Source organism: Coregonus clupeaformis, chromosome 7 (genome assembly GCF_020615455.1).
Source record: "Coregonus clupeaformis isolate EN_2021a chromosome 7, ASM2061545v1, whole genome shotgun sequence".
NCBI lineage: Eukaryota > Metazoa > Chordata > Actinopteri > Salmoniformes > Salmonidae > Coregonus > Coregonus clupeaformis.
Window position 1 is genome coordinate 13,963,705 of NC_059198.1, and position 63,705 is coordinate 14,027,409.

At 44.3% G+C, this 63,705-nt stretch overlaps 3 protein-coding genes across 4 annotated transcripts; 1 reads left to right on the forward strand and 2 right to left on the reverse strand.

The window, feature by feature from the left end:
- Positions 1–5,843: 5,843 nt before the first annotated feature.
- On the reverse strand, positions 5,844–15,357 carry cdk13 (cyclin-dependent kinase 13). Its single transcript, XM_041881288.2, has 14 exons — positions 13,431–15,357; positions 11,766–12,308; positions 11,475–11,642; positions 11,199–11,338; positions 10,807–10,977; positions 9,803–9,992; positions 9,522–9,578; positions 9,247–9,348; positions 9,032–9,109; positions 8,744–8,860; positions 8,520–8,651; positions 8,183–8,382; positions 7,540–8,007; positions 5,844–7,305 (listed from the first exon to the last, which is right to left on the reverse strand). Exons 1-14 carry the CDS (start codon positions 14,573–14,575, stop codon positions 6,617–6,619), a joined length of 4,200 nt encoding a protein of 1,399 aa, XP_041737222.1. The 5' UTR covers positions 14,576–15,357; the 3' UTR covers positions 5,844–6,616.
- Positions 15,358–24,595: 9,238 nt separating this feature from the next.
- LOC121569935 (ras-related protein Ral-A) lies at positions 24,596–31,407 on the reverse strand. Its single transcript, XM_041881287.2, has 5 exons — positions 31,293–31,407; positions 28,594–28,854; positions 27,448–27,656; positions 27,177–27,351; positions 24,596–27,013 (listed from the first exon to the last, which is right to left on the reverse strand). The coding sequence occupies exons 2-5, from the start codon at positions 28,705–28,707 to the stop codon at positions 26,891–26,893; spliced, it is 621 nt and encodes a 206-aa protein (XP_041737221.1). The 5' UTR covers positions 28,708–28,854; positions 31,293–31,407; the 3' UTR covers positions 24,596–26,890.
- A 6,587-nt stretch (positions 31,408–37,994) lies between these two features.
- On the forward strand, positions 37,995–46,574 carry zgc:111976 (uncharacterized protein LOC553663 homolog). 2 transcript variants are annotated; one of them, XM_041882105.2, is made up of 17 exons: positions 37,995–38,125; positions 39,029–39,120; positions 42,354–42,429; positions 42,633–42,687; positions 42,992–43,124; positions 43,215–43,243; positions 43,386–43,457; positions 43,538–43,612; positions 43,792–43,868; positions 43,991–44,056; positions 44,151–44,262; positions 44,436–44,560; positions 44,754–44,872; positions 45,062–45,260; positions 45,615–45,710; positions 45,827–45,929; positions 46,096–46,574. In XM_041882105.2, exons 1-17 carry the CDS (start codon positions 38,107–38,109, stop codon positions 46,373–46,375), a joined length of 1,728 nt encoding a protein of 575 aa, XP_041738039.1. In that variant the 5' UTR covers positions 37,995–38,106; the 3' UTR covers positions 46,376–46,574. The 2 variants fall into 2 exon arrangements, with proteins under 2 accessions (XP_041738039.1, XP_041738040.1); XM_041882106.1 differs by lacking the exon at positions 37,995–38,125 and adding an exon at positions 38,476–38,676.
- Positions 46,575–63,705: the final 17,131 nt, after the last annotated feature.

The window sequence follows — 63,705 nt, forward strand, 5'->3', positions numbered from 1 at the left end:
GCTGCTTTAGCAGCAATGTCAGCAAGGTCATTCCCTTTACTGGCCTCATCTTGGTTACCCGTATGGGCCTGGACTTTAAGAATGGCCAATTTAGCAGGAAGTTTCAAAGCCGAAATAAGAGCCAAAACGTATGGTTTGTTCTTAATAGGAGTCCCTGATGCATTGGTGAAACCTTTAGCCTTCCAAACACCTGCCCATGATAAACATACGCTGTTTTTCCCTCAGCAGCCTCACAAGCTGTGGTAACTCTGCTTGTTGTGCAGAGAAATGATCAGGGAGGGACTGCTCTATGTGTAGTGATTTCTCTCAAGATGTTACAGCAAAACCTGCATGTTTCCTTCCTGTCGTCTGATCAATGTAAGCCGACCCATCTACGAAAAGTGTCATGTCAGCCAACTCAAGAGGTTAATCAAATAGGTCAGGTCTTGCTTTTGCATCAAGTTCGATTAGTTCAGTACACACGTGTGGGGTTCCTTAGCCAGTTCCACCTCGGCCTCTTCTGAAGCCTGGCTGAGGTGCCCAACCTCCCTGGTCCACAGCAGGGGGGCACTGGTGTCTCATATGTCCAGCTATACCACATCCCCAGCAGACTATAGGCTCACCTATGTGCCTCCTCTGGTAGATTTGATAGGGCTGGAATGGCTGTGGATTACCATAAGGCTGTGGTGGAAACTGTACCTGTTGGGCTGGAGCGGCTGCAGGAGGCGATTGTTGTGGAACAGGTGTCGGGGCTGGAGCAGGTGCTGGGGTGCTCAGCATCATTGTGTCTGGTTTGTTACCGTTCTCCAGTGCAGCCAGTTGGGCCTTCTGCAGTTGAGTTTGCAGGCCTGTTTTCTTTGATTTCTCCTCTGCCTTTGTTTTCTTCCAGAATTTGCAGTGGTGTCTCATGTAGTCTTCTTTCTCAGGGCCATCTTTGTGGTCCCAGCCAACCACTTCTTTCAGTTTCAGTTGTACCGCTTCTGGTAGGTTTCTGCAGGCTCTGTCATAGAACAGTTATTCAGTGGTTAGGGTGTTATCATACCTTTCACCAGTCTCATTTCTTCTTGTATCTTCATTCTCTCCACATCATCGTAGGATTTATGTCAGAGCGCCAGCTCTTCAGCTGCTATTCTGTCTTCCATGTCTTGTCTGGCTCCTGGGGAGAAAGCACCTTCTGTGTCTCCTTCCCATCTTATCTTGTATTCGCTTTCTCTTCTCTGTCTTTCCTCTTCATCCTCTCTCTCTCTATCCCTTTGTCTTGCATCCTCTCTCTCAAACATTTATTTATCTCTCTGTTTCCTTGCTTCACTTTCTTTCAGCCCCTCCCTCCTTTCTTGTTCTCTTCTTCGGTCCTCTTGTTGTTCTCCCATCACCGACCACCCTGTACTTACATATGGATACCTTGGCTTGGTAGCTGGGAGTGGTTTAGTTCTGGCATCCAGGCTTTGTTTATTCAGTTCAGCTGATAGTCTGGTTGCCACAGAGGGCCCTGACCCGGGGTTTGTGGAACTCTCTTCTCCCTCTTCGGTTTCTTCCAGGGTGCCCCTAATGATTATTGTTTTTACTTTTGGTTCGAAGCCAACCTGTCTCAGAGGGAATGCACCTCCCTTGTAGCCGGAACAATCATCATATGGGGGAGGTGGTGGTGCTGTTGGGAGGGCGGGATATTCTTTTTAATAGGGCTTATTTTCAGATTTTTATTCTGGCGTCTCATTTTTTTTTCTTCCATTTTGACTACAGTCTGTAGATAGTTTATCCTGGATCGTGCCCAAAACACGGTTCCCTCTGACCGGAGTAGTTGGAAGACAGTTACAGATACCAGTGTGGCTTTTCTCTCTTCTTCTCCACTATATCATGGACGATGTTAAATCGATTCTTGTCAAAAGACCCATCATTGGGGAACCAAAATTCCCTGTGACTAATTGTCCATTCATGCCATTTCTTAAACACCCATACAAGATATTTTTGGAGTGCTGGGTATTGTTGGGCTAGGTATTCAACAGGAGTAACAGGCTTCATTGGTGTGGGTCCCGAGGGCATGTGAGAAGGAACTGTTGAGTTGTCTGCCATGATTGCTAGTTTTTATTGGGGTCATCCTATGTGTAATGTGGGCTAAAATGCAAATGTATTTCCTATATCAGTGGGTGCCTAACGCTATCTACCTACTACTACCTCTATTAATAGTTTGAGGTAAGAAAACAGTGAGGTGGAAATACAGTGTATACACCAATATAATGCTTTATGTTTTATGTCTCACCATCCCCATACAAACATTGTGGTAAATTACTTTAAACTGAATGCAGTCTAAGCGAACAGATAATTTAACAGTATTACAGCCGTTAGCCAGCCAGGCTAAGGTAAAAGGCTCAACAAACACAGGGACGAGGGAAGTAATAGGTTTAGTCTGAATTATTATTCTAACATCAGGCAAATTCTCATTTGGAAATGGCCCTAAGACAGTTTCAAGAGGTTCCACTCAATACAGACAAGGACAACCTATATCTAAAGTCGTTAGTTTCTATAACATTTTTAGCATATAAATCAAGATCTAATGCGGCACACCTAGCCTGGTGTCCGTTGTTACAAAACATCCACTCCACAAATGAAAACGCCCTTTTTTCAAACAGGTGTCTAGATAATCCAGCCATTAATCAACAGTCATAGTGATAGATAACACAACACATTCAATAATTGTCACACAGGGACAAACGTCTCGTTTACGTCCCACAATCAATAACCAGGACAAACTTCTCGTTTACCGTCCCACAATCAATAACCAGGACAAACTTCTCGTTTACCGTCCCACAATCAATAACCAGGACAAACTTCTCGTTTACCATCCTATCACTCCGGAGTACACAATTACAGGCCTTTAATCATATAACCATTGGCTTTATACTTTGATTTTCCCTAAATCCTATCACCAAGTCAACATATACATATTCACACCTATGAATTTCTAACTATCACCTAGGTGGTCTGTGTCAGTTTCCAACAGGTTTGTCCATTAATAATTCAGTAAAAAAATCTATATATACCACAATGTAGGTTTCGTCTCTTAAATGAACAGCATACTGTGAGTGAGGCGCCACTTACGTGTCAGAATGAGTCATCAACCACACAGTGCTTTGTTCAAATTACAGACTTTAGATATAGCAGGCGTCTGCTTACCTTTAAGTAATTAGTTGCGCAGCAGAGTGGGTCGACGCTCACTCCAACGGCGGGTGGTCACTCACTCCTGGCAAGCTCGCCAAAATGTTGATGGTTCTTTGCACAGTGCTGGTTTGTTGTTATTAAAATAGACTATAGATCAGAAAATGACACAGACAACGAATTCCAAATATATGAAAAAACCTTTAGTAATGCAATTGCAGACAGGAGTTAATACAGAGACAACAGCAAAATGTAGCTCTTCAAAAGTTCTGAAAAGTGTCTAAAACAATCTCTGCTTTTTATACTAGCACTCCCTTCCCATAGCGTGATGTTTACCTCTGACCCTGAACTTGCCCTAGCAACCACAAAGTATTCTTCCTAATCCTGTCTTCCCACACACTCAGTATCAGGGGGTGAGGTGTCAGACAATAAAACGAGACGTGTCTAAAGACAATGTGGCAATTGTGGTTGCAGGTTTCTGAGAACTTTCCGCTGTCAAGGCCTCCATAGTTTTTAATAATGTAAGCAAATGCACATAATAGATCATATATTCCACATCATTCTACCCTTATGCTATAGTAACTGCCCAGACACACCTACTCATTCAAGGGTTTTTCTTTATTTTGACTATTTTCTACATTGTAGAATAATAGTGAAGACATCAAAACTATGAAATAACACATGTAGCATGTTAAAAAAATCAAAATATATTTTAGATTTTAGATTCTTCAAAGTAGCCACCCTTTGCCTTGATGACAACTTTGCACACTCTTGGCATTCTCTCAACCAGCTTCACCTGGAATGCTTTTCCAACAGTCTTGAAGGAGTTCCCACATATGCTGAGCACTTGTTGGCTGCTTTTCCTTCACTCTGCGGTCCAACTCATCCCAAACCATCTCAATTGGGTTGAGGTCGGGTGATTGTGGGGTCCAGGTCATCTGATGCAGCACTCCATCACTCTCCTTCTTGGTAAAATAGCCCTTACACAGCCTGCAGGTGTGTTGGGTCATTGTCCTGTTGAAAAACAAATGATAGTCCCATTAAGTGCAAACGAGATGGGATGGTGTATCGCTGCAGAATGCTGTGGTAGCCATGCTGGTTAAGTGTGCCTTGAATTCTAAATAAATCACTGACAGTGTCACCAGCAAAGCACCCCCACACCATCACACCTCCTCCTCTATGCTTCACGGTGGGAACCACACATGCAGAGATCATCTGTTCACCTACTCTGCGTCTCACAAAGACACGGCGGTTGGAACCAGAAATCTCAAATTTGGACTCATCAGACCAAAGGACCGATTTCCACCGGTCTAATGTCCATTGCTCGTGTTTCTTCGCCCAAGCAAGTCTCTTCTTATTATTGGTGTGCTTTAGTAGTGGTTTCTTTGCAGCAATTCGACCATGAAGCTCAGTTGGTAGAGCATGGTGCTTGCAATGCCAGGGTTGTGGGTTCGTTTCCCACGGGGGGCCAGTATGAAAAATGTATGCACTCACTAACTGTAAGTCGCTCTGGATAAGAGCGTCTGTTAAAATGACTAAAAAAGCAAAAATGTAAATGAAGGCCTGATTCACGCAGTCTCCTCTGAACAGTTGATGTTGAGATGTGTCTGTTAATTGAACTATGTGAAGCATTTATTTGGGCTGCAATCTGAGGTGCACTTAACTCTAATGAACTTATCCTCTGCAGCAGAGGTAACTCTGTCTCTGGGTATTCCTTTCCTGTGGCGGTCCTCATGTGAGCCAGTTTCAACATAGCGCTTGATGGTTTTTGCGACTGCACTTGAAGAAACTTGAAAAGTTCTTGAAATTTTCCGGATTGATTGACCTTCAAGTCTTAAAGTAATGATGGACTGTCGTTTCCCTTTGCTTATTTGAGCTGTCCTACCTTGACACAACACAACTGATTGGCCCAAACGCATTAAGAAGGAACACCTGCCATAATATGTACTTGGTCTTTTACCAAATAGGGCTATCTTCTGTATACCACCCTACCTTGTCACAACACAACTGATTGGCTCAAATGCATCAAGAAGGAAATAAATTCCACAAATTAACAAGACACACCTGTTAATTGAAATGCATACCAGGTGACAACAAATATTATTCTACAATGTAGAAAATAGTAAAAATAAAGAAAATGAGTAGGTGTCCAAACTTTTGACTGGTACTGTAGATGCAGCAATATCAATAGCATCTGGAGAAAAAACCCCCATAGATTATCATAATTTCTTCAGTTTGAAATGTGTACAGTTGCAGAGTTCTTTACAGTGGAGTATGGCTGAATTCACAGTTGTGTGTAATGACTATTTCTCTCCCTCACAGGCCATCAGCCCGGGATTTGTTGAAATTTCTACCAGAGTACTGACTTACTCCTTTCAGCTCCTAGTGGAGCAAAGGGCCTTAACTCTTATTCTGGGTGGTTTTCTTGACTTCATTTCAGGTGGTTCCTGCCTTCATCATCCATGTCTTCTTTTGGCAGCCAAACTTCCGACCAAAAATAGTAGTGCATAGAAAAATAAACAAGCATCTATGTCCTTCATTAGTTGGTCTTTTCTAGTATGTTATGAATTTACAAATGTTTTACATTAGGAAATTGTCAAATATCTGTTCAGTAGTTGGTTGACTTGCACTGTCCTCCAGTGGTTAGTATGTTCTACATGTTCAGGTATGATTCTTTGATGAACGACAGTTAAAGTAAAACACAAAAAAAGCATTGTTGGTATTTCTTTAATAAACATTAGACCCCCCTCCCCCCCAAAAAAAGAAAAAACATTTTAGTACAAAAAGTCTTTTTTGAAGTTGGGTTACATGTCTCCTTTTGTTTTACAATGGCTATTGGCAGAGGGCTTGTGGAAATTAAAGTGAACACAGCCTTCCTCCATCAAGTAATTCAGTAGCTATCAGTTTTACTGCAGTCACCCAAGTGCTACCCGTCTTTCGGGAGCCAAGTCCTCTTCATCAAAAACAAACCCCATCTTCAAGTCAGGAGCCCTCCTGGTTTCAACATATGCTTGGCAAAAAAAAAAAAAAGTACATTGGTAATTTTATAATTGTGCAGATATAGCACTTCATTACTACTTTAGTCAGTAGTGCAAAACATACTAGTCTGCTCGGGAGCAATTAAAGGTACATATTTAAAACGCATACCTAGCCTGGTAAATGTACACTCAAAAAAGGTAAAAGCTTAATTTAAAAGACAGTAGTAGAATACATAAAAAACAAAAACGATATGAAACGGTATGAGCAAAAAAAGCCCCCTCTATACAACCCCCCCCCCCCTTCTGCAACGTACCCCACATTCCAGATACAGGAGGAATACAATGCTTTACACAGATTTCTTATATATATTTTTATTACAAATCAAGTGTGCATTTCCAGATCCCTCTTGTCTAGCCTGTTAGGGTTTGGGCTCAGTTTCTTTTGAGTCCACAAGTCTGAGGTGTATCCATCATCACACCCCGCCTATTCACTATGCCACAGCAAATCAGAAGGGGAGGTGTCGTCCTCGGATGGCTGCTGAGTTCACATGTGGGTTGAAGCCAAGGGGCATAGGTGGGGCCCCGGCCTGGGAAGGGGAGCTCCAGGACTGGCCCGGAGGAGGGATGGGTGGGGGAGGGGTGGCATGGTTGTAGAGGTGGATGCTGGTGGGGTTGGGTTGCCCTTCCAAAGGCAAGGAGGGGCTGTGATTGTACTCAAAGCGGTGGTCTTTGTCGCCACTGAACACCATGCTGCTAACACCTCCACCTCTGCCTGAAGGGAAGGGCTCCTGGAGCGAGGTGGCCAGGGACCCAGCAGCCGAGGACGAGCCCGGGGCCTGAGTGCTGCTGCTGAACACCTCCCTCAGGTTGTGGGGGGGCAGGCCACCCCCCAGCATGTGGCCCATGTAGCAGTCTCCAAAACCTGCAGGAGGGAAGGGTGGAGGGGGTGGGCGGCTGTAGTCACCGCCATAGCCGGGTCCTTCTGTGCCGGGGTGGGGTTGGTAGTCTGGCTCCGGGAGCCTTCCTCCCTCGCCAGCTCCACCTGAGGTTGGCATAGGCGGCAGGTGGCCCGTCTTGGGCGCCATCTTCTGCCGGTAGTCCAAATCCTCGCAGCGGGGAGGGGGCTCGGGTGGTTCAGGGGGTCTCTGGTCGGGGGGGAGGATGGGTCTGGAGGAAACTCCGCTCCCCTTGGACACTAAGGGGGAAAACACAAGACATGATGTTAGTTCAAAGCAAAGAGATAGTTCTAGTCCTACTTTGCAAGTTCGTATTCTACCATAGGGATATCCAACATTACAATTGTGTACAGAATTTGAGACAGATAAGCCTACTGGATGGTCACAGCAGTGGAATACAAGTCTATACACAATTTCTGCTAGCAAAAATGAGGTTATAAATACATCACAATATTCTCTATACGAGTAGTTACCTGGCGAGACAGGGATTGGCTCTGGGGGCTGCTTGGGCTCAGAGGGTGTCGGAGGTCCTCCTACTGGTGCGTTTGTGCCGTCTGCATCGCCAGCTTCCTGCCTCTGCTGGGCCTGGAGGAGCTGGGCCAGCAGCATGGTGACTGCCGTCTGGGTGGCTGCTGAGGCCTCCCCATCAGGCTTCCCCTGCGATGCCGACGAGGGAGGCGGCGATGGGGGCTTGGGCATGGGGGGCGTGCGGGGTACTCCACCCGACTGAGGGAGCTTGTGGGGCTTGAGTGAAGGGGGTGGCTCCGGGGGCCGGTCGGAGTCAGAGGGTTCTGGTGGCAGGACCTTGGAGAGCTGCTGGAGAGTCTCGGGGTTGACCTTGGCAATCTGGGCCGGGTTGACAGCGCTCTTGGACTGGCCGAGCAGGTTGAGGAGGACCGCCAGCTGTTCCTGGGTCAGCTGGGAGTTGGGAGCTTTTGGGTCTACGGGAGACAAAGAAAATATATATTTTAAGCAATTTACTCAAAAGTACCTCTTAATTCACTCCAAGTTGTTTTTAGTCGTTGCAATATAAGCCATTAAAGTGAGAGAGTGTAACTGATAAGGCATTAGGGAGGGGTGGCTTTGCGGTACTAGACTAAAGGCCCATTAACTCACCCAGTAGGGCTGAGGCAGCCACAGGCTGGGCTTTGAGCCCCCCAGGCGGAGGGAAGCCCTGGGGGGTGTTGCTACGACTGTCGTCTCCCAGCCCCAGCTCCTTACGGGGAGCCTTGGGGGCTGACAGCTCCTCTGGCATCTGCTTCTGCCTCCGCCGCTTCTTACTCCACAACTCGTGGCAGTCCTGCCACAGGGGGAGACTGGAGGAGCGAGATGGGAAGGAGGACAGGAGGCAAAATGGTAATAAGGAGATCAAAGGGTGGGTCATCATAAAAATTTGATTCTACAGTAATGAATCACAGACACAATGAAGTAATATGCCTTTGGCCAAACATACTCTGGTGGGGGCATCTTGGTTGGGTCCACATCTTTGAGGAACTCACTGCTTAGCGCCGCCTCGGCCGCGCAGCGCTTACTTGGGTCCAGCGCCAGCATGTGGTCAAACAGGTCCAGGGCAGAGGGTGGAATACTGACCAAAGAGAAAGACGAAGTGGTTATGTATTCTTTTCAAACACCAATGATGAGCACAATTACTGAATTCAAACAAGCAGATCAACTCACAAAGCAAACTCTTCTCGCAACCGCCGCCGGTACTGTTTCTTTGGTTTCATGGTGTTGAAGTAGGGCAGCTTGATGACGTCTGGCCACACAGCGGGGCAGGGGCTGCCACAGATACGACTGGAAGGGAGAACAGCCAAAGAAGGCATCAGTTTGGGCTAGAGTTCAATATCGTGCCCTAACAAGAAGACTGTCAAACGAGATAGCTGAAGGTCTTTGACAGTTAAAATGGATACTGAGGAGAAGATATTTACAGATTTATAGTACCCTTCTCCTCAGACTACAACGTACCTGATCAGCTCCAACTGGGCAAGCTCCTGATTGGCTTGGAAAATGGGCTTCTTTGTGAACAGCTCCCCCAGAATGCACCTGATTTAAGACAAAAACAGGGTGAATGCATGATCCTCTTTATAGAACCATGACCACCATCTGTCCTCAGTTCAAGAATCATGAATCTCAGCCAGTGAAACACCACACCTAATCAACTAAATGTAGGTGTCTCTTACCCGCAGCTCCACACATCAATGGCAGGTGTGTACCTCTCCTCCCCCAGTAAAAGCTCTGGGGGTCTGTACCACAGGGTGATCACCTTGTTGGTGTACGGTCGGCTACACGACAGGGACAGAAAAATGCATAAGTATCAATAATATCATCATCCACAACAAAACACACCTGAAACCAATATGCTTGATGAAGCAAAACAGTCATAGATAAAGTAATACATCTGAAAAGCCAATAACTATTGGCAGCAATTGACTGTAAGCCATATCGGGACACTTACCTCTCCTCAGAGTTATAAAGTCGAGCCAGTCCAAAATCTGCCAGCTTTATTTGACCCCTGGCATAGAGAACAGAACACAGCATTAACGTGACATCCAACCCCATTCTGTCAGACACTGCTACTGATACCGCAGCGGATATAAATTGTTTTTCTTTCTTTGACTATCCTGTAGCCTGGTCCCAGATCTGCTTGTGCTTTGGCGTTATAATGACCATAGGAGTTGACAAGACAGCATTGACAGATCTGGGACCAACAGGCCAGCTATCCTGAGGAGCACGCACTTGTTGTTGAGCAAGATGTTGGAGCACTTGATGTCCCTGTGCAGGAAGTTCTTCTTGTGGCAGTAGTCGAGGCCCTCCAGCAGCTGCCTCATGAAGGACTTGATGTGGCTCTCGTTGAAGTGGACCAGGCCCGACTCCAGCAGCCCCATCAGGTCGTGGTCCATGTACTCAAACACCAGGTAGAACGCACCTGTAAAAGGAGGATGGATCCTTCAGAACGGAACAGAGGTTCTCAAAGTGGGGTACTGCATTGGGTCCGCGGCCAGATCTCAAAAAAATATATTTTTGTACATTTTTATTTTTTATTAATATTACTAACAACAGATTACACTAATTTTTGCCAAGAGATCCATGGGATAAGTTTAGGGTGTGTAATACAATTCAATGTGATATTATTAATCCACAATTTGTTTTCTTAACCCTGGGCAACATGGGCCTAGGAGGCTCACAGGGATATTTTAAATTTTTGTCAACCTATTATAAAATGTTAAACTCAATAGGCCATCTTGTATTCCCCCAAAATGTTTAAAAAAACAAAATGCATTGTAATTTAAGCTTTAAAACAGCTAAATGTTCCCTCTGCCTCACTGCAAAATGTGTAGAATTGCAGGAGATTCGCTTTAAAGATGCAACTACAAAACATCTCTTTCCCTTGATAAAATGTGTAGAATTGCAGGAAATTAGCTTGAACAACTGCAAAATTCTCTCTCCAATGCCAAGAGGCGTGTCTTTAAAATGTTCCTTCCCAGGGCCCGAGACTTGGTTCATTTGCCATTGCACTGCCGAAGTCATAAAACTCCTTGTATGCTATTTTTATCTCACTCAAGTTGTGTTCTGATTATGAGGTGGTCCCTGATGAATTTGCTATGACAAAAGGGGTCCCCGGCCCTAAAAAGTTTTAGAACCCCGGCCATAGGGCTCTGGTCAAAAGTAGTGGACTATGTAGGGAATGGAGTGCCATTTGGGATGCAAACATGATAATTCAGTGGGTTTGTCATTTGGACCTTTGTCGTTCTTGAAGTCCAGGGCGTCCTCCTTGTCAGTGACTATCTCCTTCATGTTGATGATGCTCTTGTGGTTGAGCTGGCGGAGGATCTTGATCTCCCTGATGGCGGTGATAGGGAAGCCCTCCTTCTCGTTGTCCAGACGCACCTTCTTTAAGGCCACCATCTCAGCTACACCATGGGGATAGAGATAAAGGACAGAGGATATTAGTAGATACTTTTTCATACATAATAGTTACCCTGGGCATAGAAAGACTTACATTTGGAGTTAAGAGTGAGTTTGACAAACAGATTTTTCTGTTTGATGGTTTAAAATAATAATTTGAATATGAACTATCAGGGAAATGGGCTACACCCTATGATCTTCATCGTAAGCATTTAGTAGTCCTCACCTGTATCTTTGTCTTTTGCCTTGTACACCTGGCCGTAGGTGCCTTCTCCTGTGATGCCGATGATCTCAAACTTGTCCACGCACCGTTTCCCCCAGTCGATCTCAGTCTCCTTAATCTCCCCAAAACGTGGGCCGCAGATCCTGGGAGAAAGACAAACAAACCAACAAGAGATTAGGTCAAGGGTGGTTCTCAACACCAGGCAGTAGAGATTATTGAGGAGCATAGGCCATTGAAGTGGTAGGGTGAGACATGGAAAGTCACGGGGCCCAGACATACTTGGGCCGGCGGCGAAGCGTGGTGGTCTTCTTCTCGTCGTATGGGCTGTGAGGGGAGGAGGCACCTGTGGGTAGCTCTGGAGGAAGGGGCAGGTCGCTCAGGAGGTGACGGGCCTTCTGACGCTCTGCTGGCTTCTTCCCTGAGAGCGATGGTAAGACGTCCTTCAAGCTGCACAGGGGAGTAAAATAAGATGAGAAGTTAGGCTATGGAAAGACAGGGGGAGGCATGTATGAGAGTGAAAAAATGAATGAGTTCTCTTATCATAAAAGCTCTTTATTATGTTCTGATTACCTGTCTACTCCAGCTAAGTGCTCGAGGATGTTCGGGGGCAGGTTTAGAGATGTCAGTGTAGAGGCAGTCGGGGCAGTTACTCGCTCCTTCTCTTTGCCCTGTCCAGATGCTGGTACTTTCCTCTTGTCTCGTTGCACTGAGGGGTCATCCTTCCCCTTCACATCTCTATCCCTGCTGGGCTTGGGGGGCGCTGTGCTCCTCTTGGAGGTCCTGTCTGCGGGGGACTGGGGCTGGCTCGACACGGGGGTCCTCGGGCCCTTCTTAGTGGCGTGGTTGGTCTTGGGGCTGGGTTGGTGGGAGCCTGCAGAGGGAACCTTGGTGGGAGTTGAGGCGTTACTGGAGCTCTTGGCCCGGGCGGCTGCCTCGGCAGCTTTGGCCTTCTTCTGCTTGCTGAGCTCGGCCGCCAGGCTGCTCTTGAAGGTCAGTGTGCTGGGGGAGAGGCTGGAGGGCCGGCTGCGGGAGCGAGAGTGGCGGTGGCGGCTGCGTGAGCGTGAGTGCCTTGAGGAGGAATACGGGCTCCTGCTTCGAGACTTGCCAGATCGCCTGGAGAAAGGAGAGACATGATGAATCTTTCATAGGGGAAAAGTTCCCATTAAAGAGCAACTGCCTTTAAAAAGCAACGAATCCCTTTGAAAACAAGTCAGAAACAGTTATTCTAGTGTCAAAATTGACTACAAAGTGTAAATAGGATCATTTTGGCCATAATGTCAGTCTCCTCAACAACAACAAAAAAGAGTTTGGAACATCTATGCACCTCCAATAATGAAGTCTCATTTTTCTAATGAGCAACAGAAAAACAAGTGCCAATTGGCATGATCAGTGGCTCTTTAAAGGTGCATCTTGTCTAACAAGTGCTATTTTAGCAGACTACTGTAATGGAAAATAACACTTTCAGTGGCATTTAAGGCATCATTACAATCTGAATCACAATCTAGTAAAACAGTTGTACTAAATTAGTTTCACAATGCTTTGCTCTCTTGGGTGATCCAGATTCTGCCATCAAAAGTACAATGTCTCTCAGTACTATTAAAGTTTTAAGTTCTCTAAAAAAAAATATTATACATTCATCCCCAAGAGATTTAATAATGTGGAGGGTAACATATGGTAGACTATTAATCATTCACTTTCAGCCAGTCACATGAACCTATTCATTAATTTGTCAGACTTCAGCAACCTGTACACCTGTGTGGGAGGGTGCTAGTCCAATGTGTAGCCTAATTTCAAAGGTTTAAAATGGCTGATTAAAAAATATTAACTTTTTAACCATTCCCATTTAATCCCTTCAAGCTTGTGTTGCATAACTTTAGCCAACTAATGTCACGTTTCCATTCTTTCACATGTGAAGTTTACTTATCACTTCATAAGCCATCGGTTGTGAGCATTCTGCTATCTTGCATTTTGAAAAGGAGTTGGTCTCCCTTTCAAACTAAGGCCTTGTGTGTGGTCATATTTCCATAATGAGGCAGTATACTCCTAATGTAAACAAAGTATTCCATTGGCATAATACAAAATATTGAACATGATCGCAAGAGCAGCTAGAGCACTGGTCCAAATCATACAGTGATAATTAGAGGATTGACACCTGGAATTATACCAGACTGGCATGTTATCTTTGACGTATACAGTCAAAAATACGGGTACAGTACCCTCTGATCAATTGCTTACCTTACGTCTGGACTTGGGCTCAGTGACTTTCGGTATGGACTTCGTGATCGCCGACGGGTACCGTAGGGACTTGAAGCAAGTTCTCCCTGTTCGAATGGACTATGTCGGCCATAACTTGGAGACCTGCGCCAGTTGAATGGGCTCGTTGGAGACCGCTTTCTTTTGTTGCTTGAGTATGAACTGGGCGACTTTGAAATGTTGTAGGCACCATAGACCTCAGAATCTCGGCTAAAGTATGTCGAACTTGGGGACAGCCTTTTGTTCCCATAACTGGGACTTCTTCTAGATATAAACTGGTTATTATAACTACCACTAGGAGAATGGTATCCATAGGAATAAGATTTCCCATGTGGGCTGTCTGCCTTGAAACCAGGACTTCTTCTGTAGGCCCTGAGTTCTTCACGGTCATCTCGGTATGATTGTGGTGCATCCCTGTATGCAGACGGGGGCTCTTTTTCAGAACGTGTCTTACTTTTGTGCCGTTTAGACTCCCTTTTATCCAAAGTCATGGGGGCCAAGGTTGTAGACGTCTTCTTGCCGTTACTGTCACTGCTTCTCGCACCGTCTCGGTTGTTTTTGGTGGCGCTCTGGCTACTTCCACGAGATTTCGAAGTGTCCCTCTCACGGCTCTGGCGTTCCTTTCTTTTCGGGTCCTTCTCTTGTCTATTCCTCTCGGATGAACCACTGATTTGTTCATCCTTCCTGAGATGCAATATAGCCCTGTCTCTTCGAGACCTTCTCTCTGGGGATGTCGGTCCGTTCATGTCTGTAAACTCAACTTCGCTAAGTCGGTCGACCAAAATAGTAGCATGCGGTTCTGGTTTCGGCGAAGGGCTCCCAGAAAACCGTTCTGATTGGGAACTCACGTCGTCATATTCCACTAAAGTCCGAAGTTCACCTTCTCTTTCAAGAGTGCCTCTCCGTTCACTGTCTGGTTCATCTGGCGTATGCCATGATCCTTTCTCCCTAGCGTGACTGTGTTTCTTTCGGATAGATGAGGACGTCCGCCTCTTCTCCCGGTGTTTCTCTCGGTGCGGAGTAGCACCACTTCCAGGTTTAACGTTACTGTGCCGCTCCTGTCTGGCACTACTATGTGCGGATGGGCTTCTTCCCCGAACCTCGCGAAACACCTCCGAGTTAGGCATTTATCAAAAAGATGTGATATATACTTTTGGTAATATTGGTTGTCTTTAGTGTTGTGTTCCTTGCCACACAAAACATTTGCTACAAATTAGCTAGCTAGCACTAGCAAGCTAAAGCTAACTAGCAGTAAACTATTCCAAACGATAATCCATCGGATTCATCACACAAGTCCATCCAATGTTTCCCTCGATGAGATTAATTTATCTAATAATACGAGAAAAATAAATCAAAATTATAATCCTGGTCTGCAATTCCAAAGATTTGCTAGCTAGCAAGCCAGAGCTTACTAGCTAGCAACTGTAGCTAGCTAGGCAGTGTCTCGTAATTGCATTCCATTCCATGCTGAGTGTGGCAGGCCCAATGTCTCCTGCTCGAAAGGAAATGTTTCTTGAAGAATATCGCAGCTCACATCGGCTTTAAAAATATATTCCCAAAGTGCTGAAAATAAGAACAAAATATTCGCTTTTTTAGGCAAACTTCTTTACGCTTGCCATCACACTCCAGTTTGGACGAACAAGGAAGTAGCTAGCTAACTAGCACGCAAACCATAGCTTTCAAACTGAAGGCCTACTTTTCCGCTGTTACGTCCAATGATGTGCAGATCAGTGTTTACGTCACTACCAAAGGGAAACTCCTGACACATTTAAGTTCCTCAACATTGGGAATGAAAAGTCAATTAATCTAAAATATTTAAATCATTTTTCATTCCAAATATCATATTGCGTTACTTTGTATTACCTATAGCCAGGCCATAACAAGTTACAACCCCTAGGATGCACCAAGTGGTCGTCACAGGGCGAGAGCCAATAACACTCAATGTGTATTTTGGGGGGAGAAATATAGCATACATGTCATATGGGACAAACAGCATATCAAACAATACTGAACACAAATATAAACGCAAAATGCAACAAATTCAAAGATTTTGATGAGTTACAGTTCTTAAGGAAATCATTCAATTGAAATAAAATAATTAGGCCCAAATCTATGGATTACACATGAATGGGCAGGGGTGCAGCCATGGGTGGGCCTGGGAGGGCATAGGCTCACCCACTTGGGAGCCAGGCCCACCCACTGGGGAGCTAGGCCCAGCCAATCAGAATGAGTTTGGAAAATTTCTGGGATCTTTTATTTCAGCTCAAAAAACATGGGACCAGCACTTTACGTGTTGTGTTTATATTTTTGTTCAGTATAGGTATATTAATAACTCATCCATTGATGCTTGAATTCCAATTTGAGTTTCAGGAGGCTAGGTGCAGGGAGGACTAGATAGGCTATGATTATTCCTAACTGGTCAAGATTATCCCACTAAACACTGCATGAGTTGACTTCAGCCTAAATTAATGTTGGAAAGAGAACATATCCAATTAATGTGTCATTTTAGTTTGCGATGTCTACTGTGAATATTACATTTATATAAAATATTAAATTGTCAATTTACAGCTGTGTTTCACTGACTGTTCTGTTTTTGCAATGTAAATCAAATCTCAGAATTAAAAAAATAGGTGGATTTGTTTTTTTTTAAAATATCACTTTATTTGTCCATCCAATAGCTCACAAAACATTAAACTGAAAAGGTACACGGCATTTCAATTATTGTACCCAGTAACAGTAAGATAAATTAGTGTTTCTGTTAAGGATGTAAGGAGTAAACAGACAACATAATACCTACACAATACAGGTATAACCAACACATCCATATTGAGATTGATCTTCAGTTTGATCAAACAAATCATAGAGATAAATAATATTACAAATTGAAAGTAAAGGATATTAAAACATGTAAAAGGCAATACATGTGTACAGTAAAAAAATAAATAAAAAAATACTCACATTACAGCAAACTGTTTCTTTTAGAGAAAATTCACCTGCATTCACATTACTGCAACAAATTGAATAGCGTCCTACCTAGTCTCTAAGATTACATATGGAATTGTTTTAAGAAGGTCATACCATGGATAATTTAGCTATTTAATTTGGATAAAAAAAAAAAAAAAAGATAAAATATTGAATTTGGCCTTTACTACTATAGCCCATACGTGTTGAATAACACATTCATAAATGGCAAAATAGACAGTCCTAAAATAAATCATAAGGAATAAGGTTTTGAAGTGTCTGTCTATCAAGGGGATATAAGAAAGCTCAGGAAATGTATTTTTTTAAACACATATTTAACCCCTTATTTTGGTAGGCACAAAACTACCTCCATACTTCCATTCATTTGTATGGGTTACCTTTAGACTGGTCCAGTGACACTTGTGGGGGTCATAGAGCAAAACACGGAGAACACCATCATGTTCGTGAGTCTCCCCTTTCTGCAGTGGGGTCATATTAGTTTGTAGGCCAAACTGTTCAGATGCTACAGATGTTTGTGAGAAGACCGATTTTCAGGATGTCTCCTGGTCTGACAAACAGCGCTGTAGCTCCGCCACTTTCTACCGCAGATGTGGAAGGGCGACATAGGCGGATTGAGACGTAGCCCATGCTAGATATCTCTAGCTTAAACTGACAGATTTTGATGGGGATTTTTTTTATTACGTTACTTAGATTAAACACACCGGTGCGTCAATAGACTCAGGGTTTTTAACCTCAAGTTATTTAAGACTGAAAAAGGTCAAACTATCATGGGGTGAGTTTCCCAAAAACAAAGTAACTCTCCAGCATTTCCAGATTGCTATTAAAGTAACAGTCCAGTGTTTCCAGATAATTAATTACAATATCTGTGAAGTTTTCCTTCCAAAAAATGGTAAATAAGTATGTTAAAAAACGGCTTTTCTGTGTTGGAATGGTGTGGGTGTATACCGGCAACTAAAAATATTCATGAGAGTAGACATCTGATTGGCCAGCTCATCATCCTTTCTGCGGAAATAGCAAGGATTTTTTAAAACTGTCTGAGATACAAGTTTGTGGGGATTCTGAAGTATTTTTTCTCCAATTTATGCTTTGGCCACAAATATGAGTATAGGATGAGTCACGACATATGGGTTTGAGTTAACAGAATATTGAACTTTTAAAACATTCACTGGACAGTTACTTTAAGGCTGTGTTTACACAGGCAGCCCAATTCTGATCTTTTCCACTAATTTGACCAATCAGATTAAGCTCTTTTGCCATAATTGGGCAAAATATCAGAATTAGACTGCCTGTCTAAGGCTGTCTACACTTGACACTTACATGCGACTTCTGCTATCAGAATATGAAGATCGCAGTTCTAGACGCACAAAAGTCGCATTGTGGTCGGATTGTGTTCAGATCTGGCTGACCAAATCAGGTGATGATCTGGGACACATCATCAGCACTCCACCCACAAATTTCCAGAAGACTGTTTTGGGAGTGAGAAGCACCTTTTTTCATTAAATGTTGGAGGAAATACATTCATAGCGTGTGAGAAACGTGTTTGCTGGCTTTATAAATGCTAGCCAACTAGCTTATTTAGAAAAACAATGTTTTGTTTGGCTAGAGTTATGCTAACCTGTATGCAATCCCTTTAGTTTAGCTGACTAGTTGGCTACTGCCATCAAGTTGTTGTGTCAGATTTATATGCATAATGCATACTGGCATTTGAATATAGCATGGGAAAAGGGAATCCGGACACAATGTGGACACATTTAAATGTAGGTGTAGACGCATGACGTGTTCTTAATTCCATGATCAGAACTCCATGATCAGAATACAAAAGCTGCATGAACTGTCAAGTCTAGACACGGCGGGTAGGGGTTAAAGCGTTGAAGTAGTCTGAAATGTAATGTCTGAAATGTAATGTATATGATGAATTCCAAGAACAAGGAGTTCAGTCAGAAGGAAAATATCCTTTGAGGCTCAAAGAAAATAAAAAGGTGCTCAGTGCACACTCGGTCCTCGGGACCCCAAGGGGTGCACGTTTTGGTTTTTGCCCTAGCACTACACAGCTGATTCAAATAATCAACTAATCATCGCCTTTGATCAGCTGTGTAGTGTTAGGGCAAAAACCAAAACGTGCACCCCTTGGGGTCCCGAGGACTGAATTTGGGAAACGCTGGTCTACTTGTTCACATTCACAATGGACAGCAAGGCATTAATGTTAATGACTGAGCGTGATGACTAGAGAGGAAGAGGCGAAGTTAGGAGGGTCCACTCCCGTCAATTTCTCCAAGCGGGAATACAGTGATAAGCAGTCTGCCTGCCTTCCCGTTTTTGGGACAACGGCTCCCATTGTTAGGGCGCAGACAAGACCATCTCGTCATTATGTACAGTATCTCTGCTACAGCCCTCATAACATCACTTTGCCAACCAGGGAAGGTAGAGGAGAACAAATAGAATCAAACGCTCGCTGTGGTAAACATTAACTTCTGGCAGTTTCTGATGCCAGTGCGGCATGTTGAATACATTTTCTTCCTATGAATTTGACTCTAACATTCAAACAGTTTTGGCTATAAGCTATTATTATTCCCCTCTATGATGATCACAAGCCGCATTAGAAGGGAGTGTCACAAAAAACACAATTTGGCCCCCATAAGAATATAGTTGAATAGCCATGTCATAGGGAGTGGAAAGGCTACCATGTCATACATTGGGAGTGTCAAAGGGAGTGGAAAGGCTATCCTTAGGGCTATGGAGTGGAAAGGCTATCCTTAGAAGGGCTCTGATAGCCCTTCTAAGGATAGCCTTCCCACTCCATATTTAATCTTGCTCTTGTGACTGATTGGGTTCGAACCAGGTCTCCTGCATGTCACAAGACTGTGTTAGCCCACTTAGCTAAAGCCTATAGGGATAAGTTCATGAAAAGGACAACACTGCTTACTTCATAAGTACCGCTTCCCCCTGATTCAGCGCATTCCAAGATTCAAACTCAGGACCTCTGCCTCGTAAACACACTTGACCGCGGTCCTGAAGCATTCCAACCCATCGTGCTATTAAAAAAAGGCTTTAAATTGCGCAATGGGCAACACTTCAGGCTGAGGAGTGAGTTTCACAGATCCCCATCTGCTACACTAATACAAGTCTTCAAGAACCAGCAAGGTTACTCATCCAAAGAGCATGGTTTAGTGATCCATGCTTATGTGATGAAAACCTGAAGACGTGTTAGTTTGACATTGTTTGTTCATGTTAGATGTGTGAGTTTCAAGCAGGGGCGGACTGGCCATCTGGCATTTCAGGCAAATGCCCGATGTGCTGGTCCATTTTTTAGCCGAGTGGGCCTGTCTAACTTGGGTTTTTTGTGCAAAATGATTATTATCTGGCTAATAAATGGGCCAGTCTGGGGGCCTCAAGGAAAATAATGGGCCTGTGTGTTAGAAATGCCAGGGCTGATTTTTGGTCCCAGTCCGCCCCGGATTTCAAGTCTCTGGCAAGGGTACTCATTATAAGAAAAACATGTGACTGATTGGGTTAAGACTGTGTTAGCCTGTTGAGCTAAAGCCTATGCACTGGTCCTGTGACTTGGATGGGTCTCTTCAAGGAGGTGGTCAAAGGGGGGTGAAGTATAACACAGGTGGTTCAGTGACCACGCTCATATGAAGAGTAATTTGTCTGAGACCTGAAAAATTGCATTGTCTGGTGCACAGGAGACCTGGGGTAGAACCCCATCAGTCAAACTAATACGTCTTCATGTCTCAGCCAAAGTTGCTCATCACATAGCCTCGCGAGCGGCCTGATCCGGAGAGCTTACATGAATGGTTTGCTACACAAGGTAATCAGTCTAGTAATTACGAGGATACTCATCACATGCATGGATAAACAAACCACCTCTGTTATACTCTCATTAAATGGGGTGCACAGATACTTCTGCTTCGGTTTGCCACAGAGTGTCGTGCAGTATGCCTGATTTCAAACCCAGTCAGTTATATTGGTGCCGTGATCTCCGAGTACGAGGTCTAAAGGGGGTGAAATGTAACCGAGGTGGTATGATGAACCATACTCTTTTGATGAGTAACCTTACTGGAGACTTAAAGACTTGTGTTAGCTTCCTGAATTCATCCCTATGGGCTTTAGCTAAGTGGGCTAACAGTCGTGACATGCAGGAGACTTCGTTCGAACCCAGTCAGTCACAAGAGCAAGATTAAATAGGGAGTGGAAAGGCTATCCTTAGAAATTGCTATTTAACTATATTCCTATGGGGGCCAAATTACATTTGTTGTGACACTCCTAACGCAGCGTGTGAGCATCTGAGGGGAACAGAAAGCCCATCTGCCAGAACCTTCTGTTTACTACAATGAGCATTTGATTTTATACAGGTAAAAGTCAGTAAATTAGAATATTTTGAAAAACTTGATTTATTTCAGTAATTGCATTCAAAAGGTGTAACTTGTACATTATATTTATTCATTGCACACAGACTGATGCATTCAAATGTTTATTTCATTTAATTTTGATGATTTGAAGTGGCAACAAATGAAAATCCAAAATTCCGTGTGTCACAAAATTAGAATATTACTTAAGGCTAATACAAAAAAGGGATTTTTTAGAAATGTTGGCCAACTGAAAAGTATGAAAATGAAAAATATGAGCATGTACAATACTCAATACTTGGTTGGAGCTCCTTTTGCCTCAATTACTGCATTAATGCGGCGTGGCATGGAGTCGATGAGTTTCTGGCACTGCTCAGGTGTTATGAGAGCCCAGGTTGCTCTGATAGTGGCCTTCAACTCTTCTGCGTTGTTGGGTCTGGCATTCTGCATCTTCCTTTTTCACAATACCCCACAGATTTTCTATGGGGCTAAGGTCAGGGGAGTTGGCTGGCCAATTTAGAACAGAAATACCATGGTCCGTAAACCAGGCACGGGTAGATTTTGCGCTGTGTGCAGGCGCCAAGTCCTGTTGGAACCTGAAATCTCCATCTCCATAGAGCAGGTCAGCAGCAGGAAGCATGAAGTGCTCTAAAACTTGCTGGTAGACGGCTGCGTTGACCCTGGATCTCAGGAAACAGAGTGGACCGACACCAGCAGATGACATGGCACCCCAAACCATCACTGATGGTGGAAACTTTACACTAGACTTCAGGCAACGTGGATCCTGTGCCTCTCCTGTCTTCCTCCAGACTCTGGGACCTCGATTTCCAAAGGAAATGCAAAATTTGCTTTCGTCAGAAAACATGACTTTAGACCACTCAGCAGCAGTCCAGCTCTTTTTTTCCTTAGCCCAGGTGAGACGCTTTTCGCGCTGTTTCTTGGTCAACAGTGGCTTGACACGAGGTATGCGGCAGTTGAAACCCATGTCTTTCAAGCGTCTCTTGGTGGTGGATCTTGAAGCCCTGACTCCAGCAGCTGTCCACTCCTTGTGAATCTCCCCCACATTTTTGAATGGGTTTTTTTTCACAATCTTGACTAGGGCGCGGTGATCCCTATCGCTTGTACACTTTTTCTGACCACAGTTTTTCCTTCCCTTTGCCTCTCTATTAATGTGTTTGGACACAGAGCTCTGAGAACAGCCAGCCTCTTCTGCAATAACCTTTTGTGTCTTTCCCTCCTTGTGCAATGTGTCGATGGTCGCCTTTTGGACAGCTGTCAAATCTGAAGTCTTCCCCATGTTTGTGTAGGCTTCAGAACTGGACTGAGAGACAATTTAAAGCCCTTTGCAGGTGTTTTGAGTTAATCAGCTGATTAGTTTGTGGCACCAGGTGTCTTCAAAATGTAACCCTTACACAATATTCTAATTTTGTGACACACGGAATTTTGGATTTTCATTTGTTGCCACTTCAAATCATCAAAATTAAATGAAATAAACATTTGAATGCATCAGTCTGTGTGCAATGAATAAATATAATGTACAAGTTACACCTTTTGAATGCAATTACTGAAATAAATCAAGTTTTTCAAAATATTCTAATTTACTGACTTTTACCTGTATGTTCTCCTCTACCTTTCCTGGCTGGCAAAGTACCAGGATGTTGTCTCTGGTTTTGAATCTGAGTTTAGATAACTGAATTTGAAAACTGAATCTGAATGCATCTGAGAAGTTGAATATATGAAACTTTGATTAAATACACCCACCAAATTGAGTAAACATACCTCAGTGTGTTCAAGAACGTTTTTGGGAAATGTGTCGTTCAGTACAAACCGTCATGCAACGTAGCAAACGTTGACGCAAACTGAACACACCCCTGGGTTGCATTAAAGTCACTCAATAGTTGCATGATTAAGCCTTGCAGCGTAAATGGTCTTTATGGAAAATATAGTTGCAGACAGTGTGCTCCAACTATGGTGGTTGAGATGGTCATTTTCCTTGGTGCATAGCCACAAGTCACCACCCTGTTTTGACATGAATCAGGGTCATGTTCAGAGATAAACCTTCGGGGGTACTACACAAACTAAATGTTCAGTTTCAAAATGTTCTGTTTCCCTGCCTATTGAACACAACCTAGCTCTCATGGAGGACCTTAAAGAGCGACTGTCCCTAAAAAGCAACTTCTCGTTTTGAAAATGGTCTAAGTAGCATCGATATGAGTCAAACATTTATTTTAGTGTCAAAATTTACTTCAAAAGTGTAAAGTGGGCTCCAAAATTATTGGCACCCCTGACTGGCAATGCACAAAACAATATAATTATAGAGATAAACTCAAAATACCAAAATGTGAAAAATACTGTACTTTATTAAAGTTTCAATGGAACCAACCAAAATCATACAATTATTTAATACAAAATAAATGTCACCAAAATCAAAGTTTCATAATTATTGGCACTCCTCATTTAGTACTTAGTGCAACCACCTCCGGCAAGGATAACAGCATGGAGACTTTTCCTGTAATGTTTGACAAGGTTAAGGAACACATTTGGAGGGACTTTGGACCATTCCTCTATGCAGATCCTTTCAAGATCTTTCACATTCTTGGGTTGGCGCTTATCAACTGCCCTCTTCAACTCAGCCCACAGATTTTCGATTGGATTGAGGTCCGGCGACTGAGATGGCCATGGCAGAACATTGATTTTGTTGTCACAGAACCATTTCTGTGTGGATCTTGAGGTTTGTTTTGGGTCATTGTCTTGTTGGAAAGTCCACCTACGGCCAAGTCCCAGCCTTCTGGTAGAGGCAACAAGATTGTCAGCCAAAATTGCCTGATACTTGGTGGAATTCATTATGCCATCAATCTTAACCAGTGCCCCTGGACCTCTGGAATTAAAACAGCCCCAAAACATCACTGACCCACCACCATATTTCACCGTGGGTATGAGGTGCCTCTCCTTGTATGCATCTGTTTCGACGCCAAACATGCCGATGCTGTATCTGACCAAAACGGTCTCATCTGACCAGAGCGCCTTATTCCAGTCATAATTTAAATGACATTTGGCAAACTCCAAGCGCTTGTGTCTGTGTCTTGGGGTCAGAATGGGTTTTCTTCTGGCAACCCTTCCAAAGAGCCTGTGGTTGTGGAAGTGGTGTCTGATGGTGCTTTTTGAAACCTGGTGACCCCAAGGCCTGCAATTCTTTCACAGTGATTCTTGGGGATTTTGTCTTCTCTCACCATCGTCCTCCCTATCCTGGGGGGCAAAATGCATCTGCGTCCTCTACCCGTGAGGTTTCCAACTGTTCCATATCTTTTAAATGTTTTAATAATTGCCCTGACAGTGCTCAGTGGTATATTCAATCGTTTGTGGATCTTCTTGTAGCCATTACCAGATTTATGAAGGTCTACAACCATCTGTCTCTTTTGAACTGCCAGTTATTTTGTTTTCTTCATGGTGTTGGATGACAAAGGGATATTGCATGCGTGTCACCTCATTTTTATACCCTAATGAAACAGGAAGTGATGTAATGGCTCAATGTAGTTCCTTAAGACTTCAACTTAATTTAATTCCTGGTTTAATTTTGGTAGATGTTATTTACAATCATCTTTAAGGGTGCCCATTAATTGTGAAACCTTGATTTGGAGGACATTGATTTTAATTAAATTAATAAATAATTTTGGTGGGTTCCATTGGAACATTAATATAGTACAGTATTTCTCACATGTTGGTATTTTGAGTTTCTCTATAATTATACTGTTTATATTTTTTAAAGTATTGTTTGTGCATTACCAGTAAGGGGTGCCAGTAATTTTGGAGCCCACTGTAGGTTAATTTGTCATAAAGTCAGTCTCGTCCAAAACGGATATTTGCGAGATGATACAAAATAAATAAAAATGATGTCACGGAATGAAGGCTATCGTAACAGTTTTCCGTGGGTTGGGTTTATTTTAATCCTGCCCACAGCTGGCAGCACCCAAGTAAATCATCAATTCGGACCACAGCTGCACACTACCCAATCATAATGCCTATGGGGCTAGTTAGGGACCATCAGTAAATTACACAATGTACATAGGTCAATATTTTTAAAAGGTCAATATCTCAAAATTTCAATGATTTTAAAACCTCTAACCAAATATAAAATTTTAGAAATTCATATACAAATATTGAAAGCATTTAATGAGACAACTATTAATGCTATTAATGAGAAAATATTTTTCCATTTACATTGTGTAATTTATTGACGGTCCCTACTATTCCCAGAGATAGGCTATCCAAAGTCAAACCAACTTTGCCACGGTAGCACACCAGCTGGCTGAAGCTAATTGGCTAACTAATTTGGCTAACTGTTCCCATCTGCGAACACACAAATCAAACCAGACCACGAACCAACTCACATTTGAATTCAGTCATGGCCACTAGCATTTCTTAATGAACCAAGTCTAAAACAATGCCAAATTAGGAAGTGCAGTTGCCTTTTAAGACCAAAGATCTAGTACATGTTTAGATATAATCCAGTTCACCCAGTCTGTAACAAGTGGGTTTGAGGCAGCAATAATGAAAAGGACTTGGTGCTATAGAAACCAAGAGAGAGAACATGAAGGTGATTTCTGGTCATGCTCATTAATTACAGGACCTAACTTTTCCAATGGAAAAGGTAAATGAAGTAAAGGACAGGTAAATTACTTTACTGAACAAGTTCTGGTAAAAACTTTCAAAACGTTTCACACCATTCTACCATAATGAACGAGAACCCAAAGAATTGGTCTTCTCTCCAAGAATTAATGAAAGGGAGTGTAAATAATAAAACAGTGATTCCCCTCACAACAGAGGAGAACAAAGCTTGTTAGTGTGCTTATGTACACAATTTTGAAGTTTTGAAAACTTAAATGAGTGTACGCATCAACAGTATACCTGGATTTAGAGTTTTGGTTTATTTTTAAAATAATTTAATGTCCAACTATGACTTAAAAATCAATACCACTCAAATCTAGTCCTGGGCCTAGAAAGAATACACAATACTTATGAAGGACATGCTCCTAGAGAAAGTACGATCACCTATGGCCGCAAATATTGAGGCAGTTTAGCCTATAATAATGCACCAAACCAGATTTGGCACATCTTACAGTAGCCTACAATTAGCTAAATATAACTCAATTGATTAAACAAGAAAGTGATTTCAATATGACTGAAATACGTAGTCTAATATCTATCTTACAATATAGTCATCTCGGTTTTCATTTTAAGCCTGTTTTGTCATTGCTTCGCTTGTTTGTAGCGTTGCAAACTTTGTAGACTATATGTATTCAACTATGAAGTTAACAGCGGTCAAAGAGACAAACACTTTGTGTTTAACTGAGATAGTGTGCAAAGTGATGCGGGAGGGTGAAAGATCTGACACACTTTAGCTATTCTACGAGTGGTCTGAAGCAGTTGTTAGATTACGAGTGTTTTCAAATGCAAGTTAGTAATGATGGTTTTGGGAAACAGCTCTGAGATTTACTGATGCTCCTACGAAGTTTCTAACGAACTTGGGAAACCCGGCCCTGGAGGCATGCAGGCTTTTGTCCTCTCATTCAATCTGGTTAATCGGTGTCAAATCATGTCAATTGGAAATGGTCCCTCTCAGAAATTGGAAAATGTTCTGGGTTTGGGGCTGTCCAAGATCTCAGTCATATAATATGACCATGGTCTTGTTGGATATGCTTACATTTAAGTTATATTCATATATATATATATATATATATATATATATATATTTTATCAGCATACAAAGAGAAGCCAAGCCCGGTGTTCTTACCACATTAAGTCTGTGCCATCTCTAACATGTGGTCCCACAGTTGTGGTCCAGGAGAACTAGAGGCTGCAGGTTTGAGGAGTGTCAGAGCATGAAGGATCGATTGAGCAACACAAGGCCTATGGGACTGCCAAATCTGACCATGAACCAGTTGCCACTGTCAGTACCACTCACCTTTTGTTCAAACAACCAGTTACTTCTGATCCAAGACCAGAATCTGGGTACCAGAACCAGGAGTAAGGGGATTCTATGGGCACAAATCAAATGCAAAAATAGGTGAAATATGTATATACATAAAGCAGTCATCACTGGCCCCCTTGTCACTATAAAATGCAGCATCTCTCTCTAATCCTCTTGGCCAAACTTATCCTTTTCTTCTTGCCGTTTTTCTCTTTACTGTCCTCCATCTTTCTCGCTCGGATTTCTCTCATCAAGTCAAAGAATACCTGCAAAGACGAGTATAAACACAGTCCGTCTACAGATATGGCACCATGTTACTATGTAACATCCAAGACAACCTTCTCTGCAGTTTGTGAATGTAGAGGAGCTGGGAGCAGACTGCTGAGCCCTGGTTGGTAGATGCAACCCGCCTCAACCCGTCTGACTCACCTTGTCGACATTGGCACGGGTTTTGGCAGAGGTCTCCACGTAGCACACGCCCCACTGCTCAGCACGCGCCTTGGCCTCTTCCGCGCTGACCTGCCGCCGGTCCTCCAAGTCAGACTTGTTCCCCACCAGGAGGAAGGGTGCACTCTCATCCTCCTTCACCCGCAAGATCTGCTCCCTGCAGAGCAGAGTCATTAGATGACAGTGGACCTATGACATTTAACAACTATGGGACTATGACATGTAACCACATGGAGTTGTCGTGCTGCTCAACCTGAAGTCTGCTGTAGCTGCAAACGACTCTGCCTCAGTGATGGAGAAGACACAGAGGAAGCCCTCCCCACTGCGGAAGTAGTTGTCCCGGATGGCAGCATAGTCCTCTTGTCCTGCAGTGTCCAGGATGTCTATCTGGACCTCCTCCCCGTCCAGAACTACCTTTTTCCTGTAGCTGTCCGCTTTGGTTGGTTCATAGTCCTCAACAAACTAAGGGGGTAGCATCAACACACAATCAATTACTACCAAGTGAGTTTATGCACACAACCGCAAAATTGGGGTAATGAGATAAGCCTAGATCAAGGCCGGCCAAACTGACGTTTGGTTTAGACCGCCAGAAGGTTCCTGGAATATTTTTGTATCTTGTCAACTGAACGTGCCGCTTAGTTCATAGAACCATAGTTACGTGAGTAAACTCAGATATCCGCCATAGCGGTTTCATACAGACAGAGCGGTTTCAGTTCTCTTTGTACAAATTTGGCTTTAACTTTTGAACGGTTGTGACACGTACATGTTTTCTTTTTGGGGGATTCTCTACAGCGCTCACCAGTCGCGCAGGAGACATAAGGGACTTCCTTTCTACACAAACAATAATTACCTGATGAGCTTCCCTGATGTTTTCCTGAACTTCCCAATACATTTGATGCATTTCAGTCACATACTGATGCAAATAGTAACTCCATTACCATATTCAAGTTATGACATATTTTCTTATTAGCCTTATGAACATAGAAATGTACCTGCAGTTTCTGTGCTACAATGGTTAAAAAGACCATAAAAAGAAAATTGGATATCGGTATCAGCCCAGAACATCCACATCGGTGCATCCCTAACTTGAACATCTAAATTCAGACAGAATGTAGAAATGATAATGGACCTATATATTTTGAAATAACTTCTGGATAACAGATGTTTATGGCCTACAACCAACTATCTAGGCCAGGGGTGGCCAAACTTTTTGGCTCGAGGGCCAAATCTATATCCATCTATCTATATATTGATTTGGCACTCGAGCCAAAAAGCTTGCCCACCCCTGGCCTAGTTGGATGTAGGCCAAAAACGTATGTTATCCAGAAGAGAAGTAGGCCTCCCAAAACAGCCAACCTTGACTGAAAAACATGCTCTTCTGACAAATATTATTTCTTACCTCGTCATACATGAACTGCAGAGTGAGGGCTGACTTCCCCACTCCACCACTGCCCACCATGATCACTTTGTGGAGGGCCAGAGAGTTCTGTCCTTTGGGCTTTGCTGCTGCCATGGTGGTTCACTCCAAGTAGAGAGGGATTAAGGAGAGGAAGAGGTTCGGGAAGGAACCAGGAGGGGGAAGAGGGAGGATCGGAGGGTAAGACAGATAGATTGGACAGCAGACTCCCAACTGCAACGTGAGGCAGATTGAGCTTGTCCCCTAGAATGAAAAAAAAAAAGGAGACATAACATGACGAGTTGCAGTACAGTGATCCCTCGCCACTTCGCGGTTCACTTATCGCGGATTCGCTATTTCGCGGATTTTCATAATGCATTTTTTTTTTTTTGGTGCATTGTGCTCTGCATTCTGATTCGCTAAAAACTCACTCCCGCTTCTTGTATCAAAACATGCTACTTAATTGTGCTATCATTTTGTCGTCTCGTGCAGTTATGTGTACGTACATAAAACAGCTTGGCAAATTTACATTAAGTTGGCCAAATTATCTTGTAATTTCGAACATCTCCTAATGAAATGGGACCCTTTGATGAGCCGTTCGTTACAGTTCTCCAACGTAATCGATGGTGGCATGTCGGTGTACAAGGATCTTTTTGCAAAGAAGAAAAAAGAGCGACAACAGCTGCCTATCACTATGTTCTTCTCCCGAACAAACACACCTGCACCGCGGGCTTCAGAAGAAGAGAACACTGCAGAGCGCAGTCAGGATGCAGCGGCCCAGTCTGAAGAGCAGTGAAACGGCCTACACGTGAGTCACTGTATTTGTATACATGTAATAGTTGCTAATTGTAAAAAAAAAAAAAAGTTTTCTATTTCGCGGATTTCACTTATCGCGGGTCATTTTCGGAACGTAACCCCCGCGATAAACGAGGGATTACTGTATATTAAAGACATAATTCACACCGCTGCATTGTGCACTACTGCCACAAGGGAGCACTCTCACAGCAGTTTTAAGACAAACTTGGCTGGATCAATGAAAAACTGAGAATTTAGAAAAATGTATGTTGACATTTCAAAACATTTTACGTTACAGCCTTATTCTAAAATGGATTTAAAAAAGGTATTTTCCTCAATCTATACACAATACCCCATAATAACAAAGCAAAAACAGTTTCCTATTATTTGCTTATTTATTACAAATAAAAACAGAAAAACCTTATTTACATAAGTATTCAGACCCTTTGCTATGAGACTCGAAATTGAGCAAAGGTGCATCCTGTTCCATTTATCATCCTTGAGAACCATCCCTACGGTGAAGCATGGTGGTGGCAGCATCAAGCTGTGGGGATGTTTTTCAGCGGCAGGGACTGTGAGACTAGTCAGGATCAAGGGAAAGATGAACGGAGCAAAGTACAGCGAGATCCTTGATGAAAACCTGCTCCAGAGCACTCAGGACCTCAGACTGGGGCGAAGGTTCACCTTCCAACAGGACAACGACCCTAAGCACACAGCAAAGACAACGCAGGAGTGGCTTCGTGACAAGTCTCTGAATGTCCTTGAGTGGCCCAGCCAGAGCTCGGACTTGAACCCGATCGAACATCTATGGAGAGACCTGAAAATAGCTGTGCAGCGACACTCCCCATCCAACCTGACTGAGCTTGAGAGGATCTGCAGAGAAGAATGGGAGAAACTCCCCAACTACAGGTGTGCCAAGCTTGTAGCGTCATACCCAAGAAGACTCGAGGCTGTAATCGCTGCCAAAGGTTCTTCAACAAAGTACTGCGTAAAGGGTCTGAATACTTATGTAAATGTGATCTGTTTTTTATTTTTAATACATTTGCAAACATTTCTAAAAACCTGTTTTTGCTTTGTCATTATGGGGTATTGTGTGTAGATTGATGAGGGGGGGAAACTATTTAATCCATTTTAGAATAAGGCTGTAATGTAACAAAATGTGGGAAAAGTCAAGGGGTCTGAATACTTTCCGAATTCACTGTATGTCCTGATTCCAAACAAGGATTGGTTAGCATTCCGTCCATTAAAAATAAGAAATAGGACGCTGTAAGGGAAGAAAGAGAGCGGCAATGTGTCAGGGAAATAAAGATCTAAGCTAGGTTCAGTGGAACTAAGTGAAATGTCAAGTGCTGTATGGTGTTTTTGATACAGACGTGGGCGTAATGCCCTACATGTGTATCAAAGTGGAAGAAAGCACCATCTCTGCTTCTAGAAAAGCAGGGCTACTGCATCAAGACGCAAACCGTCCCATATGGCAACAGTTGATTCCTTGACAAAACACTGAATAACGTTAGAGGCTAGGTAGTTAGCTAATGTTACCAGGACACAACGAACTGAAAAGCCCTTGCTAATAAATATTATAATTAGCTAGAGTTAAGAAAATGCTAGCTAGATTGTTTCACTGATTTAGCTAGATAACGTTAGCTACCTGCCATTTCACTAGGAAGCCAACCTAGCTAGCTAGTTAACGTTAGCTCGTTTTGCAGACGCTAAGCAAGCTAACGTCACCTAGCTAAGCTAGTTATCGTAGTTGGCTACATTACAAACTAGCTAGTTTCCCATACTAAAACAACGAGATGTACTGTAGCTAGCTAGCTACTTTAGCCAGGTGACTAACGTTAGCTAACTTGTTCTTCAAAGTGCGGTAGAAGGTTGGGCTAGCTAGCATGCATTGGAAATACCCTTACCTTGGGACAATTTGGGCGACACAGGCTACAAAAATGACAGCTGGTAGCGAGGAAATCGTTCATTTATCCTCTTCTCGCGATCCTGGCAACAAGACAAGAGCCAGTCAAGTCTTCTTCGTTGGCATCTTCTTCTTCTATGATATCATGGTGGTCCGCAAACTATCTTTTAAGTCATGCCGCCACCTCCTGTGCTGGAATGTACGATCAATCATGATCTGTCCAATTCTGTATTACCATGAAAATTCAAAACCAAATAAATTCCTAACTTCTACCACACCCTCCCCCCTCCCGAACCCCATTAAACTTGATCTATATCATGCTGAAACACTCCACCCTTAGGATTGTTCAGCATGTCAACAACCATTTCAACAGTAACATCTGTTACCCCCAATATCTATTTGCCGTCTCCACAATAACCTTCAACCTGGCATTTCTGCTTTCCACAACCCGAGTCGTATTGATAACCTTACCAATAAAAGCTATGAAGTCAACTTTATTCATTATCAAAGTGTCCTTTGACACCGCACATTCTGAACAGGCCTCGAAACCATGCCAGGACCATCAGAAGCACCAGCCCCGACAGTAAATACACATACTACAGGTACATCCATGTAAACTCCATCAATCTACACTGTAGTTCTACCAATCTGTTTTAAAGCCTCTGCATACGATACATCATGACTGATCCTATATCTCTGAGCTTCTCTACCCTCTCTCTGTACCTGACATCCACCAAATGCTGCACTGTGTTCTCCCCCACAATTACAGCACTTAACCTTCACATTTTTATTTTTATTTAACCAGGTAAGCCAGTTGAGAACAAATTCTCATTTACAACTGCGACCTGGCCAAGATAAAGCAAAGCAGTGCGATAAAAACAACAACAACACAGAGTTACATATGGGGTAAACAAAACGTACAGTCAAAAATACAACAGAAATAAATATATATACAGTGTGTTCAAATGTAGCAAGTTATGGAGGTAAGGCAATAAATAGGCCATAGTGCAAAATAATTACAATTAGTATTAACACTGGAATGATAGATGTGCAAGAGATGATGTGCAAATAGAGATACTGGGGTGCAAATGAGCAAAATAAATAACAATATGGGGATAAGGTAGTTGGGTGGGCTAATTTCAGATGGGCTGTGTACAGGTGCAGTGATCGGTAAGGTGCTCTGACAACTGATGCTTAAAGTTAGTGAGGGAGATAAGAGTCTTCAGCTTCAGAGATTTTTGCAATTCGTTCCAGTCATTGGCAGCAGAGAACTGGAAGGAATGGCGGCCAAAGGAGGTGTTGGCTTTGGGGATGACCAGTGAGATATACCTGCTGGAGCGCATACTACGGGTGGGTGTTGCTATGGTGACCAATGAGCTAAGATAAGGCAGGGATTTGCCTAGCAGTGATTTATAGATGGCCTGGAGCCAGTGGGTTTGGCGACGAATATGTAGTGAGGACCAGCCAACAAGAGCGTACAGGTCACAGTGGTGGGTAGTATATGGGGCTTTGGTGGCAAAACAGATGGCACTGTGATAGACTACATCCAATTTGTTGAGTAGAGTGTTGGAGGCTATTTTGTAAATGACATCGCCGAAGTCAAGGATCGGTAGGATAGTCAGTTTTACGAGGGCATGTTTGGCAGCATGAGTGAAGGAGGCTTTGTTGTGAAATAGGAAGCCGATTCTAGATTTAACTTTGAATTGGAGATGCTTAATGTGAGTCTGGAAGGAGAGTTTACAGTCTAACCAGACACCTAGGTATTTGTAGTTGTCCACATACTCTAGGTCAGACCCGTCGAGAGTAGTGATTCTAGTCGGGTGGGCGGGTGCCAGCAGCCACACCCGTCGCTATGGGCGGGCCATAGGGGGCCGCACCCGCCCCAAAATGCTTGTGCCCCCCACTTGAGGGAATTTATTATTAAATATACGTACTGTAGGCTAATAATAATTGTGCCCTGCCCTCCCATGCATTTCATATGCCCCCCTTAAGACTGAGGTCTGGCGACGGGTCTGCCAGCAGCGTTCGATTGAAGAGCATGCATTTAGTTTTACTAGTGTTTAAGAGCAGTTGGAGGCTACTGAAGGAGTGTTGTATGGCATTGAAGCACATTGCTTCCACATTCACCGTAATCATGTGCCCCTCCACACTTGGCACATCTTTTATTTTCTTTACACTGAGCAGCTACATGTCCCATTCTTTGGCATTTAAAACACTGCAGTGCATATGGGACAAATTCTCTAACATTCAAACTAAGGAGTCCTATCTGTACTTTTCTCTGCAAGACTTTCTCAAACCTCAGCATCACTGATAAGCTTTCACTTCTTTGACCCTCTTTCCTACTGATCAACCTTTTGGCCTCAATCACTCTGCCTCCCTTCACATTTTCACATTATCTGTGGACGTAGATATTGGGACCCCAGTGATGACTCCCCTCAATCTAGCATAAGCACCAGGGACATGGCTTTTAATCTTCTTCCCATTAAGCTTTTCCATTTCCAAAATATTCTCTTGCTGAGCCTGGCTACCACACAATATTAACAATTCGCATTCCAGCACAGCTGTTGCTTCACAAACTTTTTCTCCATTTCCTCCATTTCGTCCGCACTACTCGCCGCCAATTCCCATTCCCCAAATGGGAATCCGACCACCTCTTCTTTGGTATAATGGCGTTCGCAACAATTATATGTGCATTCCACCACTTACTTTACAGGTGGATAATAAAGATCCCAAAAAGGAAATAATGCAGGGTAAAGATCAAATATATATATATATATATATATATATAAAAAATACAACAATTCCATGCAAACTATCAATAACAGAATTTAAATGAAACTAACTCTGCCTGCTTTTCTGTTCTAATCAGGTCCCTAAACAGGCTCAGAAGGATCCCGTGAGGGCGGGACATTTTCTGGCGACAGTAGTCCTTGCAGTGCTTCTGCCGTGAAGTCTTGGAGGCCTAAAAACTTCTCAGCTGCAGATATAATGATGTCCAGCTGCTTGGGCTTCTTGGATATTTGTGCAGTACAATTAATAACGGAGGCTATAAATGCTACAAAATCCACCATCTTCACAATAAATGTATTCAGATAATTTGACTGACGTATAACATTTGCAACTGGTTGCGGTGCATCCACCGCCATATCTTCTTCAGAACTGTGGCCTCTTGCCCCTTCAACTCTCCTCACTGCCTCCACATAGGAGATGTGCTGTACAGCCATGATCCTTGGCACATCAACCTCTTTCACCTTAACAAGGCACTCAGGGAATTCGGGAATATGATCCCCACCACAGTTGCAACATTTTACATTCACAGACTCTTCAATAACATATTCCTTCCGTCTGCAAACATTTGACACGTGGCCAAACTTTGTACATTTCTTGCATTGCATTGGGTATTGCACGAACGCTCTTACGGCATATCTTATATATTCCAGCTTTACAAAGGGTGGTAGATACTCTTCATCAACCATCAATAATAGAGATACACTTTGCTCCTTTTTCCCATTCTCCATATGGGTCAAGCAACGTGCATGAACTACTCCTGGACATTTTTGCCTAAGATATTGATTATCAATGTCCAACGGGACGCCAGAGATAACACCTTTTACCGGTGCCCTGCTCCGAAAATCAAAGCTGTCCACGATATTTTTGCGACCCACAATGCACACTCCTTTTGCTCTTTAGATACACACAATATCAACACCATACCACTCCTGGTTACTTTGACTGCATCCACTTTTCCCAACGCCTTCTTCACCATCCTCGTGACTTCAAAAGGGTTTCCCAAATGAACAGCCTTATTCAAAATACGTACTCCGACCTTTTCGAATCGACTCTACAAACTAGACGGGTGGGAGTATTTGAACATTGATGACAGACACTGTCAAAATAACAAATAGATTATCTAAATGGCCAATTCACTACATGCCGAAAAGGACAGTGTCAATAATTCCTAACACAACTGAGTTTAGAGAGCCCTGGCACAACAGGTCACTCAAGCCTAATCTCTCCTGAAAATGAGCAACCAGGGCCACGTTCAGTAGCCAAATGTTGTCGAACGTTACAGATAGAAATGCCATGAAGAGAGACAACATTAGGACCGGCTCCAGGAATAAGCGACAAAAGCGGTTGCTTAGGGCCCCTGGCCGCCAGGGGATTTTTGGGAACTCAGTCCGGGTCTCAAATTACTGTTGAGAGTTAGAATAGTAGAATACACAAGGTGCACGTTCGACATTTGGTTGTGCATCAGCAAGTTCTCTCTTGTTATGTCAGTCACTTAATTAGCCATGTCAGCAAACAATGTTTAGATTGGTAAGTTAGTCTAGCCAGCTATCTAAACTTGTAGTAATCATGGCCGAATACCGACCGGTACTAACCGGGCACGCAGGTCATGCCCACTCATATAGGTCATGCTCACTCATATATCATTAACATGGCATAAGTCATGGCAAAATGTGTAAAATTGCAGGAAATTAGCTTTAAAATTGCAAAAATTATCTCTGACCCATGGCAAAATGAGTAGAATTACATGAACATTGTTATGAAATTGCAAAATGTTCTCTCCGCCCCATGGTAAAATGTGTAGAACTGCTGAAAACTTGCTTTAATACTGCAATATTTTCTCGTCACCCCATGGCAAAATGTGTAGAACTGCAGGTGACTGTAAGTCGCTTTGGATAAAAGCGTCTGCTAAATGGCATATTATTATTATTAAGAGGGTGGCCACTAAAATGTTTTGCCCGCGAGGGGAGCGGGGGCAACCAAATCTCGCTTAGAGCCCCCAAATGGCTAGACATGATTCCTTGTTCTACTGCTGCATTTACACAGGCAGCCCAATTCTATTATAGTTTGCCCAAATATTGGCAAAAGAGCTGATCTGGTTGGTCAAAAGACCAATTAGCTAAAAAAAAAGATTGGAATTGGGCTGCCTGTGTAAACGCAGCCTAAATGTCAGAGAGGCATGTTTGTTCTAGCTTACATAACATATTTCTATCTGAACGTTACAAAACATTGTTTCCTGCTGAACGCTCCCCAAGTACCAACCAGAACAGGTTAGGGGGATACTTCAGGATTTTGGCAATGAGGCCCTTTATCTACCTCTCCAGAGTCAGATGTGGATACCATTCTTATGTCTCTGTGCCCAGCATGAAGGAAGTTAGAGGTAGTTTTGCAAGCCAACGCTAACATACTGGACACAGAGTCATAAAAATGGTATCCACGAGTTTGTCTGACTCTGGGGAAGTAGATAAAGGGCATTTTTGCCAAAATCCCAAAGTATTAAAGCCTGACACTGGGATATCCAAAATGCAAATAAACCGGTATTTCATCATTTAACATGAATATTTCACTAAATAATCAATACTTCTCAATAGTTATTGTATCAATGGCCAATGCAAAGGCTAGTACATTTCACAATATCAGGATATAATATCACATAAACATTTAAAGCTGCAATATGCAACTTTTTGGGCAACTCACCAAATTCACATAGAAATGTGTGTTGTAGATCTGTCATTCTCATTGAAAGCAAGTCCAAGAAGCGGTAGAACTGTTCTATGTGCGCTATTCCTATGTTCTCCGTTCTTAAGTTTAATTTGCTTGTTTCACTTTCAGTTTTGTACAACAGCTTCAAACAGCTGAAAATACAATATTTTTGGTTATGGAAAATATGTTTCACAGCGGTTTAGATGGTACAATGATTTTCTAAACTATACTTGCTTGTTTTGTAAAATAAAACTGAAATTAGGCAAACTATTACAATTTTAGCAACTAGGAAATGGCGATTTCTGCATAGTGCATCTTTAAGGAATAAAGACATTAGGAAACACACCCTTCAACATAGAACAGCCCTAATGAAGATAACTTAATGTAGGTAGGCCGTGACTGGCCTCACACCTAAAAGTTGGATGCAATCCGCCAACCAAATTCCAAAGAAGAAGAAAAACAAAGAACATTATTAAGTGCTTGCACCTGCTGGATAACTATGTGGACGTGACCAATATATGCGCACTCTGCAATAAATGAGTCCAGTCCACAAACAATCCGCGGTGAGTAAGCTACAGGTTGGCGATATGCAATCTATACTCTAAATAGCCTAAACAGTGTTACAATTGGAATGTGCTTGAAATCGTTAGACAAATGAACAAACATTAGCAAACAGTATGTGTTTGGCGCGAAATGAAGGGATGGGGTGATGAAATAATGTATATAAACCCTGGATGTGATTAATATGTATTGGCCAATGAGAGTCTTTGAAGCCACCTGTAGGCCATATTGGCACTCCCCAGATGAGGCAGTCCTCCATAGGAATGAATTAATTCCAAAGTATTTCAATGTATCAAGGACAAAATTACATATACCGGGTATGTAAGTATTTTTGTTTTGTTTTATTGCGGACAGTGACATTTTAAATATTCAAAAAATTATACTTTAAAAATGTTTTATATTTTTCATTTGTTTAGCTCACACAATATAATTTAAATATTAAGGTGTCTGTAAAATAATTAACGTACAATTATTATTTTTGGACATTAATTAATGCATTTCTATAGCTTCCAAAATACTTTTCACAACGGTGGGGGAGTGCCAAAATGGAGGCGCAGGGTCTTCAAAACAGCTCCCCCTGTCAGTCATCTACTGTGTATATTTAAATCATTGGTGTCCTGTCCGACTTGATGGACGCTCTCCTGTGCGCGTCATCACACCATTTTTTTTTTTTTGTTGACCTGTTTCAGAGTAGGCTTATTTTTGAGGGAACCCAACAGTTTATTTCATTCTGAAACCGCATCTGCACCAACTTCTGGTTCAAGATGGAATTGAAGATGGCAGGTGAGAGATGTGCTTGGCTAGTCTGATTAATTAATTGGTATATACAGCCTGAAACTAATGACTGCAAAATCGTGTAAACGTTCCTTACAAGGCAGTGTTTAATAAAAATTACATCTGAACTTATTCTACTGGTTGTCCGTGGTGTTGGTCCTTCAAATGGTCGAAATTTTAGACAAAATATCCACAGGAAAGTATTGTTTACTTGACTTTTTAGAGCGCTGGTACTGAAGTAGAAATTTCTACTATCAACTGGCACATGCGCAAAAGCATGTAAACACCTGCTGACTTCAGTTAGTATGCATGCATTGGGTGCATGTAGGCTACTTCCATCTTGTGCACCTGCCCTCGGTCATGAGCAAACACCTGTGCACATGATGCATGCATACTAACTGAAGGCAGCAGGTATTTACATGGTGTTGCGCATGTGCCAGGTGATAGAAATGTAAACTTCAGTACTGTGCACTAAAAAATCGTGTAAACAATACTTTCCTGTGGATATGTTGTCTCAAATTGGGAGGGGCTGAAGGACAAACTGTACAGACAACACAAGAGTAAGTTCAAACGTATTTTATTCAACATTCTGGCTTTTAAAGAACAATTACACAATTTTGCAGTCATTAGTTTCGGGCTGTATACCAGCTAATTGTGCATTACAGCCTGCTCAATCAGACTAGCGCTTGGTGAACTAATGTAATTCAGAGAGGGAAACAGAGGTAAATATTCAAGATGTTGTAATTGAGGGAAGAAATTGAATGCAGATATTTAACTAATAGAGGCTCAGCCTGGTGTTTGACCCCATTCACACCACACACAAGGCAATTGTTATTTCCAGTCTGCTGTCTTCTGTTTGATGTCGCCATACAATGTTTTTGTATCTTAAGCTCTTAATTTTCTGCCCATCAGTGGTTGGGAGTAAATCCTTCATTTCTCACCTGCACACAAAATATGCAGAAAAGACATGGAATGAGACCTTTAAACTGGTTCGCAGGTGTATGGTAAGTATTAATGAAATATTTCTGAAATAATCCTCCAATGTCATATGTTTCACCTAGCCCAGGTTCAAGACAGAGTTTGTATCTCAGTCTAGCAGTATAACACTAACCCACCATGCAACTTATTTACCAACCTGATTCTGTGCCTGTTTGGCAATGCTTTTCCCACTTCGGAGGGTAAGTCAGTGGGTTGGTAATGCATCATTTGCATTTGCTGAGCAGTGCCCGTGCAGAAAATAATTTAATCCAATTGTTAGATGTCTTTGCCTGACAAGGTCAAGTTAGGATGTGTCAGTTATCCTGTGAGAGCTTTTGTTCTGAAAATATTACGGTGTTTTAGGTGTCAAGCTTATGTCATGTTGCAGCAGTGTGTAGGAGGGAGATTCCTAGATGTGTGCAGGAGGGCATGAGACAAAGGAATGCATAGTATTGGTGGAGAAAGTTGTGTGTGTTAGCTGTGGGGGTGCCCAATGGGCTGGAGATCAGAGATGGCTGGTGAGAGAAAGGCAGGTTGAGGTTGCCAGGGTCAGAGTACATTTACATTTACATTTTAGTCATTTAGCAGACGCTCTTATCCAGAGCGACTTACAGTTGGTGAATACATATTTTTTTTATACTGGCCCCCCGTGGGAATAGAACCCACAACCCTGGCGTTGCAAACGCCATGCTCTATCAACTGAGCTACATCCCTGCCGGCCATTCCCTCCCCTACCCTGGACGACGCTGGGCCAATTGTGCGCCGCCCATGAGTCTCCCGGTCGCGGCCGGCTGCGACAGAGCCTGGATTCGAACCAGGATCTCTAGTGGCACAGTTAGTACAGAGTGGCGTATGCTGAAGCTGTGTAGAGCGTTGTAGAGGAAGTTGGGTACAGGGTGAGGGATTCCTGTGAGTAGGCAGAGACCAATGGAGAGGGATGGGAATATGTGCTTCAGTAAGGTGGGTTTCTTAGCCATGGTTGTCAACTGTACTGCAGAAATGGAACGTACTGTAAGTCACAGAAAATAGAGGTTGTGGTGGCAGCTGCAGAGAAGTACTTGAGATTGCGAGGTTTTAATGCAGAAGATTTGCAGGGGGTGTTGAATGGTAGTGTTCTGTCCTCCCAGACCGTTGACCTGGAGTAGGATTAGATAGGATTAAATAGTGGAATGGGGTGTTTTTTGTTTTTTTTAGTGAGGGCTAATAGTTGGCAGGGTAATTTTGTTAATTAAATGTAGGTAGGCCATGACTGGCCTCACACTCCAGTACAGTAGGTAGCGGTGTATGCACCTAAAAGTTGGATGAGATCCGCCAACACAATCCCGAAGAAGAAGGTGTGCTCCAAAGTGAGAACACAACATGGAATCCATGTTTGGTTTTGATTTGGAGGTGGGGTGTTAACATCTAACAATTTGATTTATTTCCTGGGCACAGCTCGTCATCGCATTCCCAACCGTCCACTGACTGATAAATAAGTTGCACATTGGTTTAGTGTTTTGCTGCTAGACCGAGATACAACCTTGGTCCAGAACCTGGGCTAATGCTTCACCTAGCTCTTGGTTCTCAGTTGAAGCATTTATAACAGCGCCACCAATGTGTGCAACAGTCCCGATGCTCTGTCTACATGTTAATCAGTGTTTCCCCTATATTCATTTAAATCATTTCTGCCACTCCCAAAAATATATTTATTTATTTCTGCAGAGGCACTTTTAAAGGGGATAGTGCGAGATTTTGGCAATTATGCCTTTTTCTACTTACCCAGAGTCCGATGAACTCATGGATACGATTTGTCTGCATGCAGTTTGAAGGAAGTTACTAACTAGCATTGGTGCAATGACTGGAATTCTATGGGAACATCTAGCATGTTAGCTGTTCCTGTAGAAATGCTTGTTAGCAATGGCTTGCGAAACTACCTTCAACTTCCTTCAAACTGCACGCATTGACATAAATGGTATCCATGAGTTAATCTGACTCTGGGTAAATGGAAAAAGGGCTTAGTTGCCAAAATCTCGCACTATCCATTTAAGATCAATGACAAGTTACAATGTATAGGCAAACGGAATGAGCAGTGGTGCGAATGAAAGCCACGATCACACAGACGCCACTTGCTCCTCCTCATTTCCCAACAGTGCAGTGGCTCGCATCAGTTATATTTCAGATGTTGTCAACATAATACAATTTTCATACATTTTGGAGTTGAATGTGTTTTTTGTTAGTTTTTTTTGTCCCCAGAAGTGACCTCAGTCATTCTACAAAAAAATATCCTGGGGGGCAGGCCCCCGGACCTCCGCAACAAAGCGTGTTAAAACAATCATATTTTGGGGAATTCTTTTTTCATATGAAAGTAGAGGGCCTTATGTTTCTAGAACCGTATCGCGATTAAGAATCGATTCACGTTTAGATGGAGTATTTGGCTGTTTTGGCTGCCAGAGCCAGAGCCAGTTTACCTCTGAACATTACATATAAGGAAGGGTCTTGGACCTTAATAGAGTAGGCTAGCCTTCACTCCTTAACAGTACATCTTGGGCTAATGCTTCACCAAACTTGTCTCAAGAGGACAAACATCCGTGACTGTTCAGCCACAAGACTTGAAATGCCTTCCAGATGTTGGCATTCCAAGATTATCTTAGCCAGATTAGTATAACTCTACATAACAACTGGTCCCTTATTTGACTATGAGTAACTGGTATGATCTGTCACCAACAGGAATAATTTCCACCTTTCCAGTAATAAGTGCCACCCCCACTCCAACACCTTACCCAGATCTATCATTGTATAGATTCAACGTGAGTGGGGGTACAATTAAAAGCTCTTGTTTGTCATTTTAGAGGATTTTGGAATTACGTCAGTTGGACACTGTCTTTCTGGACTCTGATGTGATGAATCTATCCTGATCGATCCATGGCCATTGTCCAGTTGCACTCCACGACTGGGTATGATTGTGTTGTTGTGTAGCCTCGGAAGGAAGTTCAGCTTGGCAGCAGTCAGTCTCCAGGGCCTGTGGGGGGTTGAGACTGGTTGTTGGGCAGACAGGGATGTGATGTGCGGTCTGAGGGGATAAGGCAGCTGAAGTTGGGCCTGGGCCATGTAGATGTCTGCTCTCAACGATGCTGCTCAGTCTTAAGCCCTAAATACATTCAGTTCCTGAAGACTCCGAAGAGATGAGCTTTCTCATAAACTCTGATGTCATACTATGCAGTAAGTGCTTTCTTTTAGGATACTTGAGCTGCTCATAAATGTCTTTATCTGTATTTTATAGGACAAATCGAGAGGTGACACCAAACCCTGTGAATCACTGATTAGGTGTCTGAAAATACTCCATGAAGCACTGAATGGTGAAGAAAACATTAGCTATTTATATTCACTACATCAGCTATCAAGGTTAAGTTAAATCTTCTGCATAGACTAGTATCAGTTACAATGCACTCCATTCTAGTTGAAGGTCATCATGCAGAATTATGATTATGGTGTCTGCCATTTGTTAAATGGTCACTTCACTGAAATTATTTCCCAAACTGTTTTCTGTCCTTTTTTCCAGTGTCCTCTTTGAGCACCATGGTATCACGGTTGGAGATAATAGCCAAACAGAGAGGGTAATATGATTCCTTTTGTAATCTGTTTTCATTCTGTAATATAATACAGAGACTCTGTGTCCCTCTACTGGATAATCAAGGGACCTCTACCCATTTTGAATGCTCCAAGTCAGTGCGGCATCTCTTGAGTGTCCTGATTTGGGATGGCAAAATTCTTAGGCCTATACATTATGGAATTCATTTGATGTTAAACATGAACTATACACTAAAATAACCTCATCACACTCTTGTTGTCAGAGACCCTCTCCTCTGGTGTTTGCAATGGCATTTCTCATTATTGAGCCTTGACCTCTGTTTTGTACAGGATGGGGTCCCACCTGAGCCCCACTGAGACAACCTGTTACCTCACAGCCGACATGTTCTACCTAGAGGTCCTACTGTTGCCTGGGGGAGGGGTGGAGGACATCAAGTTGGCCCAACACGGAGAAGCCCCTGTGGTAGTAGACTGATATTGTTTCATTCCTATATAGGAAAACATTTGTAATGGTTCAAATTACTCATATCATATATATTTTTTTGTGTTACAGTCAAGCGAGTCACTTCTTCAACTGCTGAAGTAAGATGTAATACACAAGGTCTGACTAATACAATTTGTCAACTGACAAACTGAGGTCACCTGACATTTTATTTTACGAAGTTCTATCAAAGTATACAATGTTGGCTCTTCAGATTACCCCTATCTGTTTATTACTGCACAGGTCAAAGAAGTTTGAAGAATTCTCAGTGAAACTGGAAGGCCTTTCCTCCCTGTACAACATCCCTGGAGACAAGTACTGCCTTTTTACCACTAGTTGAGATTCAATGTCATTGGCCTGTTATCATGCCGCTAAACCAGTCTAATATATTTTAGTGAGACGAAGATCAAGGTATACACAGCCCTTCAGTTCTTGGGGAAAGATCTACAAAAGATATCCCATTTGCCAAGGTTAGTGAAATTGAATTAGAATGGCCAAAGTAGACTAGAGAAGGAATTGGGTATCCATCCCAGAGTGAATCTTGCATTTTGCTGTGAGAATTAAACAAGCAAGAGGTTACAGAGGTTGTCTTGAATGAAATCCTATATCATTGTGTTGAAATATTCACAAATGTTTTTCCTCCTTTCAGACCACTAAGGGAGTGCAATCTTCAAGTGGACATGATTCTCAATGGCAGGATTGGATATCTTATGGCAGGGAGAGAAGGTAGGTTACTACTAGAGTAAAGGGAACAAGATCATTGGCCAGAAAGCCCCTAGTTGTTTCTTTAGCTGCTTGATCACCCTCAATGACAAACTGAAATATGCTTTTTTGTCTGTCCTATTCAGGTATCCCAATGACTATCCAATACTACATCAGCCCTTCTGACATTCTGTTGGAGATGTCAGAATCAGGTATGTTTTGGAACATTCGCAACTGCATTTAAATGCTGTTTCTTTAAAAAAAAAATAATAATATGTACTGTTGTATTCTGCTATGGGATTGCAGAGAGGGGCAGTGTTGGCCGGGTGGCCTTGGTGACAGTGGAGCCAACTGACTCTACACACAAGCTCCAGATGGCATCTGTCATCCCACAGCCACCTCAGCTTGACGCCCAGGGGTAACTATCTCAATGTGATTTTAAGTTATAATATTACTATTTTCAAATGATACATTGATATCTGAGGTTTTCTAAATGAACACATGGAATTCCCCATACTAGGATGAAATTCCAAATTAAGACAGCTGTATTAATAAAAAGCTAGAGGTTTTTTTTTTTTTTTTTTTTTGCAGTCTACCATTGTTCAGTCCTCTCTGTGAGGGGCTCTCTGAAATGATGCCAGCCTGCTTCCAGCTCAAACTGCAGCCACCCCTACCAATGCTCTCCTCCTTTGTTGAGAAGCTCAGCCAAATTACAGGTTTGAATGCTTTGATACTCCTATTAGCAAGATTAATGTGTGCTTATAGTCTTATCTGTGAATAAATGGGTCTTCTTGCACTGTAATTCACATTGGGATACCAGACACATTTCAGTTGCATGCATTCAGTTGTACAACTGACTAGGTACCCCCCTTTCCTTGTTCTTGTGATCAAACTGCTACTGTTTCTTAGATGTTGCCATAGCTGATGCTGACCTGCAGTGGGCACCGTTTCCCCAGTTGATGATGAACTTATTAGGGGAAAATGGTGGTGACAAAACATGGGATGGCCAGGATGCCCACTTTCTAGTGGTTTGTATATATGCTTAAACAAAAACAGGTTTTGAATGCTTACGGACTTATAATTTTGCTCTACAACGTATATCATACTGGCACTATATCATTGACAGCTGTGCACAGTAAGACATATGCACCACTTTCTTCTACTCAGCATTCCATCAAAGGTATTTATTTTGACACACACCTGTCTCTTCCATCCAGCCACTCCCAGGTAGAGAGATACACAGCTATGTGCTGCCGGGGGCTGCGTGGGAAGAAGCTTCTCTGAGGGGGGCGCTAGTGAGTACCATTCCCTTCACCCACCCCGCCCATGTCCCTGCCCTACTGGAGCTGCTCCGCCACCAGTGTGCCATCAACACTCTACTGGCCAGCTGCATTACCTCTCACAGGCCCAGCCCAGGTAAGTGAGCAACTGAGCATACATCAGGGTTCTAATCCTACAATCCCCAGATTTCACAGAATACTCTCAAATGATTACATGGATGGCATCTAATGTGTCTAAGTAATCTGATGAGTGGTTGCATCCTTATCTCAAAGTATCTCAAACTGTTCATACGTGTGGCTCAGTTGGTAGAGCATGGCGCTTGCAACGGCAGGGTTGTGGGTTCGATTCCCACGGGGGACCAGTATTGGAAAAAAGTATGAAAATGTATGCACTCACTACTGTAAGTCGCTCTGGATAAGAGCGTCTGCTAAATGACTAAAATGTAAGAGAACATTGTTGACTTGGCTATAACCAAACCCATTTTTCTAGGTCCAGTGTGTGACCTACACTGTGAGGTCCTCCCTGAGTCAGGTTCCAGGCTCTCTGTGACCTTTCACCTATCTGACAGTGACTCTCTATCTGTTTGTGAGTATTTGTTATATCTCTACTCTAGAGGGGTCGGTTTAGCGGAATCACAATAAAGTATGTTGCACTCCATGTTCTCTACTCCGGGTTTATTATGGTGTATTGTTGCCTTGCAGTGCTGGTAAATGTGGCAGACTCCCGGCAGCTCACCTGCAGTTTGTTTGCAGCAGGGTCAGAGGATCCATCCATGGATGAATACATCTCCAGAGTCCTAAAGAGGTTTGATTTTATGTTCAGCCTGTATTCTCCCTCTAGGTCCATCATTCTTCAGTCATACTGCTTAATTTTGTCTCTAGGCAGAGACCACATTCTTGCACTGAGTATTTACTTAATGAATTGTTGGTTGCATGTCTTCGATATTCATCCTCTTGCTCTTCTGATTCAGATGTATGTCTATTCCTGTGACCATGCGTGCCTTGAATGGGAGGATGTCCAAGAGGACCTGTGGAGAACCTCTACCTGCATGCTCCTCCACCGCAGATGGCAGCCCTGCCCCTCTCCCAATGTCCTGTGAGGCTGACGCCAGTCTCTCTTCTGGCTCTGGCCTGGAGTCCGATGGCATCCCTACTACCCCCTCTACCGCTGCCATGTTCTCCCAGGATGCAATGGGGCCGGAGGCAGAGTCGGCCTTCTATCTGTCTGTAGCCACATCTGTCTGTTACTGAAGTCAATACAAACCCTACTGCCAATCCTTACCCCTGTGCCTCGGTGCATGTGTATTCACATTGGATGGCCAACAACCATCTCCCAGAACTCATCTAGAGTCAGTTTGTTGCGTGTGACCTACAAAGGATGTGGGTTAAAATGTTTTTAAGTGATAGCTTTATTTTTTTTAGAACCATTCAATAAAAATGAATCTTTTGACCTATTAGCTGTTTTTTGGTAGTCGTCACATCAGCATAATAGGCTTTTAAACTATAATGACTTTAATATAATGTAATTGTAGTGCTTATAACTGTCCCTGCCAAAAACATATTTGAGCAAATAAGCAAGCTCTTAGCACTCTTTTACTTTGTTAGTGGGCTTCAGACGTTGGTGTGTTAAACTTCACATATTAGTCTTAATTCATGACCTGTGACCATAGCATGCAGTGTGCATGTATTTGCAATATTTGTAATTACTTTAAACCACAACATGAATATAGTGTGCATTTCTAATAACTCCTCTTACTCTACCAATCATTGTGTGCGGAGGTAAAATTGGTATTAATGCTCAGGCCAGAGGACTGGTTAGTCACAACCGTTTTTATGGCATTGGCTGCAGTTTCCTTTTATTTGTTCATTTACCTCTCACGCTCGCATGCACATGTGTCAGTAAAACTCTTAAATGAAGGATGTAGAACACATTCTTGGTGTGCATTCCAGTGCGGCAGGAATGGTTGGCTGTAAAAGGTTTGGGGGCTTGGCATTTGACCCCTTCGGAGACAGCCAAATATCCAGTAGAATTATTTTTAAATCCCCATTAGCCGGTGCCAATGGCGAAAGCTAATCTTCCTGGGGTCTGACACAACAAAATACATTACAGACAAATATTTAACAATTTAAAAACATTAACATAGACATTAGACTTGCACGCATACATTACTACTATACACATACTGGACAGTTTATTAGGTACACCACCCTGTTCATGAAAATAGATCGCTCCTACAGACAGTGGGTCACGTGGCTGTGGCTTGCTATATAAAGCAGGCAGACAGGCATGGAGGCATTCAGTTACTGCTCGATTGAATGTTCGAATGGGAAAAACGAGTGACCTAAGCGACTGAGCCTTGTATGATCGTTGTTGCCAGGCGTGCTGGATCCAGTATCTCAGAAACGTCCGCCCTCCTGGGCTTTTCATGCACGATAGTGTCTAGGGTTTACCGAGAATGGTGCGACAAATAAAAAACATCCAGTCAGCGGCAGTCCTGTGGGTGAAAACAGCTTGTTGATGAGAGAGGTCGGAGGAAAAGGGCAAGAATCGTGAAAGCTAACAGGTGGGCCACAAACAGAAAAATAACGGTGCAGTACAATAGTGGTGTGCAGAACGGCATCTTGGAACCCACAACTCGTTGATCCTTGCCACGGATGGGCTATTGCAACAGATGACCACACTGGGTTCCACTCCTATCAGCTAAAAACAAGAAGAAGCGGCTCCAGTGGGCACGCGATCACCAACACGGCGGTGGTGTACTGGTGTTGGGAATGTTTTCCTGGCACACGTTAGGTCCCTTGATACCAATTGAATGTTTCCGACACCATGTAGAATCCATGCCCAGAAAAATTCAGACTGTTCTGGAGGCAAAGGGGGGTCCGAGCCAGTTACTAGATGGGTGTACCTAATAAGCTGAAGTTACATATGCCATAACTAGGTCAGATAGGAGTGTGCTTAGTTTTATTTGTTTTTAAAGCACATTTTTCTGTTTGCTTGAGTAATTTGAGATGGCTCTATATAATACTGTGTGTTGCCTTGATTTAGTTCTGTATTTGGGGACTGAAGTAACCCCTGGTGGCATGTCTGGTGGGGTAAGTATGTCTGTCAGAGCTATATGGAAGTTGATTATACAGACAATTTTGAAGACAATATTTATCCTTTACTTTAAGCCAGTCCTTCTCAAATAGTGGGGCGCGCCCCCCTGGGGGGGGCTCGGGAAACATGCTTTTTTTTTGCCGCAGGGAGTAGTTTTTTTTTTGCACCGAACAAGAGCACAAAGCACAGAGCAGGAGATATGAAGTGCAGATAACAAACCCTTAAGAGACTCCATGGAAACATATTTAACAGGGATGAAAAGAAAGGCGGAGAGAGACGGAGATAATGAGACAAACGTAAGTCTCCCGAAAGCTAAGACGAGGAAATATGACGAAGCGTATGTACCGCTTGGCTTCACTGTGACTACGGTGGGAGAAGAGGAAAGACCGGTATGTTTACTGTGTCTAAAAATGTTGGCAGCGGACAGCATGAAGCCAAATGAATTAAGGCGTCACTTAAAGACATTACACCCCAATCACGCTGATAAGCCACTTGAGTTTTTTCAGCGAAAACGTGCCGAATATTGCCAACAATCGTCCCGCTTTGTGAATGCTACTTCAGTAAACCAGCGAGCACTGTTAGCATCATATAAGGTGGCGTACCAAATTGCTCAGTGCAACAAACAAAAAAACTCCATAGCAGAGGAGCTGATACTGCCTGCAGCATTAGACATGGTCTCTGTCATGCTGGATGACGCAAGTGCTGCAAAAATAAAAACTATCCCTCTGTCCAATGACACTGTCGCCAGACGTGTATAAATGACATTGCTAACGATCTTAAAGAACAGCTGGTAGATAAACTCAAAGACAAACGTTTTGCCTTACAGTTCGATGAAGCAACTGACAGCAACAAAGACTGTTTGTTTATCGCTTATGTACGTTTTGACATGACAAACTCCCTGTGTGAGGATCTACTTTTTTGTAAATATGTCAGAGACAGAGCCACAGCTGAAGAGCTATTCAAAATGCTGGACTGCTTCCTGACTGAGAATGGGCTAAAGTGGGAGAACTGCATTGGTGTTTGCAGTGATGGTGCACAGACCATGGCAGGGATGAGAAAAGGACTTTGGGCACTCATCAAGAAGGCCTCACCTAATGCTGAGTGGACACACTGTGTTATACACAGAGAAGCACTGGCATCAAGGCACCTTTCCTCTGAATTAAGTGAGGTTATGACTGACATTGTAGGTGTAGTCAATTTTATAAAGACCAGACCACTAAAAACAAGAGTCTTCTCTGCTATCTGTGAGGAGATGGGAGCTGAACATCAAGCTGTGCTGTTTCACAGTGAAGCAAGGTGGCTGTCACGAGGAAAAGTCTTGTCCCGAGTTTTTGAGCTCAGAGAGCAGATAAGAATGTTTTCGGAGCAGGAGCACAAGTATGACCTCGCAGAAAAATTTAGTGATGAGAACTTCCTGGCAAAACTGGCCTACCTGAGTGACATATTTGGAAAGCTAAATGAACTAAATCTACAGCTTCAAGGGAAAGATAAACACCTCCCTCAGGTCACAGACAAGATCAGCTCTTTCACTCGAAAGCTTGCAATGTGGGGCAGGCGACTTGATGAAGGAAATACTGATTGATTCGAGAACCTGCATGAATTTGTTGACACTACTGACTATGATGCTACCTCAGTGATTCCATATATTAAAGAGCATATTTCATCACTGATGGGATTCTTTAAAAAGTACTTCCCTGAAAACAGTTCCCAATATGACTGGGTGAGAGATCCTTTCAATGCACCAGCTCCAATTGGTTTCAGCTCTGCAGAGGAGGACCAGTTTATTGATATGACGTCTGACTCCACATTGAGACTGAGGTTCACATCACAGACTGAGTGAATTCTGGCTGAGTGTAGAGAGGCAGTATCCACTCTTAGGGCAGAGGGCCATGGGCATTCTTCTTCCTTTTGAAACATCTTATCTTTGTGAGACTGGCTTCTCTGCTGTTGCTGCACTGAAGACCAAGTACAGGTCCCAGCTAAACATTGAGCAGGAGCTGAGAGTTGCAGTATCATGCTTCAAACCCCGTTTCGAAAAGCTGTGCACTGCAAAACGTGCTCATTGTAGCCATTAATCCTGACTTCCTCATTAAGTATTTTCTGTTACAGACTAAAAACAATGTTAATAAAGTTATTATTTGTTGTAAGTTGATCTATATTTCTTTCTTTATTCTTTTTTTGTTTTCTTTAATGTTAATAAGGATACAATGTTATGCAGAGGTGTACTTATAACAATTTTATAGACAAATGATACTATTTACAGTCGCGGCGGAAAGTTGGGGGGCGCGAAATGTTTACTTCTTCCTAGGGGGGCGTAACAGAAAATAATTGAGAAGCACTGCTTTAAGCCAAGAGAGGCTGACATGCATACTGTTGACAGCCCTCTTTGTACATTGAAGGGCAAGACGTGCTCCTCTGTTCTGGGCCAGCTGCAGCTTTTCTATACTGAAGAAATATATAAATGCAAATATGTCAAAGATTTTACTGAGTTACAGTTCATATAAAGAACTCAGTCAATAGAAATCAATTCATAAGGTCCTAATCTATGTATTTCACATTACTGGGAATAGAGATATGAATCTGTTGGTCACAGATAACTTTTTAAAAATGGGCCTCACAATGGGCCTCAGGATCTCGTCACGGTATTTCTGTGCATTCAAATTGCCATCGATAAAATGCAATTGTGTTCATTGTCTGTAGTTTATGCCTGCCCATACCATAACCCAGTGGCTATTTTAGCATGTCAATCTTGGTGGGGCAAACGCAACTTTAAAAAAAATGCATGCCAGCAAAGCCATTACACAACACAAGACTAAATAATACATTAATTGCACTATAATGGTGACAAACGGTGCCCACAAACTGTTAGGGCCTACATAAAGCTGTCCCAACAGCAGTCGCAACACCTTACCACTGCTACACCTGGCTATCAGCGGAGCCGTGTCTGGCAGCGAAACAGTTAATTCAGCCTCATTTATTGCCTTTAGAAAAAACATAGCTGATATGGCTGACTTGCTTAAACAAATGTGGTTTCTACTGACATTTGAAATGTACAAACTATGGCATAATGGGACGACGAGCGGATAAGAGGCAATCCGTAATTTAGATTAAGACAATGAGCGAGCTAGGACGGACGTTGTCAATATAACTATTTGTTCAGCACTTTTGAAATGTACAGCGACAGAATTCAGAACATGGGCCGTTCTTACAGTATTCTCCTTGTACATCAAGTCAGAACCGTAGGATAAATAAAGGGGGCATATAAGCAGATAATGAAAGCTCTTACAATATTCAATGACATTTCTCTAAAACAGGCTATAGGCTACATGTGCTACGTGTGCACCACCAAGTCAGAACAGTACAGTCGTGGTCAAAAGTTTTGAGAATGACACAAATACTAATTTTCACAAAGTCTGCTGCCTCAGTTTTGATGATGGCAGTTTGCATATACTCCAGAATGTCATGGAGAGTGATCAGATGAATTGCAATTAATTGCAAAGTCCCTCTTTGCCATGAAAATGAACTTAATCCCCCAAAAACGTTTCCACTGCATTTCAGCCCTGCCACAAAAGGACCAGCTGCCATCATGTCAGTGATTCTCTCGTTAACACAGGTGAGAGTGTTGACGAGGACAAGGCTGGAGATCACTCTGTCATGCTGATTGAGTTAGAATAACAGACTGGAAGCTTTAAAAGGAGGGTGGTGCTTGAAATCATTGTTCTTCCTCTGTTAACCATGGTTACCTGCAAGGAAACACGTGCCGTCATCATTGCTTTGCACAAAAAGGGCTTCACAGGCAAGGATATTGCTGCTAGTAAGATTGCACCTAAATCCACCATTTATCAGATCATCAAGAACTTCAAGGAGAGAGGTTAAATTGTTGTGAAGAAGGCATCAGGGCGCCCAAGAAAGTCCAGCAAGTGCCAGGACCATCTCCTAAAGTTGATTCAGCTGGGATCGGGGCACCACCAGTGCAGAGCTTGCTCAGGAATGGCAGCAGGCAGGTGTGAGTGCATCTGCACGCACAATGAGGCGAAGACTTTTGGAGGATGGCCTGGTGTCAAGAAGGGCAGCAAAGAAGCCACTTCTCTCCAGGAAAAACATCAGGGACAGACTGATATTCTGCAAAAGGTACAGGGATTGGACTACTGAGGACTGGGGTAAAGTCATTTTCTCTGATAAATCCCTTTTCCGATTGTATGGGGCATCCGGAAAACTCGGAGAAGACAAGGTGAGCACTACCATCCTGTCCTGTGTCATTCCAACAGTAAAGCATCCTGAGACCATTCATGTGTGGGGTTGCTTCTCAGCCAAGGGGGTGGGCTCACTCACAATTTTGCCTAAGAACACAGCCATGAATAAAGAATGGTACCAACACATCCTCCGAGAGCAACTTCTCCCAACCATCCAAGAACAGATTGGTGACGACCAATACCTTTTCCAGCATGATGGAGCACCTTGCCATAAGGCAAAAGTGATAACTAAGTGGCTCAGGGAACAAAACATCGACATTTTGGGTCAATGGCCAGGAAACTCACCAGACCTTAATCCCATTGAGAACTTGTGGTCGATCCTCAAGAGGAGGGTTTACAACCAAAAACCCACAAATTCTGACAAACTCCAAGCATTGATTATGCAAGAATGGGCTGCCATCAGTCAGGATGTGGCCCAGAAGTTAATTGACAGCATGCCAGGGCAGATTGCAGAGGTCTTGAAAAAGAAGGGTCAACACTGCAAATATTGACTCTTTGCATAAACTTAATGTAATTGTCAATAAAAGCCTTTGACAGTTATGGAATGCTTATAATTATACTTCAGTATACCATAGTAACATCTGACAAAAATATCTCATAACACTGAAGCAGCGAACTTTGTGAAGACCAATACTTGTGTCATTCTCAAAACTTTTGTCACGGATTCTGCCGAGGCTGCTCCTCCTCCTTGTTTGGGCAGGCTTCGGCGTTCGTCGTCCCCGGAGTACTAGCTGCCACCGTTGAATGTTTCTATGTTTGATTGCTTTTGTCTGTCTATTGCACCTGTGTCCGTTTGTGTCTGATTATGTGTTCTATAAGTTGCCTGTTTTGTATTGGTTAGGTTGTGTGTTGTTTTTCGCCTGTCAGTTAGTGCTGCGTGTTTGCTCTGTTTGTTGTTTTGGAGTTTACGCACAGTTTGCGTAATCGCTCGCCTCTGTGTGTTTTTGAGGCCGTTTATTGTATTTTTGCCTAGTGGTTAACTAGTAAACTTTGTTGGACTAAGCTTCGGTGTCCTGCGCCTGACTTCCACACCACACTTACATCAGCCCATGACAGAACAACACACCTTTATGGAGTCAGCAGGAGCAGCGGCGGCATCCATGTCGCTGGAGGATCGGATCAGCGACCAAGACACCATGATCCGGCAACTTGGGGCCGCCATGAACGAGGTGTCCAACACTCTACGCCGGTTGGTTACGGGAGAGGTGCCCACGCCTTCGCACACCTTACCATCACCATCGGCCAGTCCTCCTCTCCCAGCACCGGAACCCAGTGGCATTCGGCTCTCGCTCCCGAGGGCATATGATGGTTCTGCAGCCGGGTGTCAGGGGTTCCTCCTGCAGGCGGAACTATACCTGGCCACCATACACCCGATGCCCTCGGGATACGAGAGCGTCTCCGCCCTCATCTCCTGTCTATCCGGCAAGGTGTTGGAGTGGGCCAACGCCGAATGGAGGGGAATAGACGCCGCTACCATCACCTACGCGGAGTTCTCCCGCCGCTTCAGGGCTGTGTTCGATCATCCACCTGAGGGGAAGGCGGCGGGGGAGCGTCTGTTCCACCTCCGACAGGGGAAGAGGAGTGCACAGGAGTTCGCCCTGGAGTTCCGGACTCTAGCGGCGGATGCGGGGTGGAATGAGAGGGCCCTCATCGACCATTACCGGTGTAGCCTACGAGAGGACGTTCGTCGTGAGCTGGCCTGCAGGGACACCAACCTATCCTTCGACCAGTTGGTGGACATTTCCATCCGTCTCGACACCCTGCTGGCTACCCGCGGACGTCCCCGAGTGGGGGTCGTCTATTCCACCCTCCAGCACCTCCGAGCCGATTCCCATGGAGCTCGGGGTGCTGGCGCTAGGGAGAGGAGGAGAGAGAACCCGAGGGGGGCCGTCCCCTGCACCAACTGTGGCCGTGGAGGACACACTGCGGCTAGGTGCTGGGGAGGGTCTCCTGGGAGAGGGGACAACAGGTCACGAACCGGGAGTCATTTCAGGTGAGTAGGCGCCCCACTTACCCAGAGCTCTCTGTTGGTCACATGAGTATACCTGTGAGATTTCCACAGGTGGCACCTCATTCCCAGCATAAGGCGCTAGTAGATTCAGGCGCAGCTGGGAATTTTGTTGATCGTGAATTTTGTTATAGGCTAGGAATTCCCCTTCGGCCGGTAGAAGCCCCTTTTCCTGTTCATGCCCTAGACAGCCGGCCGCTGGGGTCGGGGTTGATCAGAGAAGTCACAGCACCACTTAAGATGACGACGCAGGGGGTCATGAGGAGATCATTCAGTTTTATCTGATCGACTCTCCTGCGTATCCCGTGGTGCTGGGGCTTCCCTGGTTAAGCGCCCATGATCCTACCATTGCGTGGCAACAGAGGGCTCTTATGGAGTGGTCTGCCCAGTGTGTAGGGAAATGTCTAGGTGTTTCCTTAGGGGCGACCTCGGTGGAGAGTTCGAACCAAGTGCCCGCAATGCGCATTCCCCCTGAATATGAGGATTTAGCACTTGTGTTCAGCAAAACTAGGGCAACACGGCTACCACCTCATAGACAGGGGGATTGTGCGATAGATCTCCAAACAGGAGCGGCACTTCCGCGGAGCCGTGTGTATCCCCTGTCTCAAGAAGAGACAGCGGCTATGGAGACTTACATAGCCGAGTCCTTGGTACAGGGATACATCCGGTCCTCCACTTCCCCGGTTTCCTCGAGTTTCTTCTTTGTGAAGAAGAAGGACGGGGGTTTGCGCCCGTGTATTGATTACCGTAGTCTCAATCAGATCACGGTTAAGTACAGTTACCCTCTTCCTCTGATTGCGACTATGACGGAGTCATTACGCGGGAGCGCGGTTCTTCACAAAGTTGGATCTCAGGAGCGCGTACAATCTGGTGCGCATTAGGGAGGGGGATGAATGGAAAACAGCATTTAACACCACCTCGGGTCATTACGAGTATCTCGTCATGCCATACGGGTTAATGAATGCTCCTTCAGTCTTCCAATCCTTTGTTGACGAGATTTTCCGGGACATGCATGGGCAGGGGGTGGTAGTATACATTGACGACATCCTAGTGTACTCTTCTACCCGAGCCGAGCATGTAGCCCTGGTGCGCCGAGTATTGAGGAGGCTGTTGGAGCATGACTTGTATGTTAAGGCAGAGAAATGCCTGTTTTTCCAGGAGTCCATCTCCTTTTTGGGTTATCGATTGTCCGCGTCTGGTGTGAAGATAGAGGTTGACCGTGTGTCGGCCGTGCGTAATTGGCAAACTCCAACCACTGTAAAAGAGGTGCAGCAGTTTTTGGGTTTTGCTAATTACTACCGGAGGTTTATCTGGGGCTTTGGACAGGTGGCAGCTCCCATTACGTCCCTGCTAAAGGGGGGTCCGGTGCGTTTGCAGTGGTCAGCTGAAGCGGACAGGGCATTTGTTAGACTGAAGAACCTGTTCACTTCGGCTCCGGTGCTGGCGCATCCGGACCCCGCTTTACCATTTCAAGTTGAGGTAGACGCGTCCGAGGCCGGTATTGGGGCAATCCTGTCGCAACGGTCCGGCACGCCACCCAAGCTCCGCCCCTGTGCATTCTACTCTAAGAAGCTCAGCTCGGCGGAGCGTAATTATGACGTAGGGGACAGGGAGCTGTTGGCTGTAGTCCAGGCCCTAAAGGTGTGGAGGCATTGGCTTGAGGGGGCTCAACACCCTTTCCTCATTCTGACTGACCACCGTAACCTGGAGTACATCCGGGCAGCTAGGAGATTGAACCCTCGTCAGGCTAGGTGGAACATGTTCCTGACCCGGTTTGTTTTTAAGATCACATACATCCCAGGGTCCCAGAACGGTAAGGCAGACGCCCTGTCCCGGCGGTATGACACCGAGGAGAGGTCCATTGAGCCTACTCCCATACTGCCGGAGTCTTGTCTGGTGGCTCCGGTGGTGTGGGAGGTCGATGCGGAGATCGAGCGGGCACTGCGTACCGACCCTACTCCCCCCGAGTGTCCTGTGGGGCGGACGTACGTTCCGCTCGAGGTTCGTGACCGCCTTATTTATTGGGCTCATACATCACCCTCCTCTGGACATCCAGGTATTGGCCGGACAGTGCACTGCCTTAGCGTGAAATACTGGTGGCCAATGTTAGCTAGGGATGTGAGGGTTTATGTCTCCTCCTGCTCGGTGTGCGCCCAGTGTAAGGCGCCTAGACATTTGCCCAGGGGAAAGTTACATCCCCTGCCCGTTCCACAACGACCATGGTCCCACCTCTCGGTGGATTTTGTGACCGACCTTCCCCCCTCCCAGGGGAATAACACCATTTTGGTCGTTGTGGATCGGTTTTCCAAGGCCTGTCGTCTCCTCCCAATGCCGGGTCTCCCTACTGCCCTACAGACCGCTGAGGCCCTATTTACCCACGTGTTCCGGCACTATGGGGTCCCCGAGGATATTGTGTCTGACCGAGGTCCCCAGTTCACCTCCAGAGTCTGGGGGGCATTCATGGAACGCTTGGGGGTCTCGGTGAGCCTTACCTCGGGGTACCACCCAGAGAGCAATGGGCAGGTTGAACGAGTCAACCAGGATGTGGGTAGGTTTCTGAGGTCCTATTGCCAGGGCCGGCCGGAGGAGTGGTCTAGGTATATCCCCTGGGCAGAGATGGCCCAGAACTCTCTCCGCCACTCCTCCACCAATTTAACACCTTTCCAGTGTGTTTTAGGGTATCAGCCGGTCCTGGCACCATGGCACGAGAGCCAGATCGGGCCCCTGCGGTGGATGAGTGGATTCGGCGCTCGGAGGAGACGTGGGACGCTGCACATGTCCATCTGCAGCGGGCCATCCGTCGACGGAAGGCGAGCGCCGATCGCCACCGCAGTGAGGGACCGGTATACGCACCGGGAGATCGAGTCTGGGTCGGCGGTTTGTGGGGCCCTTTAAAGTCCTGAGAAGATTGAACGAGGTGTGTTACAGGTTACAACTGCCTATTGATTACAAGAATATTAACCCCTCGTTCCATGTGTCTCTTCTCAGGCCGGTGGTAGCTGGCCCACTCCAAGAAGATGAGATAGGAGAGACCCCTCCGCCCCCATTGGACATCGAGGGGGCCCCGGCATACAGGGTCCGGACCATCTTGGACTCGAGGCGCCGGATGAGTGGTCTCCAGTATCTCGTGGAGTGGGAGGGGTACGGTCCGGAGGAACGGTGCTGGGTGCCTAGGAGGGACATCCTAGATCCATCCCTCCTGACCTAGTTCCACCGTGGGCATCCCACGCGCCCGGGTCCGCGTCCTCCTGGCCGTCCCCGAGGCCGGGGTCGGCGCACGGCTGGAGCCGCGCGTCAAGGGGGGGGGTACTGACACGGATTCTGCCGAGGCTGCTCCTCCTCCTTGTTCGGGCAGGCTTCGGCGTTCGTCGTCCCCGGAGTACTAGCTGCCACCGTTGAATGTTTCTATGTTTGATTGCTTTTGTCTGTCTATTGCACCTGTGTCCGTTTGTGTCTGATTATGTGTTCTATAAGTTGCCTGTTTTGTATTGGTTAGGTTGTGTGTTGTTTTTCGCCTGTCAGTTAGTGCTGCGTGTTTGCTCTGTTTGTTGTTTTGGAGTTTACGCACAGTTTGCGTAATCGCTCGCCTCTGTGTGTTTTTGAGGCCGTTTATTGTATTTTTGCCTAGTGGTTAACTAGTAAACTTTGTTGGACTAAGCTTCGGTGTCCTGCGCCTGACTTCCACACCACACTTACATCAGCCCATGACAACTTTTGACCACGACTGTAGGCTAAGTTATGAGGGGAAAAGGGACCAAATTATTAGACACGTGGGCTACTAACAGCTTACCACACAACATACAGTTAGTATTACTTTCTTAGCTACAGTATACATATCTCCCTGGCATAATACATAATTTATGCAGCAGCATACAATACATTTTTGGACTCAACTTGTTGTGCTGTACTCACTTGAACAGGAAGGTGGCGCGGCTGTACTTCGTGGGCAAAGTTTGTCATCAAACTTTGTCATTAAAGTCTGGCATTCTCTGGATTTATGGTGCTTTCAAGACAACTGGGAACTCTGAAAAAAACAAGGTTGAATCATGATGACGTCAGTGACTTGCAATTCCGAGTTGGATGACCGTTCAAAACGTATTTTCCCAGTCGAGCTCGTTTTTTTTCAGAGTCCCCAGTTGTCTTGAACTCACTGAAGTCTGAGATTTCCCAGTTCTGAGTTTTCAGTTGTTTTGAGCGCGGCAGAAGTCATGCTGGATTGACAGCATGGCCAATGTTGAATGTTTATCCGTTTAAGCTTAGAAAAGAGACCCTTAAACCTAGACTTGGACCACACACACACTCCACTGAATAGCAGGCTAGTGATTGCTTTGCAATGCTTGCAGTTAGCCACTGATTCCTTTCAACTTGTTGCAATTTCCAAGTTGTTGTGTAATGTTTATGTCCAATGGCCCATGAGCACCGATATGTTTTATCTATAATTTCTCTTAATTATTTATCTTCATATGACAAGGATTGAAAAGGATTTGCCAGTAGATTGTTGACTTGATTCATGATGACTGCTAGCTTGTTAGCTAAGATTTTGAAAGTATGATGTTGACATGATCAGTCCAATCAAAGCTAAGTTAGATATAATGTGATTTGACATTTTATCTGTGGCCAATGACCTTGAGCCTTCTTGGATGGGCACTTCTAATGTAACTCTATGGCAGCACCCAAGTGGCTTGAATTTTCGACCTCTACCCGTAGATTTTGAGGAGACGCAGTGTCCCCATGTGTGACAGAACACTGAGCCAATTACGGCGCAACTAGAGAACATTACCAACCCCTACGCTCCGTATTTTCAACTGGCTGCCCTACCACCACAGAAAGCACTGAGCTAGGCTGAAACCATATTCAGGTTTTATTCTTGTGCAGGTGTCATAACCAGCCATAAAATAACGCAATATATGTCACAACAGGTGTCAAAATATGGGTTATGACAGTGTTATGACCATATTATGACAGTGTTATGACCATATTATGACAGGTTATGACAAGTTATGTCAGCTGTTATGACATATTATGACATGGTTATGACCGTGTAATGACGCTGGGTATCAAGTAAAGCGTTACCATTTTTTCCCCTAATTTCTTTTAAATTACATCTTGGGAACAGTAGAACAGACACCTACTTCAGTATTTCCTTGAAGTGTATAAACATGGATTGCACAATTTAGCAAAACAAGAATGGAACTTTTCCCCATGGTCAGTGCAACACAAAGGCCATGGGGTTTAATACCTAAAGGAAGTTCAATGAACGTTTTGGATGATAGAAATATCATAGCTTGTTATTTCCTATTCCTGTTTAAACTTGTTAACAATGGAAAGTTTCCAATAATAGAGTTTTATCACTTATTACATGCTCAGGAATGTCATTCCCATTAAAAGAGTAGGGCCAAATACTGACACTTGAATAGTGTCCATGTCCATTTATAGTAAAAGATAATGGTCGTGGGAGTTTCATGTGGGAAAGTGGTGGTTGTACCACTATAGTAGTAAATTGTCACAAACGTAGACAGAGGCCGTGTCTGAATAGCCATACTAGCATACTACATACTGAAACTGCATACTCATTTCTGTTAGGCCTACTGCTGCTAGGTAGCTCTCTCTCTGCTCTTCCCCTCCCCTCTGTTTGTCCTTGATTGCAGGAGTGAAGTCTGGTGTGCGGGAGTCAGGGTTCCAGCTGCAGCTCATTCACCATAATCACCTCAGCCCTTTAAGACCCGGTCAAACTTGCCACTCATCGTCAGATCATAGTCAAGACAACCATGTTAGTCTCGCTGCCGACTCAACCTGTCTGTTTTCGCTCTTGTGTTTTTTGGACTGTTTATTTACTTTTTCTCCTGTGCCACAGATATTTGGAACCTGACTCCTGCCTCCGCTTCACTCCTGCCACCACCATCCTGCTCTCCACTATCGGACCTCTCCTTTGGACTCCCCACGGACACTAGGACATTACGGTACCACACCTGCCCTGACCTGGATCTGTACCCTCACTGTAACCTGGACTTGCTCTTCCCCATTTATTGGAAACCTGGACTATTGAACATTATAATAAACCTGTTAAAACTTCTCTGGCTTGGTGTACTTGTCTGCATTTGGGTTCTATCCAGTTAAATCATAACAGTATGATCTGACCAACATGAACCCAGCAGACAGTAGCTCGGATACCACCCCAGAGTGCACTCAAATTTGGACTGCCATAGCCAATCAGGGCATTTTACTTGGCCGACATGATACCCTGTTTAAGACGATTGCTGAGGACAGTCAGGTGCTGCTTAATCAGGTTCAATTACTCACCAATCAAGTGTCTGCCCTTACTACCCCTTCAGCCCAGATCAGAGAGCCTTTTGTTCCTGCTCCAGAGCGCTATGACGGGAACATGGGAACCTGTGGCGAGTTTTTGACTCAATGCTCGTTAGTGTTTGAACAACAGCCCCTCACCTACGCCTCAGAAAGAGCCCGTGTTGCCTACCTTATCAACTCTACTAGCGGTTCCGCTCGTGCCTGGGGATCCGCGGTCTGGGAGAGTCAGTCGGACATTTGCAACGTTTACGTGGCCTTCACCACGGAGATGAGGAAGGTTTTGACCACCCCGCACGAGGCAAGGAGGCTGCGAAACGGTTGTTTTCTCTTCGGCAGGGGGTTCGTAGTGTGGCGGAGATGGCAGTGGAGTTTCGGACTTTAGCAGCAGTGAGTGGTTGGAATGACGAGGCATTACAAGGAGTGTTCATCAATGCTTTGTCTGAGACTTTAAAGGATGAATTGGTGTCATATGATGAATCGCCTACGCTGGATAATCTTATTTCACTCACTATCAGGTTGGATAATCGGATTCGGGAGCGCCGCCGGGAGAGGAGTGTCTGTCATCAACAAACTCCTCCCTGCATCTTCCCTACGGAGAAAGCCGTGTCTTCCCGAGTCGATACGAGGAGCACTGAACCCGAAGCCATGGAGGTGGGTCGTGCACGGTTGTCCTCAGAGGAGCGTGCACGTCGTATTCAGGCTCGGGTCTGCCTGTATTGTGGAGAAGCTGGTCATTTCGTTCCTTCCTGCCCAGTTCGTCCGGGAAAAGGCCCGGCTCATCATTAATGGGAGAAGTTTTGGTGAGCCGAGCAGCGGATTCTTCCTCTTCTCCCCGCATTCTGCTCCAGGCATCCCTCCAGTGGCAGTCTCAGAATTTCTCGGTTAGTGCGCTGATTGACTCTGGTGCCGGCGAAAGCTTTTGGATAGAGAGTGGGCTCAACAGATGGATTTGGAGACTGTTCCTATGGACTGTCCGCTGCAGGCTAAGGGTCTAAATGGACAATTGTTGACCCGTATTACCCATCAGACTGTTCCTGTGTGTCTTAGAGTGTCGGGAAATCATCAGGAGAACATTCAATTCCATATTATCGACTGCCCACAGACCCCCCTGGTCCTTGGTATCCCCTGGCTCATAAGACACAATCCACACATTGATTGGGTGACAGGTAGCATTGTTTCATGGAGCACTTTTTGTCATGTGAATTGTTTGTGTTCTGCTCAGACTCCTGCCAGTACTGTGCCTCAACCTCCACTGGAGTCCATGGATCTTTCTGCTGTTCCTGACGCGTATCATGACCTGGCATCCGTTTTCTGCAAACACAGAGCTACTTCTCTTCCTCCTCACCGGCCTTATGACTGCGCCATTGACCTCCAGCCAGGAGCCCCGCTCCCCAGCAGTCGCCTGTACAATCTCTCCCGGCCGGAGACGGAGGCTATGGAGAACTACATTCGGGACTCCTTGGCGGCAGGTATTATGCGTCCTTCCTCGTCACCTGTAGGAGCAGGATTCTTTTTTGTTGCTAAGAAGGATAAGACCCTCAGACCCTGTATTGATTACCGTGGACTTAACAATATCACCATTAAGAACAAGTATTCTCTGCCTTTGATTAATTCTGCTTTTCCCCTCCTTCATGGTGCTACCATCTTTACGAAACTTGATCTACGAAATGCGTATCACCTGGTGCGCATTCGTAAAGGTGATGAATGGAAGACTGCCTTCAACACACCCCTTGGGACATTTTGAGTATCTGGTCATGCCTTTTGGTTTGTCTAATGCCCCTGCTGTTTTTCAGGCACTGCGTGAATGATGTCCTTCGGGACATGTTGAATCGTTTTGTTTTTGTCTATCTGGATGATATCCTGATTTTCTCAGAGTCCTCCCAGGAACATGAACTACATGTGCGCCAGGTGTTGCAAAGGTTGTTGGAGAACAAACTATTTGTGAAGATGGAGAAATGTGAATTTCATGTGTCTGAGACCTCTTTTTGGGTTACATAATCGCTCAGGGGAGTTGCGGATGGACCCAGCTAAGATCTCTGCAGTCACGGACTGGCCAGCCCCCCTCCACCCGCAAAACAACTTCAACGATTCCTGGGGTTTGCGAACTTCTACAGGAGGTTCATCAAGGACTACAGCCGCATTGCGGCACCACTCACCGCTCTCACCTCCATCTCACTACCGTTCGCTTGGAATGAAGGGGCCGAATCAGCGTTCGAAGAACTGAAACATCGCTTCGCCTCGGCTCCCATTCTGATGCAGCCGGACCCAGACCGCCAGTTTGTCGTGGAGGTGGATGCATCCGACACTGGGGTAGGTGCGGTTTTGTCACAACGTTTTCCTGAAGATAACAAACTGCATCCCTGTGCTTTTCTTTCACGGAAGCTTTCTCAGGCAGAGAGGAATTATGATGTTGGCAATCGTGAACTGCTCGCCGTTAAGCTGGCTCTCGAGGAGTGGCGGCATTGGTTGGAGGGGGCGGAACAACCCTTCATCGTTTGGACGGATCACAAGAATCTGGCATACATCCAGTCAGCTAAGCAGCTCAATCCCCGTCAAGCCAGGTGGGCACTATTTTTTGGGAGATTCAATTTTTTCTCTGTCTTACCGTCCTGGGTCACGTAACGTCAAGCCTGACGCCCTGTCTCGTGTTCATTCTGCTGTTGATACTGGTAGTAACCCTGAACCCATCTTGCCTCCTACCTGCAGTATTGCGGCCATTACATGTGACATCGAAGGGATTGTTAGACAGGCTCAACATCATCAAGCTGACCCTGGGAGCGGTCCTCCTAACCGGTTGTTTGTCCCTGAGTCTGTTCGCTCCCAGGTACTTCAGTGGGCTCACTCGTCTCCCCTTACCTGTCACCCTGGAGTTACTCGGACCCTTGACTTTGTGCGACGGAAGTTCTGGTGGCCCAGG

What these genes read in the sequence shown, in the direction of transcription:
- cdk13 (XM_041881288.2), bottom strand. Translation starts at nt 14,575, where the DNA reads ATGCCTAACTCGGAGGTGTTTCGCGAGGTTCGGGGAAGAAGCCCATCC. An exon ending in GGACTTCAAGAACGACAAAG is followed by an intron (nt 9,993 to 10,806) that starts GTCCAAATGACA and finishes CTCCTTTTACAG; the next exon opens with GTGCGTTCTACCTGGTGTTT. An exon ending in TTGCGAGAAGAGTTTGCTTT is followed by an intron (nt 8,652 to 8,743) that starts GTGAGTTGATCT and finishes CTCTTTGGTCAG; the next exon opens with TATTCCACCCTCTGCCCTGG.
- LOC121569935 (XM_041881287.2), bottom strand. Translation starts at nt 28,707, where the DNA reads ATGGCAGCAGCAAAGCCCAAAGGACAGAACTCTCTGGCCCTCCACAAA. An exon ending in TGCAGTTCATGTATGACGAG is followed by an intron (nt 27,657 to 28,593) that starts GTAAGAAATAAT and finishes CTACCCCCTTAG; the next exon opens with TTTGTTGAGGACTATGAACC. An exon ending in GCAGCTACAGCAGACTTCAG is followed by an intron (nt 27,352 to 27,447) that starts GTTGAGCAGCAC and finishes TCTGCTCTGCAG; the next exon opens with GGAGCAGATCTTGCGGGTGA.
- zgc:111976 (XM_041882105.2), top strand. An exon ending in AGGATGCCCACTTTCTAGTG is followed by an intron (nt 44,873 to 45,061) that starts GTTTGTATATAT and finishes TCTTCCATCCAG; the next exon opens with CCACTCCCAGGTAGAGAGAT. An exon ending in CTCTCACAGGCCCAGCCCAG is followed by an intron (nt 45,261 to 45,614) that starts GTAAGTGAGCAA and finishes CCATTTTTCTAG; the next exon opens with GTCCAGTGTGTGACCTACAC.